At 37.6% G+C, this 54,786-nt stretch overlaps 10 protein-coding genes and 1 long non-coding RNA gene across 11 annotated transcripts; 5 read left to right on the top strand and 6 right to left on the bottom strand.

Annotated features, from left to right (window-relative positions):
• The first annotated feature begins 6,196 nt into the window (after nucleotides 1-6,196).
• Nucleotides 6,197-9,282, top strand: LOC106292326 (probable LRR receptor-like serine/threonine-protein kinase At4g31250). Its single transcript, XM_013727926.1, has 4 exons — nucleotides 6,197-6,506; nucleotides 7,160-7,711; nucleotides 8,047-8,439; nucleotides 8,523-9,282. The coding sequence occupies exons 1-4, from the start codon at nucleotides 6,197-6,199 to the stop codon at nucleotides 9,092-9,094; spliced, it is 1,827 nt and encodes a 608-aa protein (XP_013583380.1). The 3' UTR covers nucleotides 9,095-9,282.
• Nucleotides 9,283-9,570: 288 nt separating this feature from the next.
• LOC106344011 (proline-, glutamic acid- and leucine-rich protein 1-like) lies at nucleotides 9,571-10,907 on the bottom strand. The gene is made up of 3 exons (XM_013783387.1): nucleotides 10,746-10,907; nucleotides 9,990-10,533; nucleotides 9,571-9,891 (listed from the first exon to the last, which is right to left on the bottom strand). Exons 1-3 carry the CDS (start codon nucleotides 10,774-10,776, stop codon nucleotides 9,834-9,836), a joined length of 633 nt encoding a protein of 210 aa, XP_013638841.1. The 5' UTR covers nucleotides 10,777-10,907; the 3' UTR covers nucleotides 9,571-9,833.
• A 1,018-nt stretch (nucleotides 10,908-11,925) lies between these two features.
• Nucleotides 11,926-15,275, bottom strand: LOC106296185 (lysine--tRNA ligase, chloroplastic/mitochondrial). The gene is made up of 14 exons (XM_013732261.1): nucleotides 15,009-15,275; nucleotides 14,670-14,888; nucleotides 14,471-14,582; nucleotides 14,270-14,378; nucleotides 14,115-14,172; nucleotides 13,922-13,990; nucleotides 13,730-13,837; nucleotides 13,547-13,639; nucleotides 13,347-13,451; nucleotides 13,078-13,284; nucleotides 12,914-13,008; nucleotides 12,724-12,814; nucleotides 12,410-12,589; nucleotides 11,926-12,271 (listed from the first exon to the last, which is right to left on the bottom strand). The coding sequence occupies exons 1-14, from the start codon at nucleotides 15,273-15,275 to the stop codon at nucleotides 12,179-12,181; spliced, it is 1,806 nt and encodes a 601-aa protein (XP_013587715.1). The 3' UTR covers nucleotides 11,926-12,178.
• Nucleotides 15,276-19,123: 3,848 nt separating this feature from the next.
• Nucleotides 19,124-19,894, top strand: LOC106292325. Its single transcript, XM_013727925.1, has one exon. It carries the CDS (start codon nucleotides 19,124-19,126, stop codon nucleotides 19,892-19,894), a length of 771 nt encoding a protein of 256 aa, XP_013583379.1.
• Nucleotides 19,895-25,826: 5,932 nt separating this feature from the next.
• On the bottom strand, nucleotides 25,827-27,032 carry LOC106292324. Its single transcript, XM_013727924.1, has 2 exons — nucleotides 26,484-27,032; nucleotides 25,827-26,378 (listed from the first exon to the last, which is right to left on the bottom strand). The coding sequence occupies exons 1-2, from the start codon at nucleotides 27,030-27,032 to the stop codon at nucleotides 25,827-25,829; spliced, it is 1,101 nt and encodes a 366-aa protein (XP_013583378.1).
• A 4,931-nt stretch (nucleotides 27,033-31,963) lies between these two features.
• On the top strand, nucleotides 31,964-34,549 carry LOC106343497. The gene is made up of 7 exons (XM_013782728.1): nucleotides 31,964-32,365; nucleotides 32,660-32,746; nucleotides 32,852-33,112; nucleotides 33,198-33,362; nucleotides 33,444-33,497; nucleotides 33,667-33,813; nucleotides 33,881-34,549. The coding sequence occupies exons 1-7, from the start codon at nucleotides 32,192-32,194 to the stop codon at nucleotides 34,256-34,258; spliced, it is 1,266 nt and encodes a 421-aa protein (XP_013638182.1). The 5' UTR covers nucleotides 31,964-32,191; the 3' UTR covers nucleotides 34,259-34,549.
• A 2,897-nt stretch (nucleotides 34,550-37,446) lies between these two features.
• Nucleotides 37,447-37,928, top strand: LOC106292827 (arabinogalactan peptide 12). The gene has a single exon (XM_013728483.1). The coding sequence runs from the start codon at nucleotides 37,553-37,555 to the stop codon at nucleotides 37,736-37,738; it is 186 nt and encodes a 61-aa protein (XP_013583937.1). The 5' UTR covers nucleotides 37,447-37,552; the 3' UTR covers nucleotides 37,739-37,928.
• Nucleotides 37,929-42,387: 4,459 nt separating this feature from the next.
• LOC106293840 (transcription repressor MYB5) lies at nucleotides 42,388-43,932 on the top strand. The gene is made up of 2 exons (XM_013729477.1): nucleotides 42,388-42,902; nucleotides 43,474-43,932. The coding sequence occupies exons 1-2, from the start codon at nucleotides 42,586-42,588 to the stop codon at nucleotides 43,922-43,924; spliced, it is 768 nt and encodes a 255-aa protein (XP_013584931.1). The 5' UTR covers nucleotides 42,388-42,585; the 3' UTR covers nucleotides 43,925-43,932.
• A 2,732-nt stretch (nucleotides 43,933-46,664) lies between these two features.
• On the bottom strand, nucleotides 46,665-48,105 carry LOC106292767 (constitutive photomorphogenesis protein 10). Its single transcript, XM_013728421.1, has 4 exons — nucleotides 47,785-48,105; nucleotides 47,631-47,704; nucleotides 47,144-47,291; nucleotides 46,665-47,022 (listed from the first exon to the last, which is right to left on the bottom strand). Exons 1-4 carry the CDS (start codon nucleotides 48,014-48,016, stop codon nucleotides 46,925-46,927), a joined length of 552 nt encoding a protein of 183 aa, XP_013583875.1. The 5' UTR covers nucleotides 48,017-48,105; the 3' UTR covers nucleotides 46,665-46,924.
• Nucleotides 48,106-49,346: 1,241 nt separating this feature from the next.
• Nucleotides 49,347-52,035, bottom strand: LOC106295886 (glucan endo-1,3-beta-glucosidase 4). Its single transcript, XM_013731885.1, has 5 exons — nucleotides 51,706-52,035; nucleotides 51,219-51,304; nucleotides 49,885-51,141; nucleotides 49,764-49,791; nucleotides 49,347-49,688 (listed from the first exon to the last, which is right to left on the bottom strand). The coding sequence occupies exons 2-5, from the start codon at nucleotides 51,286-51,288 to the stop codon at nucleotides 49,541-49,543; spliced, it is 1,503 nt and encodes a 500-aa protein (XP_013587339.1). The 5' UTR covers nucleotides 51,289-51,304; nucleotides 51,706-52,035; the 3' UTR covers nucleotides 49,347-49,540.
• A 667-nt stretch (nucleotides 52,036-52,702) lies between these two features.
• LOC106293589 lies at nucleotides 52,703-54,369 on the bottom strand. The gene is made up of 3 exons (XR_001260547.1): nucleotides 54,132-54,369; nucleotides 53,202-53,558; nucleotides 52,703-53,091 (listed from the first exon to the last, which is right to left on the bottom strand). It is a non-coding gene; the product is annotated as an uncharacterized LOC106293589 (long non-coding RNA).
• Between the last annotated feature and the right edge of the window lie 417 nt (nucleotides 54,370-54,786).

Raw genomic sequence — 54,786 nt, 5'->3', positions numbered from 1 at the left:
AGCTCGATTCGTCCGACAAACCAGTCGACGCCGTTTGCTCGACCCAGACTACAACAGCAGCAGGTTCAGCGGCAGAGTGCAAGTCACTCTATGCGCACTACCTCTCCTCCTTAACGAGTGGCGACTTCAAGTTCGAACCACTAAAGGCTAAGCCGAAGAACGGCAAGAGCTGGAGCAAGAATAAAGAAAGGAGAGCCCAGCGCAAAGATACAGGCAAAAGTCGACATAGCGAAACTCAACAACAAGATGACGAGGAGGACGCCCCGAAGAGTAATGGCGAGGCAGACTCCTCGGCTGACAAAGAGCAACCAGCTAACCGCAGATGCATTGAGGTCATACTTTCCCAGTAAAACTTGTCGATGACACACCTGTACTCGAAGATTTGAGAGATGTTCTGAAACGGAAGTTTGAATCCGAAAACAGCAACAGCTCCACGCGCAATGATCTCCGAACAACGTTGAATGCACGGAAGTCGCGGCGTATCTTGGCAGTTGACCCTGATACCAAAGAACGCCCGAACGGTGACCTTAGGGATAAACTCAACGCAAGAGCATGCGATCTCCGAATCCACCTCAATCGTTCTAAGCCCACTAACCTCCGGAGGTGTTTGGAGCAAACTAAGATGTCAAGAAACGACACTCCATCATCAAAAAATGATAGCAGCGTACCAACCGATTTACACGCCTTCTTAGACTCCAAGCAGGTCCAAACGCGACGTTAACTAAATGTCATCATAGGCGGTTCTCCTCCTTGCGGCAACTCGGTTCGCTCCGTCAAGGATTACCGTCGGCAGGTCGCGACTTCGCAAAGATGGCCGACTAGGCCGACAAATCACCCTCCGATAACCTTTTCACCGGATGACGCTGAGGGGATTCACGTACCCCACAATGATCCTCTTCTTGTAGTTCTTGGAATTGGGGAGTACGACGTCACCAAGGTCCTCATCGATACAGGAAGTTCCGTCGACCTCATTTTCCGAGGAACCCTGCAGAAGATGGGAGTCGATCTCGACGACATCAAACCATCGGGAGTCGATCTCGACGGCATCAAACCATCCTCCAGAACATTAACCGACTTCAACGCGATCCGCGCATTCATCACGGATCATCTTATGAGCATCAGCGACGAAAAGGCGTTGAGATAGGGTCATATTATCTGAATCCCGAAGAGCGTCACGATGAATCAAGTCGAAATCATCCGGTGGACTGTCGGTTACCCGTGCATCTCTGTTCGGACTCGGAGAATCTGCGACGCCCTTCCCTTTTTCTTCTCGTTTCTCGCGACAATCGACTTCTTAGAGTCATGATCCTGGATCTAGGGGACGACTACAACCGCCAGACGATACCGACGAGCCTATGCAAGGAGAAACCTATCTAGAGAGAGAAAGTAAAAGTAGAGAGAATGGAGAGAAAACGGATACCTGAATCTGCAGAAAGGAATGACGAAAGCAAGGGAGAGAGACCTATTTATAGCAAAGACAAGGGCACGTTTTTCTGAGCGCAATTATTAGGTCTATGAAGGCCTAAATGGGCCTCAAGGGCCGCCTGAATCCCCAAAAACTTACTCGCGACGGTTCGGCTTCTCGCTGAAACCGGTCTTCGACCGGGTCGTCAGACCGGCATCGATTCTTGATCTCCGTTCAAACCGGTCTCCGGTTAACCAATAGAACCGGTCCCTGCCTTTTCACCAAAAACGATGTATCGCCCGAGTAAACTGCATCTCGCCGTAAAGATTGAGAGGCGAAAGCGCGCATTAACGACTCGACGTCACTCGAAGCGAGTAAAAGCACATACCGACGACTAAACGGGAAGGATTATCCCTCGTACTAGAGCCCGTTATCCGAATAAACCTGACCCACAAATTCACTGAGACCGCCATGTCGCTCACAAGTGAACTGGGGGGGACTTATTGTAGGAGATGGATTACACCCCTCCACAAGGCCCAACGAATAACAGGCCCTAATCCAGCAAGTTGGATCGATTTGGTCGGCTCGGCGGCTAAACCTATCGGCTCGACCTTATAGCATTTTTAGCCGGTCGAGTATGCCGACCAAAAGTTCCCGGCTTGGAGGGAGCTTTGTCCAGGCCCGTATACTCGGCCTCTCGCATCAAGGCCCAAATAGGTACGAAATTAAGGCATCAGGGGCAGGAGTCCTATAAAAAGGGAGAGGAAAGCAACAAGAAGAAGACTTTTGGACCATTGAACAGACTGAGCGGCTAGATCTAGGGTTTTGAGGCTATCTCTTTGATCTTGTTACTCTTTGATCTTGTTGCTCTTTCACTTTCATGTCACTCTTGTAATCCTTCAGATTCAATCTAATAAAACGTTTTTAGTCATCCCATTTCCGACTTCTTTAGTCGACTGAATCCCGTTCAAACATCTACTGATAACAAGATCTTTGTCAACATGAGTGAATTTCTGCATTTTGTTTTGCAGGTTGTGAGTGGTTCCTTGGATCATGCGGTCACTACTGCAAAGTGGTTCTTGATGCCTGATGTCAAGGGGCCGGGAGCTCCCAAACCAGTGGACACCACTGGTTAGTCCAGATACTCTTACTGATTGATTGATAGAAGCTTGGACAATAACATCAAAACTCATGTTTCTCCATCATTGAAGCTCTTTTGACCTTTGTCTTGTTTCAGGGTGGGTAGTGGAATAGATCAGCCGGGTTCGCTCTTGGACATGAGAGAGATGATCATTCCAAAATAAGCAAGGATTACTCTATAGCTTGCAAACAAATTATGTAATAATATAATGGCTTTTTAAACCAGAGAATGATGTGTTTATCATTGTGTGGAGTCATTTGTAATAAACTATGTAGTAATGTAATGGCTTTTTAAACCAGAGAATAATCATATGTGTGGAATCATTGTAATAATGTAATATCCCTCGTATATTAAAGGAGAAGCATTGTAATAAATGCATTCACACTAAAGTGGACACATGTCATGTGTACAAGCATTGTAATAAATACGTTCACACTAAAATAGACACATGTCACATGTAAAGAGTCTTTCAGCCAAACTCTACATAAATATGTTCACACAATGTACTTTACATTTTTTTAATATAAAACTCACATGCATGGTTTTTTTTATGTTATTTTTACTGTTTACGAATAGAGCTGGACAAATTATTCATAAATTTTGATTCGATTCGTTATCCGTTTTGATTCGAACCGAAAATCCGGATATCCATTACTCTACGAAGCAAATCAAATACTAAAATGCAATATCCGTAAAAAAAAAAGCAAATCACAAATATCAATATTTATATTAACGGATATCCAATTTGATCCGTTATATGCATATATATATACATATATTTAAAGAATTATATATAAGTTATATATTATAGTTTATATAAATTTTACAATATCTTTGTTTTAAAATAATTTCATTTTAAGACTTTATTTTTCATGTATTATTTTGAAAAAATGTCATTTAATATTAATTAATAGTATCTATATATATTTATCAACCATCTTTATATACTTTTACATACACATACATATGCACATTGACGTGAGCACCTTATAACTAAGTATTTACCACAACTGAAATATCTAATTTTTTTGGAAGTTAAAATATTCTTTTTCTTAATGTTTCTTTCACTTCTACCAAATTGTAGTAAAATGATTTTTTTTAATAATTTTCTTTTCTTTTTTTAACTATTATCCGTTTAGAAACTATAATATGAAACCATTGGTTCGACATCACGACTATCTAAGATTCATAACATGAAAACAAACAAATAATAGTAGTTTTTGATTATCACAGGAAAAAAAAAACATCAAACATTTTAACAGACAAACCAAATAAATATTGATTTAAAATGATAGATATATTTTAGGAGATTAAAAACCAAAAAACAACCTATAACCGAACCGATATCCAGATTAAACAGATTAATGTCTCCTTATTAAAAAATAATGAAACTAATAATTACATTCCGCGCAAGGCGCGGGTTATTACCTGGTTATAAACCAGAGAATAATGTGTTGATCATATGCTTGGAATCATTTTTAATAAATTGCCAGTGTTGTAATGACTTTTAAAACAGCGAATAATGTGCTCATGAGAACACCAAGCCATTAATAGATTAAAAAAAATATTTTATTACATATATATATATATATTTAATAATAAAAAAATTAATTTTACCATATATATCAATGAAATTTTAACAGTTTAATTTTGTATTATTTTTATTACATTACTTGATGTATATGAAATATCATTCACATAATTTAAATGTTTTTAAATATAAAAATATAATCAAAATATATTGAAGTGTTAAAAAATATAGAAATAATCCCAATGTAAATATAAAACAAATAATACAATATTTTGTTTGTAATTATATAAAATGTATATATAAAAATTATTGATTTGGGAATTTAATGGAACCATAGATTTATATAGGATTTCTTTAAAAAATGTTATCTTATAATCTTACCGATTTGTGTCATATTTTGAAACGGTCCAATTCGGTTACCGAGAAAATTAATTAATTTATCATGTTTATTAATTTATCGAATATTAATTTATAGAGTTTTTGGGTCTGATTGGTAATGGCTGTAGCTTTAAAAATTTTGCTGTAGAAAAAAATCTGTAAACTTTTTACTGTGGCTTTAGATTTTATTGTTGTAGAATTTTATTGAAAGCCCTAAAAATTGCTTTGGATATTTGGCTCTGCAGAGCACTTGTACAGCTGTAGGTTATTTCAAGAGCTGTGGTTTCAAAAAAAAATTAAAGTTTGATTGCTCTAAATTTAGTGCTTTAGAAATAAATAGAACCGTGGACAGCACCTACAACAACTACCTACAACAACTACCAATCACCTTATTCTACAAAATAAATAAGACAATATATTCAACTATAACAATGTAATAGATTCTTTAACCTTTTTCTAATAAGTAAGACAATATATTCAACTATCATAAGATGTTGTAGATTCTATAACCTTTTCTAATAGAAAGTTGATATTGTTTACAATTCAATTCTCGAAAAAGATAATGTTTATCAATATACTATTTCCATTGTACAAAGAAATTGTTAGTCATGCCTCCGAATTTTACACGGGTCACGGCTAACCGCGCTTGCGTTACAGTATAGTGAAAATAGCCGTTGGTAAAATGTTTCAACGAAGAATTAAATTACAGAACAACAATTGAAAACTTAAACGAAGAGAAACGGTCACGATTGGCTTCACCAAGTTTTTTAATTCTGAGACTATAAAACATTTTTTTGCCGGCTATAATCTGCAGGCGTATCTTTCCAATTTCACAACATATAACATTTTTTTAATCTGCACACATTCTCCAGCTAAAGAAAATTTCTCTGTTACAGATGGAGACCAAAGCTAGTTTCTTACAATGCAAGTCTTCTTCTTCTTTTTTCTCTTTGATTCTCTGTTTTGCTCTGATCTTCTCTGAGACCCTTGAAGACGACAAGAAAGCTTTTGCTTGATTTCTTGTCATATTTCAGTTCGCCTCTTCACCGCTGGAACCAAAGCTCCCCGGTTTGTCATCGCTGGACCGGAGTTACCTGCATCAATAACCGAGTTGTATCCGTTTAGATTGCCTGGTGTTGGATTCAACTGTCTGTTTCCACCATTCACCATCAGTCTCTATTGTCTCTAAAGATTCTAAGCCTTAGTTTTTTTTTTGCTTCCTCTCTGTCTGCCTCCTTGATCACATCGCCGGAGATATCCTTTACCCAACGGAAAGTGCTTCTGTTCTCAACATCTAAGCTTCCTTGGGACAACCAAGACAAAGAATCTCCATATTCTCAGGTATGTAGACATCTTCGATAACATTTTTTTTGTTTTTAGGGTTCTTGTTTTTTTTAAGCTTTCGGGTTTTGATGATATATTATTACATGTATATGGCGCAGGTTAGCGTAGATGTGATACGTGTACATATGGTGATGGTGATGGTGATGGTGATGGTGATGGTGATGGTGATGGTGTAGGTTAGCATTTTATAGACTATATATACCAATGTATACTGTACAGAGTAACTTAATGAGAATACATACATTCATAACAAACTTTTACACTACACTTCATCTCTTTCAATCGTTTCTGTTTCTATTAAAGGTTCTCTTACTTCCAAAATCAGACACATGGGTTAGCATTTTGAGACATTGTTCGTTTTTATTAACTTTGAAGTCATTGCAGGTTTGTTGTGCTCATGTCTGAAATAGAGGTTTCAGTTTACTGTTACTGGAATGGTTGCATCAAGTATGGCCCGGAAGGTGTATACTGTGAAGGACCTACTCCTAAAAAGATTATAGTTAACCCTAAGATTGCATTAAACAGATTGTTGGATGAGATGTATGAACTTACTGGAGTAGATGTTGTTCATAAGCAGAGATCCAAAATCAAAATATTCGGTAGGTATCCTTCTGTTTTTGGACCGTCGAAGTATCAGTATCTGCTTCTGCCCGTTGTGAACGACCATAGTTTGGAGACAATGCTTGAGGTTTCAAGAATGTGGAATCGTATTTGGAAGTGAAGTCTGAAGGGGTTGTTATTGGTGCTGCTGATTATTCCTCGAAACAGAATACTTATATACCTGTAAAGGTAGAGAGTGGCAACATTGGAGATGCAGTAGACTCTGACATTGGTGATGTTAGAGATGCTGACATGACATATAACATTTCTAGTACAGATGTTTGTCTTTCAAAACCTAGTTTGTGGTTCGACGATCATGACTTGCGTGTAGGATTGTGCTTCAAAGATTTTGCGTCTTGCATTTGCAGTGACCAAACAAGTGTCGTCAGATAGTTGGCGTTGGTTTCTCACTAATATCAGAGATAAAGTTACGCAGAGGAAAGGCCTTTGCCTCATCTCCAGTACCCACCCGGACATACTCTCTGTTATTAACGAGCCCGAGTCTCAGTGGGAAGAGCCCTGGGCTTATCACAGGTTCTGTCTGAAACAGTTCTCGTCCCAATTCTGCTAAAATATTCCAGGCCATTCCAAACCGAAGAATCTTGTGAAGCAAGCTGGATCGACGAGTCAGGAGTAGGAATTTGAAACCCAGAAGCTAGGAGAAAGTTAGACCAAATCCACCAAAATCAGTGGGCTCTGGTTCACGACGGTGGTAAGAGATATGGAATTATGAAAATAAATAGAAAATGTCTGTTTACAGAGTGTAGAGGCTTTGAGTTGGCTGATCAGGCAGTGACAGGTTCTGTTATCCTTCTGTTTGATGAGCTGAGAGACTGGTTTGACAATCGTTCTCATCGTAGCCGCGGCTCTCTCAATTTTAGCAATGTGTACACCAAACCTGTTGCGGACAAGCTTGAAGAGTTCAGGACAGCTACAACTACTTACATTGTAATTCCGTTAGACAACAACACGTTTAAGGTCGCAGAAGAAGCATCAGAAGATGATGATGATGAATGGATCGTCCAGTTGAACGGGGACTGTAGCTGCTGCACATGTGGGGATTTTCAAAGCCACAAGTTCCCATGCCTGCACCCTCTAGCTGTATGCAAGCAGCTGAAAATCAACCCTTTGCAGTATGTAGACAACTGTTACACTTTTGACCGGAATTACAAAACTTATGCCGCCACTTTCTCTCCTGTTCCGGAGTTATCAGCTTGGCCGGAAGCTTCTGGAGTTCCTAGATTGTTTCCACCGGTCATTCCGAAGCTACCTCCACCGTCGCCACCATCTTCATCTTCATCTAACGAATCAGGTAAGACCACTCCTAAAATTAATACTCCCTTCGATTCAGTTTAATTGTCACTGCATAGTAAAATTTTTGTTTCAAAATAAATGTTGTTTTATAATTTCAATGCAAAATTTATTGATTTTATGTTCTAATTTATTTTTATATTGTTTGAAATGTGATTAGGTGTATTGGTAACGATGTTTTTATTTAGTAAATATACAAAATTAAATGTTTTTTTTAATATTTATGTTCAAATCTAAAACGACAACTAAAATGAAACAGTGGAAATAACATGAAGAGCTGATAAGTTAGAGAGGTTTGAGCCTAACATAACCGGGCATTTTGGTGTGTTTATGTAGTAGATTCTGACTCTGGGTATGAACCATCTACAGATGATGAAAGCGCTGAAGAAGGAGGCAAGCTCATCTTCTTCGGGGAAAAGAACCATTTGTTTGATTTTAATGATGTGATAAGAGGATCTGCAGTGGTGTTGGGTAAAGGTGCTTTTGGTACAACCTTGGAGGTAACAATAGAAGACACGAGCACCAGCACCATCACCATCACCACGGTGGTAGTGAAGGTACTGACGGAGGTTGTGGTGGGAAGAAGAGAGTTTGAGCAACAATTGGAGATCATTGGCAAGATTAGACATGACAATTTAGCTGAGCTAGAGGCTTACTGCTACTCCAAAGACGAGAAACTCGCTATTTATAGCTACAACAGACAAGGAAGCCTCTTCAAGATGCTGCATGGTTAGCCACTGTTGCACTTAACTAAATCACGAGTACACAAACAAAATGTTAGTTAGTTTTGTATTTTTATTTTTTTTTTGCAGGAAAGAGAGGAATGAATGATCGAGTACGTTTAGATTGGGAGTCTAGACTGAGAATAGCAACTGGTGCAGCGAGAGGTTTGGCTAAAATACATGAAGCGAACGACGGGACGTTCAACTACGGGAACATCAAATCCTCAAACATCTTCTTAAACTCACGAAGCTACGGCTGCATTGGCGATACTGGCTTAGCAACCATCATGAAATCTCTTCCTCAAACCACTTGTCTTGCTTCAGGTTACCACGCACCTGAAGTAACAGACACTAGAAGAAGCACGCAGTGTTCAGATGTATACAGCTTTGGGGTGGTTTTACTGGAGCTTTTGACAGGGAAATCGCCGGCAGGTGAGGATATGGATTTGGTCAGCTGGATCTGGACGGTGGCGAAAAAAGAGTGTAGAGGGGAAGTATTGAACATGGAGCTTTTGAGTGAATTGGGTGGTTCCGAGGAAGAGATGGTAAGGATGATGCAAATAGGGTTGGCTTGTGTTGCAGTGGAGCCAGAAGAACGACCTCATATAGCTCAAGTTGTGAAAATGGTTGAAGATATTCGATCAACTGATGCCGCAGAGTGAAAATAACAGTAAGGAAGACCTTTGGAGTTTTGAGAGATTTTGCTTTTTCTCTTACTGCATTTTCAACTATTCTTATGAGTAGAGGTTGGAGCAGACATCGTTAAAAAGGGACCGAGTAATGCTGGTGTGGATGGAAGCGTTGTGAGCGAGAAGGTAACAACAACATAACATTCCAAAACGAGCAAGGATTACTCTACTAGCTTGCATAACAAATTATGTAATAATGTAATGGCTTTTTAAAACCAGAGAATAATGTGTTTATCATATGTGTGGAATCGTATTTAACAAATTGTCAGTGTTGTAATGACTTTTGAACCAGTGAATAATGTGTTCATTAGAACACCAAGCCATTAATTATCAAAGCAACTCTAATTGCATATGTTCTAAATTAGATTTGATAGTCAAGACAACCATATGCTTAAAATGAGAAACTGCACAGCTCCAGAATATAATTATAACAGTCAAAGCTTCTTGAATCAGAGCGAGAGAGCCATTCACTAAGTGGTCAAAGAAACAAATGTCATAGAAAACAATTCTTTTCACAATCCTAAAACCGTTACAGAATGCCACCATTCCATATCTGGAAACATCATATAACCTCAGGCTAGCAAATGTAGATTGGTTCAAGAACGCAATCGCAGATTCTACTACTATATGTACTACTAGCTCAATGTATTCCAAAGCTACAAGACCAACAGCTTCTTCACCTTCCACCATTGCCTTAACCAAACTGAATTGATCACAGAATAACGCAAACACAGCTTCTATCGCCATCATATCTGATCTCTTCTTCTTCACTGCAAATAAAACGAAGAATCAGCTAACATATAGAAAAGTTCTCAACTTTGAAGTGTGAATAGAGTAAAGATTCAATCTTTCATATCAAGAGACTAACCTAGACTCGAATTCACGGATCTCAGCAAGTTCTTTCCCCATCAAATCCACCCACTGCACCTTCTTCTTCTCCCTTCTCTCACCATCCTCTGAATCTAAAGTTTTCTTTTTTAGACTACTTTTCAGGATCTCTCCATTACTTTGACCTTCCTCTAAGGCACAATCTTCTTCCTTTCCCTCTTCTTCTCTAGCCTCATTCAACAAACCATCAACGTGATCAACAACTTCCTCTACTTGTGCATCAACAAACTGATCATCATCATCACCGTCATCAACAACCGAAGAGACTTGAGGAGGAGGAGGAGGAGGAGGAGGAGGAGGAGGAGTGTCCTCCAATTTCAGAGAACCAGATGCGTAGATGTGAGGAGAAGGCTTACAGAAGCAGATGAAAGAAGGGCACTGGATCTTACAAAGCAAAACCCTCATCAAAACATATGTTCCAATCATCAACCAGTTCAACAAGATCTCTTTTGTCTTTGGTAAAGCTACAAACTTTGTGTGCCCATTGATCTGCCCAGATTGAGAAAAGGAAACACTTTTGATTTCTGAATAAAAAAGTAGAAACAGAGCAGCAAAGAGTTAGTATATATCTCTCGTCTTGGATAGAATCCAAAGACCATAAATAACGAGTTGATCAGATGAGGGAGAGCAGACAAAAGTACAGGGACCAAACAATACTAGTAATTGAAAAAAAGAACATATTCCAGTTGATAACAATCAGCCATGGTAATAAAGCAAAAAAAAGAAAGGTATTTACTTTTATGATTTGAGAGAGGCAATGATGGCATCGTTTTGAGAATTTCAAAAACCCTTTTGTTTGTTTTCACTCGCAGATAAAGGTTACTCCTCGAATTTGCTTTCTCTAAAGGTCAAAGTCTTTTTTAACTCTCTTCCCTTGGTTAATGATCTCTGTCTTGGATTCGATCCTCTCTGAGATCAGAGATTTTATCTGTTTTATATAAGAATAATATTTGTTAAAAGTAACTAATATTACATAGTTATTTTTTTATGTCATGTTTATCTATAGTTAGTATTGTATTTTAAAAGTTCTAATACAAATTAGTGTAAGTTTGGTTATGATATATGGTGACGATACTAATAAAAATAAGTAGAATATAAAAGTTTAGTTGCAAATCATATGATTATGTAATCAGTTTTGTTATCTTGCAAGTCTATATAAATATAAAATAAAATAAATGATTGATGTTAATTGAAGTTCCCACATGAAGGAATGTACTTATCAGAAGACAATTTCTATATATACTGTGTAGTTGACAAATCCAGATATGATCTATATGATGTAATCATGCAGGTCTACCAAATGTATGCATATCTCTATTGATACACACACACACACCTAGGTATGCAAATGCGTGTGGTGATGTAGAGTATAATGATGTGACATAGGATGCTTCTGAGTTCTGACATGTATGCTTTGAGATCAATTAAACTCAAAAGCCATACAACATGTTACTTGTCTCACATGTGTGTGTAGGCAACTAGGCATCAATCATTATATAAGTGGTCAAATACATTACATTCCACAAGTAACCTGATCAAACTCTAATGCTAAAACCTAAGAGCATTATTATACCCCAAATAGACAAAACCCAATAAACCCTTTGTATAATCCATGTTTAGACTTTCTAAACATTGGTGTTAGCTTGTCATTTTCCAAGGAAAAAAAGAATAATCAAATAACACTGGAAGCAATTAATGGAAAGCAATGATTAAAGTTCTTTTTGATTTCAGCTTTGTTCCTAACCTAAACAACAGGAGATCATATTTTGTCGACGCAGAATCAAATCAGATAATCAGCAAAAGTAAGAGAGAAGGGAGCGTGAAGCTTCATTCTCTTACAAGACAGAATCAGTTTTAATCCAGTACTCTCAACATGTGTCTAAAACATGCATCAAAATATTAGGAGAAAATTCATGTAAACGTTTGTGTAATGTTTACCATATCTCAAATGGGATAAACTAGAAGAGAGGCCACCAATAACATGATGGAACTCTTTTCGTATGTATTATTATGTCTATTTCGGTTTCAAGCACTTTTCAAGAATAAAATCATTGGATTGGTTTTTGCTATCTAAATATTACACATGCTTCTTCCAACTTGCTCTGCTGGAGAAATAACCAGAAAGAATGCTAAAGCTACAAACATGTATTACCAAGTTCGGCATAAGTGTTACTGCTGAACTTTCAGAACAGGAAACGCAATGACGTCTCTTATACTCGCAGAGTTTGTCAACAGCATCCCCAGCCTGTCAATACCAAGCCCCTACGAGATAAGGAAAAAAAACAGTAACAGTGAACTCATATAAGTACTTGATCATACAAGCTTGGTCATGCTTTTGATTTTGCAAATTAACTAACTTCATCTGATCGTAAAGAAGAAAGAAAATAAGATAATAAGTACCATTCCAGAAGCAGGAGGCATTCCGTATTCTAGAGCAGTGAGAAAGTCTTCGTCTAGTGTCACCTCATATGATTCATCATCATCATCATCATCTTTCTTTGCCTTTCCCTCAGGAGTTTCTGCTGCAGCCGCCGCTCGCTTTGCGTTATGCTGCCTTACTTGCTCTTCCAACCGCCTCCTCTACCAAATGTTAAATCATATCATTAATATTTTATGATCCAGTGTACACAAAGACAACTAAAAACCAGATCATTTACTATATGCAATGTTATTCAAGAAGACACAAAAAAGCGGTTATGTGGAAGACTGCAAACCTGGTCCACAGGATCAGTCAATTCAGAGAATGCGTTAGCCATTTCACGGCCACAGATGAACAGCTCAAATCTTTCAGTCAAACCTGCATTACTGTTGCCACAAAAAAAACGCCATTTACAGTTATAAATGTTTTCAGAATATAAGAGGAGTGGTCTAGAAGATGGTACAGAGCTCTAGAAACAACTTTACCCGCGATGTGGCTTGGCCAAGGGAGATATCTCGATTGGGTAGTCCAATACAAAAGTTGGCTGCACAAGCTTTGGCTCTACAACAACTTCAAACACCTGGAAACAAGAATTGATTTCAGCACATCAATTTTTCAAACTCGATAGTAAACTGTCAAGTAGCTGCACCTCATTAAGAAGATGGCCGAGAGAAGAGCAAGCTCCAATTCCAGATTTGTCCTTGTGCTCAAGCACGTCTTGAAGTGCCACCAGAACTGTGTCTTTGGCCTTTCCGAGATCTTCCCCTAGCTCACTGAAATCGATTCCTGTTGCCTCTTTAACGAGATTGTGCATGGTTTCTCTCCTCCAAGGCCGCTCGAGGCAGATCTCTGTTCCCTGCACAGAGCAATCACAACTCAATTTCTCAAAGATTCAGATGACTTTATCTCCATACTCACCTGATAATCAATTGTTAGCTTCCCATTAACTGCCATTGCACATCCAGTGACGATTAGTTCTGCCATGTCCATCATGCTTTGGTAGTCCGAAAAAGCTTCATACATCTAAACAAAGATGAAACTGCTATGTATCAAGGAACCATTCAAGAGATTGGAAGTCCAAGGGATACAGATGATTGAGAAGGCATGTCTTGAGTTACCTCGATGGTTGTGAATTCAGGATTGTGACGTGTTGAAAGGCCTTCGTTTCTAAATATACGACCAATTTCGTATACTTTCTCAAACCCTCCAACCTGTGATCACAATGTGGATTCTGTTCAGAGAAAATATTCTACATTTCATACATTTCTCGGGTGATTATGATGGTAGAAGATGTGTCTCACCAGCATTCTTTTCAAGTGAAGCTCGGTTGCAATCCTCAGGTAAAGATCCCTTCCAAGTGAGTTATGATACGTTACAAAGGGTCTAGCTTCGGCTCCACCAGCTGCCCCCTAGTTTTCACAAGTTCATTAAACTGACTCTTATACAAGAACTCAATATTTAGGGGAAATTTGAGGATAAAGGTGTCCAAAAACCTGAAGAACTGGAGTTTCAACCTCCAGATATCCAGAAGACTCCACTGTCTTGCGTATCTCTGAAACTATCTACTACGAAAAACAGATTATGAGCTTTGTTGATCGGCAAAATAAAATTTCTCACACAATATCGAAGAAAGATACAAAAGAAACTAGTAGCTCAAACGGAAGTTTGATTATTATGATAACCTACTTTTGCCCTTTTGCGGAACACATCAGCCACTTCAGGATTAGCAATCATATCCACATACCTAGTAAGATCAAACACAGTAAGTGGAACCCAAATAAAACATATGAGCTTTCAAGAATTAGAAGCACATAATCACATTGACAGGAAACAAAGGTCACCTTTGGCGGTAACGTTTATCAATATCAGTTAGACCATGATACTTGTCAGGCAATGGAAGGAGAGACTTTGTGAGAATTGAAAAAGAACTCACACATATAGAAAGTTCCCCTGAAAAAAATCAGAGAGCCGACAGTTAGTAAACAGACCCACAAACAAATGCTTCTCTATTGATAAATTTAACCATTTGATTCAAGGTTAACCTTTCTCAGTCCTCTTCATTGAGCCACTAGCACCCAAAATATCACCAATGTCTATGAATGCCTTCAGCTGTTCAAACTGCTCATCTGACAGCCTTTCCTTCTCACAGTAAAGCTAAGAAACATAAACGTAGAGATTACATTCCTTCAATCAAACCAAAAGCATCTCATTGATAAAATAAAAATGGAAGTTAGATGAAACCTGAATGGTTCCAGAGTCATCCCTCAGAGTCAAAAACGCAAGCTTCCCAAACGCTCTACGAGCAACGACTCTCCCAGCTATAGAAACACGATCACTCTCGTCGTTTAACTCTTCACCATTCGCTAAATGCTTATAAATCTCTTGGAGTTGATTTGCACTGTGGCTCTTCTCCCACTTGTAAGCATATGGCTCTACACCTTGACCTCTCAGCTCTTCAACCTAATGAACCAAATCAAAATCAAACATCACCACGTGGATAAGACAGCCTAAAAACAATGTCTTGATACAGAGTAAGTAGCTTCAGACACCATGATTGTAATAAACTTGCAAAGGTAAGACCTTTTTTAGACGAATTGAGCGGATAGCTTCACGATCGGAGGTGGAATTAGAAGAAGAAGCCGCCCTTCTGTTTCGGCCGGAGGGTTTGGGAGTTTCAGCCGTGGCGGCATTTGAGGAAGAAGAAGAAGAAGAAGCGGCGGAGGCGCATCGGAGCATCAGTGATGAGTGGTGGGATCTTCTTCCGTATATTGCGGTAGAAGAAGAAGATAGACGAAGTAATTGCCTCAATGGCGACGCCGTTAGACTCCATACTTTCAGGGCCTCCATCTCTCTCTCTCTCGCTCTCCGGTGCTCTGGTTTTGACTAGTGCTGCTGCTGCTGCTTTCCCTGTGGATAGGTGGGACCAGAAAGTAAACAAGTGAGTTGGGCTTTTGAATGTTTTGGGCCCTGAAATTGTCAATGATTCCATTTGGGCTTCAGATTCCTCAAATAAAGTCGGTTCAAAGATTAATTTTTGGGTGAATTTGTGAAATGACTAAGTTTTGAATGAAAATTAGGTGTAGAACGTTGATTTTGATAGAATTAAGTATCTAATAATTAAGTTTGATCTGATCCGGTTTTACCCTTTAAACGTACAAGTAACCGGTGAAGGAGATGTAGTGTGATGACGTTGACAACTTCATGTATGGCTATTATTTACCACATGCTTTAACTTTATAAGGGAAGATACATCTTCCACGCCACATATTTAATAACCGCATACGTTTCATTGTGTTTAGTAATTATGTAGATAAAGTAAAAACATTTTACAATAAATGGTGTATTCCTTCTATTTCGCCACTCAAACCATATTGTTATATTCCATATCAACAAAATAATATAAACACACAAATCTCATATCAATCCAAAATAATAAAGCATATCACAATCTCATCCATAACCCCTAAATATTAAACCCTAAACCTTATTCTCCAGATTCAAAACCAAAATATAAATCTTAAATCCAAATATAAACCTTAAACCCAAATAGAATAAAACAAAATAAATAGTATAATACATATTGGTGAAATTATGAAACGTCTATGCTTTCATGTAAGAAGTTATATGGACCCTAACCTCAACCCACACCTTTCAAATGCTAAACCCTAACCACTAAACCCTAACCATTAAACCCTAAACCCAAATTTAAACCCTAAACCTTAATCACTAAACCCTAAACCCAAATTTAAACCCTAAACCTTAATCACTAAACCCTAAACCCAAATTTAAACCCTAAACTCTAATCACTAAACCCTAAACCCTAATTATTAAACCCTAAACCCAAATTTAAATACAAATAAAAACCTTAAACCCAAATAGAATGGAACAAAATAAATAGTATAGTACATATTGGTAAAATTATGAAACGTCTATGCTTGAACGTAAGAAGTTATTTGAACCCCAACCTCAACCTCTACCTTCCAAATGCTAAACCCTAACCACTAAACCCTAAACCCAAATTTAAACTCTAAACCCTAATCAGTAAACCATAAACCCAAATTTAAACCCTAAACCCTAATCACTAAACCGTAAACCCAAATTTAAATCCTAACCCCTAATTATTAAACCCTAAACCCAAATTTAAATACAAATAAAAACTCTAAACTCAAATAGAATGGAACAAAATAAATAGTATAGTATATATTAGTGAAATTATGAAACGTCTATGCTTGAATGTAAGAAGTTATATGAACCCCAACCTCAACCCCAACCTTCCAAATACTAAACCCTAAACCTTAACCACTAAACCCTAAACCCAAATTTTAACCCTAAACCCTAATCACTAAACCTTAAACCCTACCCCCAAATATCAAAATCTTAAAATAGTAAATAATATTATGTAAGTATTAAACTATATTATGTAATATTAAACTATACAATATAGATCATTCATTGCAATCTTCTACTTTTAAATAGAATCATTACAAAAAAGATAATAGAAATTTGTGTGAAGTTTACACTTGTATGAGTATGGTTAACTAAATGTAAGCTAAATATTTAATTTTGATCAATATACATAAACCAAGATTCATATCAATTACAACACCAAAGCATAACTAATGCTTATGTACTGTAAAATATCATTTTTATTCTATGTTTTCCAAATAAAATAGAAAAATGCATGTAAGCTCGAGTTTTTAAATGGTTCCCTTCCCTCGTCCAATAGCTTTCTCTTGCGCCTCACCATGGAAGCCCCCACTTTCGCCACAGTTAAAATCAGCCACTATGGCAAAGTCTTGAAGAACATAACGGATTGGCTTCCCCGCAAACAGCCACTAGATCTCAAATTCCTTCTCAGTTACCAACTGACGGCTATTCCATATGAGTAGAATACTTTAAAACAAACCTATGCAGTGTGAACAAACAAAGAAATTACAGGTTGCGGTCAATGGAATGGAAAACATCAGTCTATATACGTATGGTATAGCATACAAATATACTAGAATAGAAATCAGCAGACTACACAAAGCGGAAGGAAAATAAAGAGCCAGTGGCTTCGAAAATTGGATAACAGGTAACACGAGAACAAAAAACTAGGGAACAAGTGGATGTCTCACCGCAAAATGTTTTACACCGACAAATTGACTAATCAGAAGCAATCAAAAAATACTTACAAAAGCGAGCAAACATAAACACTTAATCAACCATCATCATTTGTTTTTCCCTATTTTACCAGACATGCAACAAAAGCGAAGTAGATCAAACCAGAGGAACAGCCGATTCGGCGAAAAACAACAATATATTTCAGCAGGTACAACAAACACGAACACTTAATCAACCATCATACTTGATTTCACCGATTTACTCAGATTCCAAGACAAAAAAAATTTAAGCCACAATCAGAACTTACAGTCTGTGTCATATTTCCCCTGATTCCCAATTCCGAGAAGCTGAGTCATCGTTATCATGGAATAAGTGATTTTGATCGGAGAGAAACACCATAAAAGTTGGATGTGTATATGTGGTGGCCAAATCGTTGATGAAGACTATTATTCACCTTCAAAAACCAAAAGAAAGTAAGGTAAAAATGAGAGGATGTGAATAACATAAGAATGTGTGAATAACGTAGGGACACGAGTTGCTTTTCCACAATGAGTATTAATCATTGTTTTCTTTTTCTTTTTCAGGTTTTTCCGGTTATTACTGAGGGCAATATGTCAATATTGTATAAAAGAGAAAAAAGTGTATAGGTGTATTAGGGCATTTAGTCACACAATGAATTATTAATTGTTTGAAAATCATAGAGCCCAATTTTCCTTAATTTTTTTTAAATCTGATTTGTTTTACGAAAGTGAAGCTATATAAGTATCAGTTTTATTTATAGATTTAAATCTTATTTTTCACTTGTGAAAAAAAAACAAATACTCTTTTTCATTTATATAGTTTTTAAAGTTAAAGCCAAATATTTTCAAAAAATTGTTGTAAGAGTTTTTTTTTCTAAAGCAACAAAATATTACTGTAAGAATGTTTTTTTCTCATTTAATTTTTTAAGGCTACATCAAAAAAATTGTACATACTAAGTTCTAAAGTAAAATTTTGACAACTACAGTCCAACCAATTTCTCCTGGTATTTAGGACAGTTTATATAAATATAAGTAGCTAAATATTGTAATTAAGAAACCATATGTTTTTTTTTTGCTACTCCTATTCCTTTTTGTAAAAGACCCATTCAACGGCTTGAGTCTCCATAAATTAAGGAAATATAAAAGTGAACCGATATCACAAAACTGCAAATATCAAAACAAAGTGGAGCACCAAAAGTCAAAACCACTAGCACCGAGAGTTGAGTTCGTACGCAAATTGAATAAAGAAAGAGGAGATTCTTTTGTTGGATATGGTGTTCAGCAGCGCGGCAATAGTAGCTGTGGCTGACGTTTCTATAAGAATATGTCAACTAAATCTCCTATATTCTTGGATAGTTAGAGAATATCCCTACGATAGTGGAACAGATACTCAAACGTGATGTATATAACAATTGTATCGTGTACGTTTATGATCAAGGGAAATACATAAGATTTCATGGTATCAGAGCACAAAGCTCTTGAGACCTAATTTTCTCTCATCTTTCTATTCTTCGTCTTCAATACTTCTTCCTCTCTTACCTTCTTCATTTCTTTTCTTCTTCTTCACTTCAAATGGCAAACCAAGATCAAGAAAGGACCTTTGGGATCACAAATATAAAAACACATATCCCCATTGTTCTAGACTATGACGATCACAATTACGACGCCTGGCGTGAGCTCTTCCTCACTCACTGCTTAGCGTTCGACGTCCTAGGCCACATCGATGGAACCACCCTCCCTGCGAACGATGACGACACTGCCTGGAAGAAGCGTGACGGTCTGGTCAAGCTATGGCTGTATGGCACGCTGACTCAACCCCTATTCAAATCAACGTTTCAGACTGGAGGCTCAGCCCGTGACATATGGATACGCGTCGAGAATCAGTTCAGAATTAACAAGGAGTCTCGCGTAATCCAGCTGGACCATGACCTACGTACCACAGAGATAGGCGATCGCACAGTTCAAGAATACTGTCAAACCCTCAAAGGCATCGCCGATCTCTTAGCCAACCTTGACGCACCGGTAACAGATCGCACACTTGTGATGTATCTTCTCAATGGCCTAAATGAGAAGTATGACAACATCGTCAACGTCATCAGACACAAAGACCCCTTTCCATCCTTTGACTATGCGAAGTCTATGCTGTTAAACGAGGAAACCCGACTCAAGAAAGGCAACAAAGGAACTGTTCCCGCAGACACTCCGTCCTCATCAACAGTCCTTACGGCTTCAACAGACAAACAGCAAGCTCCGCATAAGTTCAACAACGGGAACCGGCGACAAAACAGCAGAGGACGCGGACGTGGTCGTAACTACCAGCAACGATCATGGAACAACAACTAGCCAAGTCAAAACGCAAACAACCAGTGGCCAATGCAATAATTTCCAGCGCCAATGATGCAATGGCCAGGCTATCCTTCACCATGGATGCAACAAACAAGAGGGATCCTTGGCTCTGCTCCTCAACGTCCTCCTCAAGCCCTCTTAACCGATACGCAGCTACAGCCAACAACTGACTTTGCTCAAGCATTCAACACAATGACTCTTGCCGATCCAGGAGCTGCAAATTGGTACATGGACTCTGGTGCTACAGCGCATCTAGCCTCATCGTCAGGTATTTTAAACTCTCCTCTTAAACCTTGCACCGGAAACGCAGTCACAGTAGGTAACGGTTCTCATATTCCAATTACTCTCTCTGGTTCAAGCTCTCTCTGTTCACTCTCTCGACCTCTTTCCTTGAACAATGTTTTTGTTACTCCTAACATTATCAAGAATCTAGTCTCTGTTCGTCGGTAAACTAATGATAACTGGTGTTCGGTCGAATTCGACCCTTTTGGTTTTTCTATAAAGGACCTCAACACCAGGAGGATTCTGCTCCGCAGTAACAGCATCGGAGAACTCTACTCCGTGCCCTGCCAAACAAATAAACCGACGACTTCAGCTTCTCCAACCGCTCTCGTTGTCGCAGATCCTTCTACTTGGCATAAGCGCCTAGGGCACGTTAACGATGCCTCTCTCAATTCTTTAATTTCTGCAAAATCTATTTCTTGTAATAAAAGGCAATTTCCAACTTGTTGTGAAGCTTGCCAAATGGGTAAACACTTAAAACTTCCTTTCTATGATTCAAATAAAACAGTTTCTTCTCTTTTTGAAATTGTTCATTCTGATATTTGGACCTCACCAATTTCAAGCATCAGTGGGTTCAAGTACTATGTTCTATTTTTGGATCATTTTTCACATTTCTTGTGGGTTTATCCTCTCAGATACAAATCCGAGGTCTTTTCTAAATTCACTCATTTCTCGGCATATGTCAAGACGCAATTCAAAACAACTATTCAATCATTCCAATGCGACAACGGAGGCGAGTTCAACAATGCCCAATTCCACAACTACTTCTCTTCAAATGGAATCGTTGCAAGATTTTCGTGTCCTCACACCTCTCAACAGAATGGCCGTTCTGAGAGAATGATACGAACAATCAACAACACCATTCGAACTCTCCTCTTTCAAGCGCGTCTGGCTCCAACATATTGGATAGAGGCCTTACACACCGCTGTTCATCTTCTCAACATTCTCCCTTCCTCTACCATTCAAAACAAAACACCTTACTCTCTCCTATACCAAAAAAAACCTACCTACTCCCACCTACGCACCTTCGGGTGCCTCTGCTTCCCAAACATAAACCACTCTCAACTTCATAAACTTGCTGCCCGCTCCACACCATGTGTCTTTCTTGGCTATCCTGCAAACCATAAAGGATATCGCTGCTTAGACCTCAAAACAAGAAAAATCATCATCTCCCGTCACGTCATTTTCGACGAGACCATTTTTCCCTCAGCCCAAACACATTCTACTCCAGCCAAAAACACTTATACCTTCCTTGAAAACACTGAAACTTCCCCTGTTTTCAAACAGATTCTTCAAAAACCGATGGTGCCGGCCCATTCTCTTTCTGGCCCGACCATACCGCCTGCTGTAAATCAGCCGGCTCCGGTCCACTCCTTACCGCCTCCAACACGTCATCCTATGACAACACGGAGTAGGGACGGAACCCGCAAACAAAAATCTGTTCTTTCCCTCCACACCACAGTTTCACCAATTCCAAATACCCACCTTCAAGCTCTTAAAGATCCGAACTGGAACCCTGCCATGACTGTAGAGTACGATGCATTGATTAAGAATGAGACGTTTAAATTGGTGCCTAAACCACCTGACACTAACATAGTTCGTTCCATGTGGTTGTATAAGTACAAATTTGATGCAGATGGCAATCCAGTTCGCCACAAAGCTCGCCTCGTGGCTAATGGGAAGTCTCAGGAACAAGGGCTTGACTATGACGAAACCTTCAGCCCTGTGGTCAAGCCCGTAACGATACGTACCGTTCTTCATCTGGCCCTTCAACGCAACTGGGAAGTACATCATCTTGACGTCAAGAATGCCTTCCTCCATGGCACCCTCGACGAACCGGTTTACATGCATCAGCCGCCAGGTATGAAGAATGAAACAAACCCTCACCACGTCTGTAAGCTGGAGAAGGCACTCTATGGCCTCAAACAGGCTCCGAGGGCATGGAATGCTCGTTTCTCCTCTTTTGTTTCAGGTATCGGCTTCCAGAAGAGCAATAGTGATACATCTCTCTTCGTCTACGACAAAGGTGATCAGCAAGCTTTCCTCTTACTCTACGTCGACGACATTCTCATTACGGCTTCATCACCATCGTTAAGAAACAAGATCACTTCGCTCCTCAAACAAGAATTTGAGATGTCAGAAGAAGGCCTCCTCAAATATTTCCTTGGCATCAAAGTAGACTATAACACCAAAGGAATGATGCTCTCTCAATCAGCATACGCAAAAGAGATTCTAACACGTGCATCAATGGAGAACTGCAACCCCATCTCTACCCCTGTAGATCTAAAAGCAAAGCTCTCGAGTGACGAAGGTGCCCCAATCAACGACCCGACCTTGTACCGAAGCCTCGCAGGCGCTCTACAATACCTAACCCTGACTCGCCCAGACATCCAGTATGCAGTCCAGCAACTTTGTCTTTTCATGCATGATCCGCGAGTCCCTCATTTCCAAGCACTCAAAAGAGTGTTGCGCTATCTCCAAGGAACCCTCACGCATGGCCTACAACTCTACAGAAGCAATTCCTATGGCCTACAACTCTACAGAAGCACTTCCTCAACGCTTACAGCGTATACTGATGCCGACTGGGCCGGGTGTCCAAACACACGCCGTTCGACATCAGGTTACTTCATCTTCCTCGGCGACAACCTGGTCTCCTGGTCATCAAAACGTCAACCCACAGTATCTCGGTCCAGCGCTGAAGCAGAGTACAAGGGAGTGGCGAATGCAGTTGCAGAAACGTGTTGGGTATGAAACCTCCTCCTGGAGCTCAAGTGTCCAATAAAAGCTGCGACACTAGTTTATTGTGACAACATTAGTGCTGTCTACCTATCCACCAATCCTGTGAAGCACCAACGAATGAAACATGTCGAAATAGATATACACTTTGTCTGTGAGAAAGTTGCGCTGGGCCAAGTGCGGGTGCTTCACGTTCCTTCGTCTTCACAATTCGCAGATATATTCACAAAAGGCTTACCAAGCTCACTCTTCAATGACTTTAAACACAGTCTATCCGTTCGAGCTCCCAACGATTAGACTGAGAGGGAGTATAAGAATATGTCAACTAAATCTCCTATATTCTTGGATAGTTAGAGAATAACCCTACGATAGTGGAACAGATACTCAAACGTGATGTATATAACAATTGTATCGTGTACGTTTATGATCAAGGGAAATACATAAGATTTCAGTTTCAACCAACGCGTGGCAGCGGTTGAGTAGGGTTCGGTCGTCGGAGATGTTGAATACTCAACAGCTTCTTGAGATGGCTTATTGCTTCCCGTATGGTCATCTCGTTCGCTGTCTATGGGAATTTATGTGTTTGTCCATACCTGATTCTTACGAGACTTTATCTTCTTCTGATAATGATGAGTACGACGATGATGATGATGGTGGTGGTGATAAGTAATGCTTGGATTTGATCGTACTAATAGTTATGTTGATCATCATCATCATCTACCTTGGGTTTTGACTTTTGATCATGACTATTACCATTGCTCGCATTCATAGCAATTGCACCAGCTGACCTTTACTTTTTTTAGTTTCCGAGTCTTTTGGTACTCCTCTCTCTAGTGATTTAGAGTTACCATACCATCTTAATTTGTTTTGCTTTGACTTTCTGATTAATACTTTGTTGGAACATGTTCGAAGAGAGAGCAGGGCTTGTTTCTCTAAAGCTTTGTATCTTATTTCGGATTTGATGATCCAACAGAGAGAAGAGAACATCAGCCGCGGAAGTTCTGTGCATGCAATCGCCCGTTTCTCTCATTCCAGATCCAATAGAGCGTCGCTTGCCAGGAGAGAAGGGTGAGTAGCTTTGAAATTTTTTCACCAGTTAGAGTTTCCAATTGAGTCGCTGATTGATCCCATGATCTATGCAGTCTAATTCTACAACGATGAGAGACCAAAGACCAGAGTTCGAAACTGAAACTGCAGTCAAAATAGAGATGGTTTGGAGATTCACCATGAGAGTTACAGAGGAGACAGAGAGGATCAGTCTGGATGCCCCAACTAATCAATCGATCTCTGGTTGGACAACGGTTCTGCAGAACAAGCCAGGCATGGAAAGCGTGTCGCGGGATCTGATGCGGAAACCAAACGGATTTGGTCCATGGCTTGTCTAGAATCTGACCTTTAAGATGAGTATAGACCTCCCCTGTTCTGAATTTGTTATCTATTTTTCCCAGCAGCGTCCATTCATAGAAATCAGGGAGAGTGGTTAACTCTATTGTGGTGATGTAGGTATATAGTTGGATTATGGGATCTGATCTAGCCGGGGGTAAGTTCCAGTTGCCGTTCCTACAAAGAGAAGCGACAGTAGCATTGCTTGTTATACCTATTCTGGATCGAGAGGTTACCTGAAGATCGGCTATGATTCCAGGAGGAGCCCAATTGTGATGCCAAAAAAGAGCAGACCGTCCATTTTCCACCCTCAGTTTGATGAGAGGGAACACATCCGGTCTGAGCTTTATCAATTTGTTTACAAGCCACGAGAAAGACTGGCGTGGGTTTATGGTCCAGTAATTGTGGATTGAGCCGTTAAGGATGACCTCTTTGAACCAGGCAGCCCAAACCGAATCCTCTCTGAAAAAGAGCAACCAAATCAAGCGCAAGCAACAAGCCCTGTTCCAGGTAAGCATATCTTTAACTCCCAATCCCCCTTGTGCAGTTGTTAGTGTGACAGTTTCCCAAGATACTCTCGCAGAATGATGCCCTTCCAAGTTCCCTTTCCAAAGAAAGTGGTTACACATTGAGTTAATTTTTTTAATGCAGGCTTTGGGGAGAATGAAAGCTGAGCACCAGAAGGTATTGATTCCAGCTATCACCGTCTTTATGAGTAGTTGCCTTCCCGCAAATGACAGAGACTTTACTGACCAAGAGCCGAATCTCTTTTTTATTTGCTGGATCAGGGGTTGGCAGTTTGGCAGAGAGAGCTTTCTGGAGTTGAGAGGCACTCCCAGATAGCAAATGAGAGCGAGCCTTGATTCATTCCTGTGGAGGCTTGGATTACACTCGTCTCTTCCTCACTCAAACCCGAAGCAAAAAAACTTGTTTTTTGGAAACTAACAGCAAGACCCGATCGAAGCTCAAACTCTCGCAGTACCTGAAGAACATACTGAACTGAGGAGATTGATCCATCAATAAAGATGAGAAGATCATCTGCAAAAGAGAGGTGGGTGAGCTTTATTCCACTACACTTTGGATAGTATTTGATTTTACATTCCTCGGCCGCTTTGTTTAGCATAAGTGATAGATAGTACATGGCAATAACAAACAAATATGGCGAGAGGGGATTTCCCTGCTTGAGGCCACGCTTTTTTTTTTAAATAACCGTTTACTGTTCCATTATAGCCGATCATGAAGCTGGTGGTGCAGATGCAAGCCCTCAGCCGCTCTAGAAACTGACTCGGTAGATTCAGGCTTTTCAAACAAGTGAGGAGAAACTCCCAAGACAAGGTATCAAAAGCTTTTGCTATGTCTACCTTTATAGTGATACGCTTGGCGCCCTTGTTTTTATGGTATCCATTAACCAGTTCACTTGCCAGAACCGTATTCTCAGTGAGGAGTCTATCTTTAATGAATGCAGTTTGACAGGGGAGGATCAAGGCAGGCAAGATGGGTTTTAAACGGCTCACCAGCAGACGCGAAATCACTTTGTAAACCGTATTGAGGCACGAGATAGGGCGGTATTCTGTAACTCTAGATGCTCCTGGGAACTTTGGGACGAGAAGAGGATGGTGGCATTTGTCGTCGTTGGCAGGAACGAAGTCTCAAAAAATTGTTGAACTGAGCACACTACTTCTCCTCCTATGATCTCCCAAGATGCCTTGAAAAATCCCGAGGTAAGACCATCTGGTCCTGGCGCTTTGTTTGCGTTGAGCTTGAAAAAGTGACGCTTAATCTCTACCGCAGTTGGTGTTGATATCATTTGTTGCGCTTGATGTTCAGAGACTCTAAAAGGCGATAATTCTTGGAACCACTCAAGATGAGAATGAGTCACCGGGGGCTGGTAGTTAAGAGGGCCTAGAACCGATTGAAAGTGAGCGATCGCATACTGACTCATCTCCAGAGGATTAGTGATGAGTACATCTGTTGAGGTGAGGAACGCTCGTATAGCATTATAACTTGCTCTCACTTGGCAAATTCTATGAAAATAGGTTGTGTTTAGATCTCCTTCTCTAAGCCAGTTAATCCTAGACTTCTGCCTGAAATAGCACTCTTATATCTGTCTTAGGAATTGCCAGCGCTGATTTAGTTCTCTCTCCTTTCTGAAATTCTGAGACGTGGGCAATTGAAGGGCTTGTACCTGCACAATTTGAAGCAAACAGTAAGTTTCTTTCACTCTCTCCTGTATTTTTGAATAGTTATCTATGTTTAGAAGTTTCAAATCCTTTTTGATGAGTTTTAGCTTCCAACACAGGCCCGTTAGATTGCAGCAGAAGCCTCCGGCCTGAGCCCAAGCGTCCGCTATCAGCTGAGTGAACCCAGGACGTTTGGTTAAGTAGTTCTGAAACTTAAAGGGTTTAGTTCCGGCTTTAGGTAACTGATAGGCGAGGTCTGTTAGACAGGGTGTGTGGTCTGAGATGGAAGGTGGAAGGAAGGTGGCTATGGCGTGGGGATAGGTGGTGAGGACATTGTTGTTTACAAGCTGCCTGTCCAGTTTCTTTGCTATTGGTGAGTCAGGCTGGTTATTCTTCCAAGTGTGGTTGGGACCATTGAAACGCAGATCGAATAAACCAGTCTGAAGGAGGCAGTCTTGTAGAAGGTACATTTGGCTGTTTAGGGAGTTCGCAGTGGGTGAGGAGTGCTCCGCGTGATGTAAGATTTGGTTGAAATCTCCACCAATAAACCACATCTTGCTTTGTAAATCAAAAGCGGAGTGAAGTTGTAAGAGGTCAGTCCACAGATCATTTCTCTCTTCTGCAAGATTTGAGGCATACACTGCAGTATAGTAGAAGGGTTCTTTGTTGGGAAGAGTCAACAGGCAGGTTAGAGTTTGCCTGCTCTAATGAACAACCTGAAGCTTCAGAGGGTCCTTCCAGATTAGGATGATTCTGCCATCAGCATCTGAAAGGTGGTTCGAGACATAGTGCCAGCCAGAGCATAACGTGGCCATTAAGTGTAACAAAGAAAGTTCTTTTATATGAGATTCCAAGATAGCCCCGAAGAGCGGTTTACTAGTATGAAGCCAGTCTACAAAAATCCGATGTTTATCCGGGTCATTTAGACCACAGATGTTCCAAAAAAAAAGAGTTTTACACTCATTAAGAAGAAATAGGGGGATCCTCATTCATAGCATGAGAATCAAGGGACAAGAGCTTTTTAGGGCAGTTTGGGGAGGCAAAAATATCAGGGTGGGCTTTGGGAATTGGTGGAAGTGAAAGGGTAGGTTCATTTGGATTTGGTGGAAGAGAAAGGGTGGATTTAGAGGTATGAAGGATGAAAGGGTTTGGGCAAGTGTTTTGAGAAAGGTGAGGGGGCGACAGTGTTGGAGAGGAGCTGGAGCGCTTTAGAGAGGGACGAAGTGGGGGCTCTGGGGTGGAGGCTAAAATCAGCTGATTATTTAAATGCGCAGGAGAGAAATCAGTGGGCAGATTTATTAAAGCAGCAAATTGAGAGGAAGTTGAGATGGGGGGATTTAAAGGCTTGGACTGGAGGGGTTTTTGGACATAAACAGTAGATTTTTTTGTTTGGTTTTTAGGTGGCAAGGGACGAGGATTCTTTGAGGAAGAGGTGAAGGGAGTTTTTTGGAGGGGAGGAGCTGGATGGGTGGTTTTCTGAGGAGTTGGAAGGGGAGGGGGAGGAGGGGTATAGAGGAGACGGTTTCGGACAATATGCCCAAGCTCATGGTAATGGGAACAGGTTGGGGGGGTCCAGGGGTAAGTGACTTGGACTTCAACTACCTCACCGCTCTGGTGCTCAAATTCAACAACAGATGGGAGCGGCTTAGTCAGGTCGACTTCCACTTTCACATGGGAAACAGTGAGACTCACTAGGTTCCTAGTGAAATCATCAGTTTCTTTTGGTTCTCCAACCAAACCTGCAACTAAACTAACCCTTGATTGTAGCGCAGGTCGAGAGGAACGCCTATCAAGTGAGCCCAGATCCTTATTGCTTTCAGTGGAGGGGTAGACATCGAGTGCTCGGAACTCCATTGCGCGGTATGAAACATAGAATCTCCAACATACCAGATACATTTTTCAAGAATTTTTTGCCTCAGGTAATCACTAGGAATCCTAACCAGAGTAGATCGATTTAGTGGATTGTTGTGAATTTCTAATTTTTTACCTTTTCCCCACATGTGGTTGAAGACACTCTGGATCTGGTTAAATGGCGGCGGCTTACCATTGTAGTAGCAAACAATAAAATCCTTGTGTAACTCTGCACCTTTTTCAAAGACAACATCAGGAATAAGGACTCTTGGACGTCCTGTCTCTGAAATGGTAATAGGCGCAAGTCTTTGGAGGGTTTTATCTTCATAAGATCTCAACCTTTCTACAAGAGAGGGTGTTTGAGCTAGAGTGTGGGATTGGGGAAGAGGAAAGATAGGTAGTTTTTTTTTGCTTGCTTCAGTCTGGACAGAGGAAGGAGGGAAAATAGGAGAAGCGGCTTTGTTGGTAAGAAGGGGGGAGGACGATTTTGGTTTGTGGACAGAGAAGTCAATGGGGTTGGAGGTTGAAGGTGGAATAGTTTCAGGAGATAGGATGGTTTGAGGGATAGATCCAAAGAGGGGACCAGTTTGAGTTAGAGATAACAAATTTGATGTAAGACCTTTTTGAAGACCAGTTATGGTGGGGCAAGTTTTTTTGGCTGATTCTGGCTGTAGTGTCATAGTGACATCTAGAAGCACAGTCTCAGTAGTAGAAGAGGGAAGAACCAAAATTCATTTGAGATTAGGGTTTTGGCCTTAGATCTAGATTTGGATGGAGGAGAAGAGGATAGGGGAGGGTATTCATGAGGAGAAAGAGGGGTGGATGGGTCTGGGGGATCAGGAGGGAGGGACAGCGGAGGAGGGGGTTCACCAGCGGCGGACAGCGGAGGGCTCAGGGCGGAGGCTGAGCCAGGCAGCTTCCAGGGATTCTGCATTGGGAACAGAGTCAGAGAGATCGACTTTTTTAATTTTAACTGTGAAAATTAAATTATTTCTTTTTACAATTCGTAATTCTGTTCTGTTGTTAGTTGTTACCATAATTACATTGCATGGCATTTTTCATTACATATAGGAACACGTCAAAATTAGATTCGAGGCTCTTCTCTTGCTAATAATCATTCAACTAAAAATAATAATAAAGTGAAAAAGTCACATGTATCAATATGTTGCACCGAAGACAAAATGCACTTTTTTTTTTGACAAAATCATACAGAATTACTCATTCACACGATTCGTTTTATGAATACTATCATGCTAGGGAATAGAGATCGTTGGATCTATTCATCGTTTGAAAGATTTTTACGTGAAAGAAGATAATCTTAAGCAATTTGAAAAGATTCGCATTATGAACACAATAATGGAGCGCCATTAAACAAGAATATATAAATAAACAAAGAGGATGCGATAAGAAAAGCCTGGGGCTCCACGTCCTTATCGTATAGTCACGAGTCATGAACGTCATGTCACTATTATGAAAATCTTCTACGTGCTTTTCTCCTACTCTCATCATAACTCTCCTGTGCCTTTTATGGATTATACATGTTTAGGTAGCCTTTAGCTTTACCGAAAATTCCGGACTATAAATCTTGACCGTATGTAGTCCTCAAATATAAAACAAATTATATGTGATTATGTGAATGAACCATAGAGTTTGATCTTACCAGACTTATCATGGACATTGTGTTATGTGTAATGTATGTGGTGATTTATATATAGTTGTAAAATGGAAAATAGATGTTCTGGGTGCCTTCCTAATGGCGTTTTGTTCAATTAATGTGGTTGCTTAAATTAATTACTTTGTCCACTGTATGTATAGTTTCTTAAACAGTACTTAAATTCACTGAATGATTAAATTCACCTCACCATTTATAACCAACCAAAATACCTTGTATGGTTAATTAAAAAATGTAATAAAATTAAAAAATAAATGGTTGAGAAAAACAACACTGACGTTAAAACCGTCTGCAAAACCCGAAACTCTAAAAATCAAAAATCTAAACCCTAAACCTAAAACCTAAAATTTAAACCCCAAATCGTAAACTTAAAACCAAAATTTTAAATCCTAAACTCTAAACTCAAAATCCTAAACCAACCCTAAGCTCTAAATCTAAAATCCTAAACCATAAACATAAAACTCTAACTCTAAATTCTAAATCAACTCTAAACCCAAAACACAACTTTAAATTAAACCCTAAACCCATCACTTGTTCAGAGTTCGGGTTTATAGTTTAGAGTTTTGGGTTTAGGGTTTATGATTTAAAGTTTAGAGTTTAGGGTTTATGATTGATGGCTTAGGGTTTATGGTTTGGAGTTTTGAGTTTAGAGTTTAGGATTTTGGGTTTAGAATTTATGGTTTAGGTTTAGGAATTATGATTTAGAGTTTACGATTTGAGGTTTAAGGTTTAGATTTTAGATTTTTAGAATTTCGGGTTTCGTAGACAGCGTTAACGTTAGTGTTTTTTCTTAGCCATTTAAAAAAAAAATATTGTCTTTTTTAACTAATCATATATAGCACTTTGGTTAGTTATAAAAAGTGAGGTGATTGTTAGTTTCTTATCGTTTAACTGTATTGATTCGACCAGCTCTAGCAATCTTTACCCTTCAATAGAGAGGATGTTTTTGAAGAAAGAGAGCATGGTCTTATGTTCCACAACCACAAGAGGTTTCATTGGTTCTATTCCATCCCAACTAAGGGAGGCGGGAAAAAGCTTTAATAATGTCGCTAATCACCGTATAGGGAGGCGGGAAAATAACTAAAGATTATATATTTATTCGTCCCAATTAAAATCTCAAAGAAAGATAATGACAGTTAGAACCTGAACATTTTATCTGTTAAATTTGATTCGATTCGTTATTCATTTCGATTCAAAAATTTCGGATATTCTTAAATCTTCGAAGCAAAACAAATACTAAAAATCAATATCCATTAAAATCAAAGCAAATCACAAATATTAAAATTTTGGGAAACAGATATCCGATCCGATCCGGTAATATATAAATACATATATATCTTTATTATATTTAAAGTTTTAAATGCATAAAATTATATAATTGTTATTCTAACATATGATTTGACAAATTTTATTCACATTATTATATATATAAAAATAATACATAAAAGAAAATGAATAAATTATAAAAAAAAAATGAATAAATTTATGACAATTATAATTTTTTCTTAAGTTTTGTCTTATTATAATTGTTAACTAGGTTTAAGAAATTTATAAAATACGTAGATTCACTATTTTTTAAAAAAAATTATCTTATATATATGCAAAAAAATATTTTACGAAACAAATTTGTATCAAATTTTTAAGATTATTTGCATTAATCAAAACATATGAGATATCCGTAAATATTCGTAAATATCCGTAAATATCTATTTATTTTTCAGATATCCGTTTTTTCGAATACCCGTATTTTTCCGAATCAAAGCAAATCGAAATATTAGATATTCGTGGCATACGAATCAAATCATAAATAGCTTCAAAAATCCGGATATCTGATCCGTGTCGAGGCTTAATGACAGCTAACGATGACAATTAATTAAAAATATTAGATGGGACCCATGGGACAAGAAAAAGTGAAGTGGAGAAGAGAGAGAGAGAGAGACCTTCCACTTTTTACTCTCTCACTCAAAGCGGAGTTTAAGAAAGTTAAGATTTTTGCAAGTGTGGTTGGATTTTAGCGACAAGAAGAAAACCAGACACACCTTCTCACGGACGGAACAATTTATCAATTGTCTTGTTTGAACATCTTCTAGTTAGTGTTCTTTTCATTGAGGGCTCTTAAGATATATTCTTGTACTCTAGCCTTCCTTAGTGTGTGTGTGTGTGTGAAAGTTTCCGAGCTATATTGCGACAATGGTAGCGGTGCATTTTAGCTTTGTGAAGTTGAACAGAGGTTTACTAGTGTGTTTATGGCTATTTGGTACGATATCGCTATCCTGCGCAGCGAGGTATGGCGCGTCAAGGCAGAAGCTAGAGGTGAAGAAGCACTTGAATAGGCTGAACAAACCTGCTGTTAAGACCATTCAGGTTCAAAAAGACTCTCTCTTTTCCTCACTAGTCTGTGTTTGATTGCAAAATGAAAGATTCGTGCTTTCTCTCTTCTGCTGAATGATGATTTGAGTAACTTTATGTCATGCTAATGACCACAATAATCAATGGTTTTCTCATTATGTGGCTAAACCACACTAGTTTAGCTACTACTAATCTCAAGATATTTTATTCTTGCACAATTTCAAGTGACATAGAGAGTATTAGTGTGAACTTTACTTTGTTTGATTTAAGTTTTTTTCAACTTTTTTCTTCTTCTTTGTGGTTAAACAGAGTCCAGATGGAGATATAATCGACTGTGTTCCTATCTCAAAGCAGCCAGCTTTCGACCACCCTTTCCTCAAAGACCACAAGATTCAGGTTCACAGAAACAAAATTTCACTAATGATGTTTTTCTTTCTTTCTTTGAATGCTTTCTTCTAATGCTGATTTTTTTTTTTTTTTTTGGTTACTTGTTGTGTTCAGATGAGGCCTAGTTACCATCCTGAAGGACTCTTTGATGACAACAAAGCATCTGCAAAGCCAAAGGAGACGAAAGAAACTCACATCCCTCAGTTATGGCATCGGTACGGTAAATGTTCTGAAGGAACCATTCCGATGAGGAGGACAAAAGAGGATGATGTGTTGAGAGCAAGTTCTGTTAAAAGATACGGCAAGAAGAAACACAAAACTGTTCCCATTCCTAAATCTGCTGAACCTGACCTCATCAACCAAAATGGTCATCAGGTGAGAGTTGTAGTAATCATTTGTTTCGTATAGCTTTGTTTGCTCTCCTGAGGCTAATTTTCTTGTACCTTGGTTTGATTCTTAGCACGCCATAGCTTATGTGGAAGGAGATAAGTACTATGGAGCTAAAGCGACTTTGAATGTGTGGGAGCCAAAGATACAGCACGCAAACGAGTTCAGCTTGTCACAGATATGGCTTTTGGGTGGTTCCTTTGGACAAGATCTTAACAGCATTGAAGCTGGTTGGCAGGTAAGAGACTTTTGTCATGACTTGGAGATGATGCAAAGATGACTTTGTGTATGATTGAGTTGTTTTGGATTTGTATCACAGGTGAGCCCGGATCTATATGGAGACAATAATACAAGACTCTTCACTTACTGGACTGTAAGATTTTTTCAAAACTCCCACTGAATTAAATTATGTATAATCAAAATGTTCAAAAAATCGTTAGGAGGCAATTAGATGCTTGATAGGAGATTATTGTTTAGAACCGATTTTTAGAACTCTTTTTATAATAATATACAATGATGTTTGTATCATTTTTGTCTTGCAGAGTGATGCCTACCAAGCTACTGGTTGCTACAACCTTCTCTGCTCAGGCTTCATTCAAATCAACAGTGACATAGCAATGGGAGCAAGCATCTCACCAGTCTCTGGATACCGTAACTCTCAGTATGATATCAGTATCCTAATCTGGAAGGTACTTATATGTCACACCTCAAACCTCTTATGCTCTAAAACAAAAACTGAAACTTAACTTGTCTCAGGATCCAAAGGAGGGACATTGGTGGATGCAGTTCGGTAACGGGTATGTTTTAGGGTACTGGCCATCGTTTCTCTTCTCTTACCTTACAGAGAGTGCGTCAATGATCGAGTGGGGAGGAGAGGTTGTGAACTCGCAGTCAGGTGGCCACCACACTTGGACGCAAATGGGAAGTGGGCACTTTCCGGAAGAAGGTTTCAGCAAAGCGAGTTACTTTAGGAACATACAAGTGGTCGATAGTTCTAATAACCTTAAAGCACCGAAGAGGATGGGAACGTTCACGGAGAAATCTAACTGTTATGATGTTCAAACGGGAAGTAATGATGATTGGGGACATTTCTTTTACTATGGTGGTCCTGGTAAGAACAAGAACTGTCCATAACGGTGGCGTGCATAGTGTGTACTCAGCTTTATGTTTCTTTCAGTCTTTGTAATATTTCATCCTCCTTGTGTAGTAATGGCTGTAGTGAAAAAAAAACAAAACTCAGTTAGTGATGATGTATTGTGTAAGCTCTCCTTAGGTGATGGAAAGTTTTTGATGTTTGTCTTATTTTTAACTTTGTATTAAAGTGTCCATGTAAGTATGTAACTAGATGGGGGGAATGGGGAGTGAAGTTGTGGCTTAAGTAATATCACATTCTCTCTCACGCGTATGTCTAATATGTTCCCTCTTTGATCACTACTCTACCGTCCGGCTTTACATAGGTATAATTGGAGATTAGCTTCCGCTTAACTAAACAATTGGTTGATTCTTCATTACAGAGCTTTGATCTTTCTCCAACTTCATACATCTAACTCTCTTCTCTGTACTCATTGCAACACAAAAATCTGACTCTTGACTTCTTTAGTTCAAGTCAGCACCACATACAAGGCTGTCTCCACCTTACACAGCCAACAAAAACGGGTGAGTTCAGTCAGACGCAACACGCAAACCATTTCTCTGGAAAAAACAACGAAGAAAGAAATGTCACTTGTTTTGCTAATATGGTTGTGGATTTTACCTAGCTAAAGCACTAAGAGTATAAGACGATGGATCCTTTTAGAAGTGACTCACTACTGTGGATGAGTTAACAGTACTTTTCACTTGCGTGCCGTTTTTTTATGTGCATGCGTTGACTGATGGATATTTCAAGATCAATGTAGCTACATCGACCACAACAATTAATCTTATGAGTTAATGTATCAAAGTGGCGGTTTTGAGTCCTCACACGCCATCATAGTAGTAGTAGTTCACAGTTTTCTGTTTTCTTGCAGCAGTATAACTATGTGATTTTCAGTTTTCAACTACTCTATTGTGACGGTTCAAGTGGCAGTCTGGCAGACGGTGCTGATTTTTAACGGTTGCACCACAAAGAGGAAGCAAACTTACGTACGCAGAGTCCACTTTTGCACATTATGAGCTATGGTAGCCACGCCGCGCAAAATCTTTTGGTTTAATCTTCCGTAAAGATTAAGGTTTGCCGTTAAGTTTATGCTTAGTAGTTTGTGTTTGAAATTACGAGCTAGTTCAGCTAAGTATCAAGATTATTTACGAGCTAGTTACTTACTTTAATTACTGTGGGTACTTATTTCAGCCTCTTGAAAAAAAAAACCGTAACGTAAACATGCATGGAAATAGATAGCAAATATGTGAAGATTTCAAACAAGGAACTGTAAATAGGTTGTATAAACACGAGAGCCGAAAAAAGCAATTGAATTCAAACTCCAACACAACTTTCGATTTTCAAAATAAAAGTGTACGAAATCATTGTTGTCAATCTAGCATTGGTCGCTAAAGGTTTACATTTGAAACTTTAACCGAATGAAAAGGATATAAAAAAGCCTAATTGTTTGTGGAATTATGTATAAAGCATATATGTCAACTATGGTTTTCACAATATTAAAAGTATTTAATAACTGACTTTTCTAACGATTAATTTTCTATGTTAGTTAATTTTTGATTGATATAGCTCGGATTGTTTGCTTCCCAGAGACTAATCCAAGTATATATATGTTTATTGACTTTGGTTAATATGAAGTACATATATATATATATATATATAAATATAGAAGATCTTTTTCATTAATAAAAACTAGAAAACCAATATTCATGAAATGTATGAAGTACACATCTATATAGGTATGCCCTTTCACAAAAAAATACCTATATAGATTTCATGAGTATTATTTATATATGTTTTGTTATGCAAAATGAAAAAGAACAACTCATATTGTTTGGGAACTGAGGAGAAAACAACAATTAGTTCCATAAGTTGGGGCCACATTGTAGCGAAACCACATGCTTACAATAATGCATGTTCGGTGTTCAAGCTTTCCGGCTATTAGTTGTCCAAAAAAAAAGGCTTTCCGGCTTAGTTTTATTTATCGTATAGTGAAAACAAATAGTATAAAACAGTACATTAATATGATTTAAAAAAATTAATGGCCGACATTAGAAGAAATTAAACCGGTGTGGTTGGGAAAGAGGGTGGTTGGTCATTTTCATAGTTTGGTATGATATGAAAATGTGAACGTTGGAAAAAGCATTATCAATAGTTTAAGTTATTTAGTTACGCAATCACCTTAAGAGTTAAGTTCTGTCAGAAGTTACAAAATTCACAAAAGATGTTATAACTAATTAAGTTAAGTCCCAATCTTTTAAGCTCTTGAATTTCATCTTAATCTAGGTAATGCGTGTTCCCACTTCACACGCTATCTTCAGATTCACGAATAATGAGTCAAAATAAGGATACGCAGTCTTAATTAAACTTCTCTTTTTATTAGAACAAGCCAATTGTTAAACGTGGAGACCATACATATATTATTATAACCTGAAGCTCGATACAATGAATATGAAATGTCATATAGACTGATAAAAGTAATGAATAAAAATGGAAAATGCAGTAGATATGTTTCGAACGTCTATAGAGTTTACCATCTGTAATCTGTATATTGACCATATTATGAAAAATCGAATTTCAATCAAGATGAATGTCAAAGACATCTTCTAGAACCTAAAACCTCTAGATAAATCATCCACACTAAGGTATCTAAAGAAAGAACAGAATATGAAACTTTAATAATGAATGAGTGGTGAGGTTGTAAAGAAAGAACAGAGTGGTTGAGAAAGACAACAACATCGTTTGGGCCAAGCTACAGCCAATCTCTGCCAGCTGTTCAAAATCTTTGGACAACCTGTTTTGTTTCTTTCTTATGTACGAATAGTATAATTTACATTCACATTTACATATCAAAAATATTATTTTCAAAATATTTATATGCTAAGTGCTTATTGAGTTGTATATTTAATTCACTGGGGCTACATTTCAAAGAGCTAGCAACAATCTTTATGCAAACTAGTTAGGATTATTTACAGAAACTAATGTAAATATAATTGAAATATTTCTTTCATACATCGATTGTAGACGAGTACGTATTGTTTTTTTCTTCTATAGAGCTGATATTTTCATTGCTGCAATTCAGATACCTTTTTCTTTACTAAAAAGTTACGTAAAATATGTAATAAACTATTTCACAGATAGCCCCGTCTCTAGGAATCAACATTCCCGCATTTGGCTTATAAATACTCTTTCAAAACCACAAGGCCACCCACCACAACTTCATCAACGTACCAAAAACAAAACCGATCCAAAACAATCTCTTGACTAAGTTTCTTCAAAGTACAAAAAAAGGAGAGATGGAGTCAATGAAGATGAAGCTTATGGTGGTGTTGATGGTGGCTATTGTGGCTTTCTCAGCCGTAGGAAAGGCGGCGGCTCAGACGACAGAGTCTCCAGCTCCAAGTCCTACTTCTGATGCCACTATGTTCGTCCCGGCATTGTTTGCATCTGTTGTTGCTTTGGCATCTGGGTTTCTCTTCTAAACCGATCTCTACATACCATAGAGTTAGGTTTGATACTTTGTTTTACCTTTACTTCTGTTTATTTTTATAGTATGAGTTCTTTTGTTATTGCTTCTAATATTTGGACAATTATATATTATTGGGTTTTGATGTAATTGCATGAGTGTTTGTGTTTATATATGTTTCGTAATTATTACTACATATATGCTTATGGGATCCACAAAGTCCGCACAAATGATAATAGTAACCGACCTCACATCTTCGAGTGGTATGATCAATGATGCGATATGAGCCGTGAAACTATGGATGCTTTGGGTACCGTTGAAATGTGTGGTTATTATCATATATCATGTTTATGGCCTCGGAGTTTACCCAATGATATTCTAGCGGAATAACTTTTCAGAACAGAATATAACAAATAATCTCCCAACGGTGGCAACAACGAGAGGGATCTCTTTGCAACCTTAAATGCATCAAACTTTACAATTAAACTCAAAAATGAGAGTAAATGTAAATCTTACAAAAAAAGAAACTGGTCAATACTGATTTTCATATAACTAGCTAAAAGTTGAAACGCAATCTAATTTTAGCGTCAAAGACCTATCGGATTAACTTTACACTACCTAAGTTTCAGACCAACCTGACACAAACTACCAACTAAGTAGCTAAGTTATATTCGGAGTATGGGATGGTAGCAGACACTAGCATGTTAAGCCATATGGGATGGTATTAGTTTTTTTTTTAAAGTTCATGCTTGTGGCTTCGAGGAATGCCCTGAAAGGCTTTTGTTAGTGGCCGCTACTTTTTTTTTGGTGTGATCAATAATATTCTGCGTGTGTTTCCTCCTTTCCAAAATGTTCTCCATGTTCAAAAAATTATTTTATCAATATTCAACTTTACGGCCTGCGAACGAAAAGAAAAGTGGATGATGACACAGAGTGTTGATGGAAGGAAACCAATCCTATTAAGCAAAAGCTAAATATGAATACAACTTTTCTTGATTGGCTGAATATAACTTACCTCATAAGAAATCACGAGCAGCTATTGACCTATCTAGGTCTCAATTATTTGCTCTCTTTTTGTTTTCGGTACAAATTGTATAAACAAATATCCTTTTTTCTCTAGAGATAAAAACCAAAATTGTAAACCTAATTTGTTCTGCGCGTTTGCAAACGCAAATAACTTTGATTTGAGTAATCATCTAAAAGTACAGTTGTGCTTTTCTTTGTTGTTTTGCCGAGTTTCAGTACCACGTTAGCGGGGATGCAAATGTAATCTACAAGTTACAACTTATGTTTGTGTCCCAATCGTACATGTTAACATTCATCTCAAGATTGTTAGTTATGTGATGTCTTAAAGCAGAATCTTGTCTTTTGTGTGTGGAGCAGCGAAAGCCTATAGGCCTGACGTTAACTATCACAAAATAATGGGCCCAAACAAAGTAATAAGGCCCATTAACATCGAGTAAACGCGTGGAAACCTAATGCGACACCTATAAATACGGTTAACCTCTACAAACCCTACATAATAGCTGCGTTTTCATCTTCTTTAGATTCAGTATGTTTTCTTGAATGTTTTGTTTTGAATAGCAAAGTTGGTGCAGTGATGATGGGTTTATGTAATCTCGTTAATCTGAATTTTTTCTTGAGGAGAAATACTTCCCAACCATTCATTCAAATCCTGAGCACCTTTTGTTTTTAAAGTGTTTTCATTGTTCTTGATTTTGCACATTCCACAGTTTTTGTTTTCCAGAAAATTTAGATTAAATCTTGAATTGGGGATCGCACATAGTTCTTCTTCAAAGCTTTTTAGATTCATTCTAGAAGTGCGGTTTTGAGGATTTTATTTGTGCGTATAATAAAGATCCTATCTGCTTGAGTAATCTCTGTTATTTGTTGACTATAGAGATACGCTCCAATGTTATAGGTTCACATTTATTCTTGCTGTATTTTTAGCTGATATCTCCATAGAGAACCTGTCACATAAAAACATTTAAACCTGCGGTTTCTTGAACCAAACCGAACAGCAAGTTTGACTATATATATTACCAAGATAGTGTAGTAGCGTCAATGGGATAGTGTATGAGCGTCAATGGGGCTTATAAGTTTTAACTCTAAAAACAAAAATTAACATGAGATCTTCTCAAGAAATATTAATTAAAGTGTCAATAGCACGGTCTTGAATCTATCTCTAGCAATTAACTTAATGAAATTGCTTAAAATTACTAATGTACAAGTGCCATTGATCATGGACCAGTTAGTGATTTCGATTGTTCTTGAATGACTCTTTATCAGTGGAGCGTGTAGATGGAGAGACTCTTTTGACACAAAGTGGATACGGATGACCTACTTTTGTCTTTCATAGTTGTGCTACTATACCTGCATACCTTGAAGAATATGTTACCATATCACAAAAAAAATCTTACAAGAAAGTACTAAGCTGAATTGTAAAACAAGAAGATACACTTACAAAACTGTATTGAAGTGAAGTGCTTTGAGCAGAGAGGTCGGTCACTCAACACCCACGGTTTAGAAAAAAGACGAGCAAGAACTTGGAAAATATACTACTTATAAAAAACCTTGATTAGTTTCCTGCATTCAAGAACTTGAGCTCTTGCTTATAAGCAAACAGCAATTGAATCTAATGCTATCACTGACCAATACTCATCATCCAGCAAACTCAGGTAAAAGTACAGACCGCCTTGAGCTCTTAACTGCTCTCTTGAGTTTTGCGATGCGTGAGCCATCATATCACATAGGAGCAGCAATGCATATTGTTTTAGAGGAGAGTCAGACATGATGAAAAGCATCAGGTGTGGTATGATTCCGTTCTCAGCCGCGTGTTCTTGCCTCCTCTTGTTTATCTTGCACAGATTGAACAGTGCACTAATCTGATAAACAAGATTCCCATTCTTGAGCACAAGGTTGGGGATCAAATGTTTGATTGACGCCAAGCAATTTGAATCAGTGGATAAATGATTGGTGGACTCCAGTATCTAGAAAAAAAGGAAAGGCAGTGTAAGTTTCCTGAACAAAATGAAGCTTAACAATGTTTTCAAGTTACTTTTTAAGTTTTAACACGGTTGAACATCTGGAAAAGGCGACTAAGCTTTGGCTGCACATGACTCAAGTAAGGTTTTTTAGTTGGATATTGACTACTGTTGTTTTCTTATAGGGCCCTTTATCTTTTCTTTCTTGACGAATTCACCCCACTATTTATTTCCTTATCTGTTAAGACACTGAATGAAATTTTCATCGTTTTTTAAAAAAGTCGGTTCAAATATTAAAGGGAAATCGCTTCTTTCATTTAGTTTCTGTCATTGTTAATTAATTGCTTTAAAATTGAGGTGGTTAGTATTCATTAATGAACGTATTATCAACACGTTTTAACACTTTTCATAGTTTTTGATTTCCAAGTACAGTTAAGGAGGATATGCGGATGTTATAGCCCACTCAAATTATGGTTTTATAATAGTGTGATCTTGAATTTGACAAAAAAGTAATGTGATCTTTAAGATTTATTCTTGGGTTCACTCTAGGTTCACCAACCAATAAGATTTCATTATTTCAAATTCGATATCTTTTAAAAAAGGAAACAAAATATTGTCAAGTTATATTATACTTTTAAAATAAAAAGTTAAAAAAAAACAAGTTACATAAAAAAAATAAAAAAAAATCTTTTTAACGTCGTCAGCAAAACAGTAAACCCTAAATCCTAATCCCTAAACCCTAAATCATAAACCCTAAACCCTTGGGTAAACCCTAAACTTTTGGGTAAACTCTAAACCTTTGGGTAAACCCTAAACCCTTGGATAAATCGTAAACTCTAAATAAAAATACTAAACCCTAAAACTCTAAACCCTAAACCCTAAAACTCTAAACCCTAAATCCTTGAGTGTTTTAGTGTTTAGTGATTTTGATTTAGAGTTTAATTAAAATTTATCCTAGAGTTTAGGGTTTACCCAATGAATTAGGGTTTAGGATTTATGGTTTTGGGATTAGGATTTAGGGTTTAATGTTTTGCTGACGACATTAATTTTTTTTTTTTTTTTTAATTACTACTATTTTTTTTTTTTTTTTTTTTACATATTAGTTTTAAAAAGATAATATAATTTGACAATATTTTGTTTCCTTTTTTAAAAGATATCAAATATGAAATAACACAATTCTATTGGTCGGTGAACGTAGAGGTTCACCCTAGGGGTAACCCAAGAATAAGTCGATCTTTAATACTACAAAAGTAAGAGTAATTAAGAAAGCATCTAACCCGCCTATGTCACACGGTGGTTTGAAACGCAATTTCGTTTTTATTTCCAGTTTTGTTGGAAATGTATGAGGACCAAAACGTGTTCAACCATGACGTATGAACTATTTGGTCACTTGAACTTCGATTTGGATGTTTGTGGAATTGTGGATTTACAGACTATTAAAACTGCTGTAAATTATGTTTCTCATTAGCTTGAATGGGAAGGCTTATAAATATACTGTCAATAATAGTGACTAACATATGTCTTCACCTCTATACATGTGACAGCTAACTAATATGTACGTGTTGTTACAGATTACTCATTTTGCTAAAGGGTTATATGCTTTGGCGAAACCATTATGCATACTTGCGTAGTAGTACTCACTCTAAAAGATGAAAGAAAAAAAAAGTATACAAAAGTAAATTGAGTCTACAAACGCGTAATCACCAAACACCAAGACTAGAGAGTGAGCCAAAAAAAAAATAGGTAGCCTCATTGGCAACATCATAAGACTTAATAACGAAGAGAGAGAGGGAGAGAGAGTATATTGAGAAAAAGCTAAGCAATTGAGGAACTCAGAGAGATCACCAAACCCTAGCTAAAAGAGAGATAGAGAAGTACTATGTTGAAGACGGTGGACATGACGTCATCTAGCGGGAAGAGATCGGTAGCTAAGAAAATGACGACACCGTGTTGCACGAAGATGGGGATGAAGAGAGGACCATGGACGGTGGAAGAGGACAAGATTCTTGTGAGCTTCATCGAGAAAGAAGGCGAAGGAAGGTGGAGATCGCTTCCTAAAAGAGCTGGCTTGCTCCGATGTGGAAAAAGCTGCCGTCTACGGTGGATGAATTATCTCCGGCCGTCTGTAAAACGCGGTGGTATCGCTCCCGACGAGGAAGATCTCATCCTCCGCCTTCATCGCCTCATTGGTAACAAGTGCGAACATATATATATATATATATATATATATGTTTTATACTATAGTTATTCAGATTACCTACAAAAGTTAATTAAGTTATTCGTATTTTAATTACATGACATAAACGATTATAGTTTATATGTATATGTTCGTGTGTGTTTAGGCATAAACTAGTGATGTTTTTTTGTTAACTAGGGTTTGATTTCTTCTACATAAACATTAATATTATTTCATTCTATTACATATTTTTGATCATTTTATCACTATAGGCATGTAGCGAGTCTTTGTTTTGTTTTGTTTTTTTTTTTTTGTGATAGACATAAACTTTGATTGTTGATTGAGTTTTTCAACAAAATAATAAAATCTCTTTTTCATATTCTTGTTACTGTATTTAATGGAAAGATAGTTCTAGCTAGTTTTTCTGGTTTTAGGGCGAATAGTTCTAGTGATTGAGTTGTTTATTTGTATGAAAAAATGTAACAAAAATGAGATATATATACGCTTGTTATATAGGATTAGCTAGTAAGCAATCATATCGTTGTGAGTTTATAGTCATGCTTATAACTTTTATATACTGTGTGTTATAAGGTGGTCATTGATCGCGGGGAGGATACCGGGAAGGACTGATAATGAGATCAAGAACTACTGGAACACTCATCTCCGTAAGAAACTCTTAAGCCAGGGCATTGATCCTCAAACCCACAAGCCTCTTGATGCAAGCTACACTCGTAAACCTATAGAAGAAGTTTCCGGTGGACAAAACCTTCTAGAGCCTAATTCTAATTCTCACACCGATGATACCACCGTTAGCAGCGGGAGTGGAGCTGGCAAGATCAGTGTCAGCGTATTTGGTGATGAGGACTTTGGTTTCTGTTACGATGACAAGTTCTCTTCGTTTCTGAACTCGGTTATCAATGATGATCCTTTTGATAGTAATATTCCAATATTATCCCAGCCGTTGCAGACGCATGATTTTATCGGTGAGATTGTTGGAACCTCGTCGAGCTTAGGACATGACCAGAGACCAGAAGATATATAGTTTGATGAATCGTGATGTCATTTATATATATATCATGCTTCGATGAGAAGTATGCTCATGTTATTTCAGAGGTTGGTATATATATGTGCTAAGTTGTGTAATTGTGGTTTCTGTGTGATTACAATATACCTCATATATGTGTAACTGATAACATAATCCATTGCGTAAATATATGTGGATAAAGTTAAAAAAAAAATATATGTGTGGATATTAATCTCTTGTTTCTCGCAGATCATGATATTTTCATGCCTAATGCATGCTAATAATTAATTTAGTTATAAAGCTTTCATAAGGTCCTTACAAACAGTCTTATTAATTAGTCTACATATATATTACATATCATCGTCTTTGTGAGTAGTGTAATATTGTAGTGGAAGTGAAATAAAATTCGTGTTTAATTCTTAACTAAACACAGGTTACAAAATGTCTTACATTATAGACGCGATCTTTTTTTATTTGTTTAATTTCCATCAAGCAATTGCAGTCCATCTGTAATGTATATAAAAAGCTACTAGCCCCCACTATTCGGGAAACTTTTACATACTAATGGAAAAAATTCCATTTCCGTGTGTAATGCTAAATTATAATCAAAACTCAAAACCTTCTCAAGTATTTCTCTTAATCCTGTTTATCAAGCATTATCACATGTACGTACAAACATGTATAGATTAATCAGTATATATGGGCTGTATAATAAGTTGAATACTCAAAGTTTCTTAAGTACTGATCCTAGCTTCACATATATCTTCCTTTATGTATATAGAACAGTGTCTATTAACGATTATATAATATTTCCTTACTATAACTTTATAATGTATATGCATGCGTTTCATTATGCAGTTACAGATCCACCGTTTAACAGTCTTATGCTTACTTACTTTATCATAATCGCTGGTGATTGACATGTGTGTGTTCTCCCGTTATAATCCCGTTAAATCGAAAAGAACACCACGTTGGTTTCACACTAAGCTCCAAATTAACGCTACGCAAAAACTCCAAGGAAACAAACGTTGTTAATTACAGCAAAGAAGGGGCCGATTGATCAGTGTACTCGGGCCGGCTCAATGGTGTCATGGCTCTGAGTAAAAAAAAAATTAATTTCTAAATTATTATTTTTCTTTAAAAAATCTGATAGATATATGATTTTTTTTTCAAAATACAAGTATTTTTAAAAGTAAATCTATGAAAATAAAAAAAATACTTTCATATAAAAAAATGGGTTTCATATTTTTAATATTAAAATATACTTGAATTTTTTAAAAAAAATCAAACTCTTATCTATTAAGAAATAGGAAGACAACAGATTGGGTCCGAGACGATCGCACCGCTCGCCTCCTATCCAAGCCGGCCCCGAGTGCGGTTAGATCAACCAAATAAGTTCTCAAAATGAGGTTATTAACATCAAAATATCATTATTATAGTATATTGTAAATTAATAATAAATTTTAATTAAAAATAATTAATTAGACTAATTGAATACTCTCTTAGAGTCTCTTAAAAGTTCTAATAGGAGAACTTTACCTTCACTAATAATTTTGCTAAAAAAAAAAGAACAAGCTTACGGACGTTGACTTAAAAAAAAAAAGAATAATGCCGATATAATTAATCGTTTCAAATAAGAGCCGTTAGATTGATAGACGTTTACAGACGTTGACTTTAAACGAACATCTTTGCATGCGATTATTCTGCTCCGACCTAACCTTCTCTTTGACCCTTCGGTTCACATCACATTCACAGCAGCAAAATTAAATAAATGTATAACTGAAATTCTTTGGCACAACCATATATAGACATAAAATAAAATGATCGTTCTTATGGAATATAACTCAGAATATGTATTTTAAGAAATTTTAATTTATAGTTAGATATCTCATTAATAAACTGCTGGATACTTGATAAGATTTATCGTTGTCCCAAGGTTAAAAGAAAAATCGTCAAGAAAGTGCAACTTTGTGATGTGACTAAAATAATCAAAAGAAACATCTTTTCAAAAAAAAAAAAACAATCAAAAGAAACAATATTCCAGCAAAGAAGAACATCGTAACCGATAAATAAATCGAGTATATAGACATGAAATACATACATAGAGATGCATATAACATACAACATACTCATCAACGTATATATATATATAGGTACACATCCAACACACGCAATTATATACGCCAATAACCAAAATAATGAACAAAGTGGATGAAGAGGTTGATAAAAAAAAATGGACGAAGAATGAAGCTTACCGATATGAACTGGAAACAGTCGCAAAAACTCAAACACACATGCTACACTTTTCTGAACATTGCTGTTCAATGTCTTTCGTTGTTTTTGTTTTGGTTAAAAACATTTTTAATGCTCTCTCTCTCTCTCTCAAATATATTATATATATCGATGGATATGTTGAAGATTTGTAATAACTATGTAAAGCTGAATTGACTGGTAGATTTGGTCTCTTGTTTGTGTTTCCAACGGAAAGCATTGGTCTAATTATTTGGTGATAAAGCAATCATAAAGGAGTGTTACAAAAAAAAAAAAAAAAAAAAGCAATCATAAAGGTTATAGAAACCTGTTAGGTAGCAACTAATAATCTTCATCAGTTTAATCACCTCATCTGTAAATGTTTCTCTTTATATCTTTGAAGTTATCGCCATCGTAGAAGATAGATTGTCTCTTTCAGGTCTTTCTTTTTCTTGTTTAAAAAGAAAAATCTCTCTCTTTTTTTTCCTATTAATAGAAACATTACAACAGTTAAATTCAAACCATATATAGTCTTTGGTTCTCAAAGAAAAAGTTTTGACACAAGATTGGAATTGGAGCTATTGATGAGAATAGGTCCTACACTCTCGTATGGTTTGCCTATTCTCAGAGCAAACAATATTTCTTGGTCATCTAACACTGTTGTTCCACTTTGGTGGATGCATTGATTGATCATTCATCAAATAAAGGTGTACGTACAATAATATCTCTCTGTTTTCTTTTCTCCTATTAAAAGATTCCAAACTTTGTTCACTTGGCAAATCGCAATGTCCATTCTTTAGCTACCTCCTCGTGCTTTTCTCTATCCGACAAGTAGAGCCGTGCGATCACCGGTAAAGCTGGATTGACTGGTACCGAAAGAACAAAGAATTAAAGACTGTTAGGTAGAGAAAGGAAAAAGGAACTTTCATTAGGTAGATCTGACCTGAGTTAACCAATTGAGTAGAGTAGAGTAGAGTAGAGACTTACATGGCTCAGGTTTTAAGAAGATGGTTCTGATGGCTTGCAAGACTTTAGTGATTGTAAGAGCCGGACTCCAACTGTCTCTTAGAATCTCCACACTTAAGTTCCCCGCAGTGTCGACATTGCAATGGTAGATCCGAGTCTTGAACACCACCTGCAAATCATCAACCCACTTAACCAAAAGACCAAAAACGAAAACGAAGTCCCTCAAGACTTAAAACCATAACCACAAAAGGTCAAGACTTTGCTACAAAATGTAACAATAAGACTTTGATGCAAGAGAGAAAACTACTTTAAATGCCAACATATATCGAAACTCTAGACGACTTCTGCTTCAAAAATGATATTACAGTCTAAAGACATCATCTTCAACTCTAATCAAACTTCTAAACCATAACTCAATACCAATTAAACCAATAAAGCTCCCAACTTTTCGATAAAGTTAGCTACTTTCACGAACAATCTAAACAGAGAGAATCAAAAGCTCTCATACCTTTGGTGGTTTAAAAGGATAATCAGACGGAAAAATCATATCCAGAAAAAAGATCCCTCCTTCATAAGGAGTCCCTGCAGATAAGCTCGAATCAATAATCACAACAAGTTCAATCGTATCTTCTTGAGAAGAGAGAGAGAATCAACGAACTGACCCGAGGGACCAATGATGGTGGCGATCCAATGGTAGAGATTATCTCCTTTGGGTCCAGCTGAGCATTCGGGAGGCGGATCCACGTTAAGCTCAGCCATCTCTCTCTGTATCCTCTTCCCGGACGCGGAAACCGATGTCTTCGCTACCCAAGACGACGCCGTTCCTGAGTATCCGGCGTACATCGCCGTCGGTAACGGCTTAAATCTCCCGCTTCCGCCTGGTGTCGTCATCATCTCTTGTCGTCCCTACTCCTCCTCTGCTTATCCAATCCATTTACTTCTTCACCGTTTCGCTTCCAACTCCATTCGAGAGAATAATGTCTGAAACGCAGCGTTTCGGTCTGATTGGTTTAAAACGAATAAAGTAATAATCGCTGACGTGGCGAGTAACCAAGTGAAGAGTAGTCAATAATTTTATTTTATTTTCGTCTGGGTAGTTAATAGTTATGTAATCATTTTGATAGCTAATTCTTATATATTAAAACAGAACTAACAATCAAAAACTTTGATTCATGTATGATTTTTTTAAAAATAGATTTAATGGACATATTCTTAGAAAGTTATGTTACATTTAATCTCTAATCTTATAATTTAAATTTTGAGTCTACTAGAAATTTTTATTGGGTTATCAATAATTGGATTTAAAGAATATATAATCCATTAGATTTTTAGATAATATAAATTAAATAGATATAATTTAATGTTGTAATACTATACCTCCATATGTTAAATATTTAAATATTTGCCAATGTTAACTTTTAAAATTATAAAGATTTTTTTTTAAAATAACAAAAATCATATTATCTAACAATGATTAATCTTTACTACCTTAAACCAATGAAACAAATTTTAAACTATATATTTTATTTTTAAAATTAAACAAAAATTTAAATGTTTAATTATTTACTCGATAATATAAATCTATAAAGCAAAAAGTTTAATTTTTAAAAAAATTTCAAAATTTGTGAAATGTTACAATATCTTTGAATATGAGAATATAAAACAATATGAATATGACAATAAAATAATATCTATATATATATAGTTACAATTTTAATAATGAAATAATAATCCGAAAATATATATATATATATATATATATATATTGAAGAAGATACAAATACATGTGAAAGTTTAAAACAATCTATTCAATGAAAAAAATATACCGTAAACTTATTATGTTTTAAAAATTGATAGACACATATATTATAATATATACCAATTTAGAATTGAAAACATAATATTTATATAAAAATAATGAAAGCAAAAATCCGCGCGGTTGTGCGGATCGAGATCTAGTAATTTATTTAAACGTGATTATCAAATGTATTATTGTGTTTGGATTTATATATTTTTGCTAAAATTTTGTTCCTTTTAAAATCACATGAGTTAGGATCATGTATTATTAGTACCACGTGAATACTCAAATCATTTCGATGGGTAATTATTCAAAATCTATAGCTCTTGTAACACACTGACAAGAAACTTTATTCTCCAATATCAAATTAGTCGATCAAATTTTAGGAATAACGCTAGTTTTTTTTTTGCATGATTTTCATTAGACTACAAGACAAATAATTCACTTGATAATTAAATTTTAAATCACTCTAATTCGGAAGATTTTAGTTCAAAGACGAAGACAAAAAGAATGAGAACATATGATCTCTCACTAGCTACACTTAAACACTACACCAAACTAAAACAATCAACAGAGGTAACCAGAAATAACCAGACCCGCCGGTTACTACAACACTGAAGTTACAGTAGTAGTAGCGTGAGAGCTAACGTTGCCAAGAAGGGAAGATGGTAGATGGAAATGATAAGTGCGTTTGCGTTCCCTCCTACTTGACTTGCGGGTCCTAACGCAGTCGGAGGAAAGTTTCCTCCCGTTCCGTTTGCGTTTAAACTGAGATATAGATAGAACAAGATTTAGAAAAAAGATAAACTTATAAAAAGACATGATGAAGCTCAGCTCGTTTACCTTCCAGTATAAGCACATGTTCTATAGCCTACAAAACACACGCAAGCGATCAAGCTTTGAGAATTACACAATGTAAACAACGCTTAAACATAACGATATAAAGAAATGGGAAAAAACTTACTAGGATCTCTAGGCGTAGTGATGGCAGTACCGTCAAAGTCACAAGTCCCACCAACACCCTTCATCTTCTGGTAATAATCATTATAAGCAAAAGAAGCATGACTCTTGATATCATTCGGTAGATAACACGCTTGTCCCGGCTGAATCGGACCGCAGTTAGCCCGGCCCTGTCCACAAGCCCAATTCAAACCGTCCTCCAACTTATCATCATCAGCATCAGTTTTCGCCACGCAGAACAACGTCGTCCCGTTCAAAGCCTCAGAGCCACCACCACCACCGCCGCTTAAGCCAAGAGGATAAACAGAAGTCCCGTTAGGATAAAACATCCCCCAGTTCTTCTCCGACTCCGGCCCGGACCGTTTGTCCTCATTGTAAAGCTCGTAGACGTACGTGTTTATCGGCGTATCCGGTCGGCTAGGAGGACCAGAGTTGTTCAACACGCGCTTGATCAAGTTACTATTAAACGTCTCCGCGTTACTTACAGTGGCAGCTGTTTCATCACTTCCACCTGAAGAAGGCCAGCCGGTTTCCGTAACGACGACGGGGATCTTAGAGAAGTTGAGAGCCACCATGGAGTAGTAAGCAGCGTCGACCATAGCGTCAAACATACTATCGTAATGCAAAAGCGTGTTTGGGTCAACGATCTGCTTAACCGGAGAGAGCCCCTTGAACAAAGCATAATCAAGCGGGAAAATGCCGTTAGCCGTCGTGTAGCCGTAGTAAGGATACGCGTTCAGCATGAAGAAGGAGCCGGTGTTGTCGAGAAACTGAAGAATCTGATGAACGGTCGTGTTCCAGGAAGGGCTGAAAGTGGAGGTGGACGGAGGAAAGGGTTTAGGCATTACGTCCATTGACATGGGTGTGGAGACTTTGACTTGGAAGTTGAGGTTCGTCGCCACGAGAGCCTTGTGGATGTTGTTGAGAGCGGATGCTAGGATGGGCGCCACGTGGGGGGATTGGGTGAGGACCTCGCTGCCGACGGCGATGGCTGTGATGTTGGTGGAAGGAACGTAGGCGGCGACGTTTTTGTTGATCCACGAGGCGGCTGAGGAAGGGAAGCGTCCTATTTTGAGGATCTCTTGGTTGGTCACGCCGACAGTGACTTGGATGGTGGTGTTGGCGAAGGCTTTGAGCATGTGGCTGTTGGCGTCGTAGAGACGGACGTGTGTGATTTGATGAGATTTGAGGAGGGAGACGATGTCTGAAGGTGAGGGCATGTTGGTGAGATCTGTTCCTATGTTTACGCCTATGAATGCAGCTGTATAAAGAAAATCATATTAGAACTTTGATGGAGAATGATATAAGTGATGCAAATGTGGTTTAAGGTGAAGTTACCGTTTGTAAATGCAAGAGCTGAGATTAGGAGCAAGATTGCTTCTAAAAACCATCTCGGAAGCAGCATCATCACACCTTTAAACACTGACAAGTTCAAAACTTGAGTCATATGCTAATTGATTGTAACTAGTCAAATATGGTAAGAACCCTAGAAATCAAGTAAGCAACTTTTTTAAGATACTAACACATGGATTCCGACAGAGGTGAAGTTAAATGGGGTCAAGAAATTTAATCAAACGCTCAGCCTAAACAGTGAACAAGAATAAACCTATGGAGCATTCGAAAAGCCACACTATTTGTTTTGGGTTAAAAATCTTATCTTTACTTTTTTTTTTGTCGTTTGGTTCTTTCAGGAATGTTCTCTGGAAAAAGGATTTGCAGAGAGAAGAAGAATGTAGAAGATTGAAGTGAAAGCTAGTTTGTACACAACAATGCGACAAATAATCAAATACCCAGATGCAAAATCAAGAAATAGCTAGTAAAGTACCTAGTTAGAGCTTCCCGGCTTCCAGATTTACTTGGAGAAGATTCAGATCACAGACAAAGAAAGAAGAAGAAAATAGAGGGTCGAGGTTTTGCTATTCAGACAGAACAGGGTAAAAGCAAAGTTCAGAGATTTATGTTAGTGTAGTGAACACAGCGAAGAGAGAAAAAAGGTAAAGACTTTTTCTTTTCTTTCGGCGAAAATAATTTTCGAAATTAGAGGAAAGAGGAAAAATAAAAGAGAAATTCACTAATTCAGTGCTCAGAGTGTTAACTTGGTTTTTATGTTAACTTTAATGCGTGGGAAACCAGAGAGGTGTGTATGTGGACTGGGTATGGAAGGTGAGGCTTCGAAATTCAAAGAGCGAACTAAATAAATAAACTAGTACTAATAAACTATTAGTTGATTAAATAATTATACGTCTAATAATTATACAATCTTTGGTACAATAATTATACAATCTTTATTCTTCACACCACCAATACATACGGCTAATAAAAAAAATTTAAAGATCATGTACAAACAAGAAAAGAAAGACTTTGGGTAGCTGCAGACAACAGTTTCCACGCTCTTCTCATGTTCTATTAGGTTCCCCTTTCTTTTTTTTTTTTCTTAATTTAAAATGTATAGATTTGAATCAAAAGAAAAATCCATGTCATGTTAGCCTAATTTCATGTGCGTGCATGACTTCCAAATGTTTCATAGTTAAAGAGACTTTCCAAAATGTGTTTAATTCAGTGATTTCTTTTCATCATTAGGAGTTTTTAAAATCATAAATCGTTATTTTCACATTTTTCCATATCACAGATACATTATCGACAACATCGCCAAGTATTAAAGATTCAAGGTACATGTGCAATGGGGAGAGCTGAATTTTTTCTTAAGAATACAGAAACCAAGAACTTTGTCGGATCAAGAAACGCGTCCAACAGCACACTCACAAGTCATCCAGACAGCTTGAGGGGAAATAAGTGTATAATTTGATGCTTCAAAATAGCTGTAAAGTGCAAAAAGGCCTATTCAATACCAATGGATGCAATACGTCAAAAAGATCCCACATTTCCTAGTAGGACCATTTTCTTTCACCATAACAACAACAAGGCTAGATGAGATCTCTAAAGAGATAAGATGACAAAAAGGCACATGCAACCTCATTGTCATGTCTTTTAAGTTCATTCATTAATCAAAACGTAAAACATAAACACAGATAAAGATCTCCACGAGGCTTAATCTCCTGCTCTGCCTAGCAACCGCCAACCGGGCTCCTGGCTTGTTCAGGCGTGTAGCTCCTGTTTCTTCCTGGGCTCACGCTTACACTTCTTGGGCTACGGCTCGTCACCCTCCCATGACTTCCACTTGAGCAATTTTTCGTTGGTGAGCGAGACAGACCTGTGATAAAACAGAATTAAATAGAATACCAATGGCTTTTATGATCGATCAGAGAACTGTAATAACATCTGAAAGTAAGATATTCAGACAGGAATGCAGAGCTAGTCTACCTAGATTGATGTCTTTAAAGGGGGAGGAGAATTATAGTCACGGCTACGTGATCGAGTCCTACCACCACGACGAGGGGGAGGTGAACGTCTTCTCTGTCATGGAACCTGTCGCTTCTGCATATATTTAAATTATACAAGTTGAGATCACGACCAAGAAGAAGATAGCCTTCCATGTGATGTTTTGCCTCTGCAGCATCAGCAGGATCCACATACTGAATGAAGATGACTTCTCCAAGACTTGATACATCTTCAAAACTTGAATTCAAAACTCAACTTCCTTCCAACATTCACTACCATATAGAACATCTTCCAAACAACTCTAATTACTTCATAGGTCCCTTCAATTCTCTATATTCACTGTTAAAACTTCAACAACTTCAATAAACACGTTTTGAATGTGATCGAACATGGAACATATCACTATATTTCCCCCTAAAATAACTAGAAGAGTATGAAGTTTTTAGGTGTACTATACTTACTAAGGCTGAATTTTCAAGTTACAGCATCAAGACATTTTTGGAAATGAAAGAATTCATGAGCCGCAGATGTGAAGATTTAGGAATGGCAACGAAGAAATAAACTAACTGAAGACAAACAAGATTCACCAAAAGTGGTTTACGAAGCAAAAAGAAAACGATAAGATAGAGAGTCACGATCTAAGTGAAGTTCACACATGCGCTATTTGGAAACTGTACATCGATCCTACACTGCCACTTGTATTCCGCCACAAACAATTATCCACCGAGCCCACCAACATATATGTCGCACTGATAATGATGAGTTATATACATCAACTTTTTTTTTAATAGCCTAAGTATGGAACACATGGAAGCATGAAGCTAACAAGGCCACCAAAGCATTGCAAAGATATGGTCCAATCCAAATAATCTAAGTATCAATGAGAAGGGAATAATGAAAATAAGAAAATACCTGCAATCATGGCGAAGGTTGCGAACCAAAAGAAACAAAAATTTCCGATGATCTACTACGTGTTCGGGTCGCTAATCGACGAAAAAGATAGATGAAGAATGAGAGCATCTAGTAAGCTTATTACCACAGCTCGGGAAAGTGTTGTTGAAAGAAGGAAGGACGGCGAAGAGAGAGATAGCAGGAACCTATCACCATTATCCTACCGACCCTGAATAGGTCCCTTATTATTATTTTGGTTGTAAATGAATTGTTGGGTAAATACTTCTGTTATTATTAGTGTCAATCAGAAGGTCCATATATATATATAAGGTATTAGACCATTATAATGTTATGTTTATCCTAACAAGATAAAGATAAGGATAAACACTATGTTACAGATATACATGGAATATATACTAGATAAACACATAGTCTTTGGTTGTCTTTATCATGTCCCGGATTGGACCTGCAATACGGGCTGGTCCATGGTCGATCATCATTTGGTTTATAACACTCCCTCTTGTTCGACACATCCGGTACAGGTTCGTTGCATGCTTAATGTTGCCTCATTAAAACCTCTCCTGAAAAACCCCAAAACCAATATGACAAAATGGAAAACCAAGGACAGGAAAAAGAGTACAACACATGAACTCCCCCAGATGAATGCATCACTGTA

This window comes from Brassica oleracea, chromosome C5 (genome assembly GCF_000695525.1).
Source record: "Brassica oleracea var. oleracea cultivar TO1000 chromosome C5, BOL, whole genome shotgun sequence".
NCBI classification, from domain to species: Eukaryota; Viridiplantae; Streptophyta; class Magnoliopsida; order Brassicales; family Brassicaceae; genus Brassica; species Brassica oleracea.
This window is presented reverse-complemented; position numbering and strand designations above follow the sequence as displayed.

Bases quoted from the DNA above. Each gene is read 5' to 3' on its own strand.
- LOC106292326 (XM_013727926.1), top strand. From the start codon at position 6,197: ATGTCTGAAATAGAGGTTTCAGTTTACTGTTACTGGAATGGTTGCATC. The intron at 7,712-8,046 runs GTAAGACCACTC...GTGTTTATGTAG, and splicing joins ATCTTCATCTAACGAATCAG to TAGATTCTGACTCTGGGTAT. The intron at 8,440-8,522 runs GTTAGCCACTGT...TTTTTTTTGCAG, and splicing joins CCTCTTCAAGATGCTGCATG to GAAAGAGAGGAATGAATGAT.
- LOC106344011 (XM_013783387.1), bottom strand. From the start codon at position 10,776: ATGCCATCATTGCCTCTCTCAAATCATAAAA. The intron at 10,534-10,745 runs GTAAATACCTTT...TTTTTTATTCAG, and splicing joins GCCTCTCTCAAATCATAAAA to AAATCAAAAGTGTTTCCTTT. The intron at 9,892-9,989 runs GTTAGTCTCTTG...TTTTATTTGCAG, and splicing joins ATCCGTGAATTCGAGTCTAG to TGAAGAAGAAGAGATCAGAT.
- LOC106296185 (XM_013732261.1), bottom strand. From the start codon at position 15,275: ATGGAGGCCCTGAAAGTATGGAGTCTAACGGCGTCGCCATTGAGGCAA. The intron at 14,379-14,470 runs GTTAACCTTGAA...GATTTTTTTCAG, and splicing joins AATGAAGAGGACTGAGAAAG to GGGAACTTTCTATATGTGTG. The intron at 13,009-13,077 runs GTGCAGCTACTT...TCTTGTTTCCAG, and splicing joins TCGGCCATCTTCTTAATGAG to GTGTTTGAAGTTGTTGTAGA.
- LOC106292325 (XM_013727925.1), top strand. From the start codon at position 19,124: ATGGCAAACCAAGATCAAGAAAGGACCTTTGGGATCACAAATATAAAA.
- LOC106292324 (XM_013727924.1), bottom strand. From the start codon at position 27,032: ATGTGGTTTATTGGTGGAGATTTCAACCAAATCTTACATCACGCGGAG. The intron at 26,379-26,483 runs GTACAAGCCCTT...TATTTCAGGCAG, and splicing joins GTTTGCTTCAAATTGTGCAG to AAGTCTAGGATTAACTGGCT.
- LOC106343497 (XM_013782728.1), top strand. From the start codon at position 32,192: ATGGTAGCGGTGCATTTTAGCTTTGTGAAGTTGAACAGAGGTTTACTA. The intron at 32,366-32,659 runs GTTCAAAAAGAC...GTGGTTAAACAG, and splicing joins CTGCTGTTAAGACCATTCAG to AGTCCAGATGGAGATATAAT. The intron at 33,363-33,443 runs GTAAGAGACTTT...TTTGTATCACAG, and splicing joins GCATTGAAGCTGGTTGGCAG to GTGAGCCCGGATCTATATGG.
- LOC106292827 (XM_013728483.1), top strand. From the start codon at position 37,553: ATGGAGTCAATGAAGATGAAGCTTATGGTGGTGTTGATGGTGGCTATT.
- LOC106293840 (XM_013729477.1), top strand. From the start codon at position 42,586: ATGTTGAAGACGGTGGACATGACGTCATCTAGCGGGAAGAGATCGGTA. The intron at 42,903-43,473 runs GTGCGAACATAT...GTGTGTTATAAG, and splicing joins CATCGCCTCATTGGTAACAA to GTGGTCATTGATCGCGGGGA.
- LOC106292767 (XM_013728421.1), bottom strand. From the start codon at position 48,016: ATGATGACGACACCAGGCGGAAGCGGGAGATTTAAGCCGTTACCGACG. The intron at 47,292-47,630 runs GTATGAGAGCTT...GATGATTTGCAG, and splicing joins ATCCTTTTAAACCACCAAAG to GTGGTGTTCAAGACTCGGAT. The intron at 47,023-47,143 runs GTAAGTCTCTAC...TTTCGGTACCAG, and splicing joins CTTCTTAAAACCTGAGCCAT to TCAATCCAGCTTTACCGGTG.
- LOC106295886 (XM_013731885.1), bottom strand. From the start codon at position 51,288: ATGATGCTGCTTCCGAGATGGTTTTTAGAAGCAATCTTGCTCCTAATC. The intron at 51,142-51,218 runs GTAACTTCACCT...TTCTTTATACAG, and splicing joins AGCTCTTGCATTTACAAACG to CTGCATTCATAGGCGTAAAC. The intron at 49,689-49,763 runs GTAAACGAGCTG...TCTATATCTCAG, and splicing joins ACATGTGCTTATACTGGAAG to TTTAAACGCAAACGGAACGG.